This window comes from Mytilus californianus, unplaced genomic scaffold, assembly GCF_021869535.1.
Source record: "Mytilus californianus isolate M0D057914Y unplaced genomic scaffold, xbMytCali1.0.p SCAF_1, whole genome shotgun sequence".
NCBI lineage: Eukaryota > Metazoa > Mollusca > Bivalvia > Mytilida > Mytilidae > Mytilus > Mytilus californianus.
Genome location: NW_026262581.1, coordinates 29,237,340 through 29,309,428, shown reverse-complemented (window position 1 = coordinate 29,309,428; position 72,089 = coordinate 29,237,340). Strand labels below are relative to the sequence as shown.

Below are 72,089 nucleotides of genomic sequence, written 5' to 3'. Positions count from 1 at the left end.
AAATATACGTGACACAGATCCACCATAGGACCCGGATGGGTCTGTGCAGCTTTTGGTCAAAAACTTATTGACATATAATGCATAGAAACGATAAAGATAGAAATTAAAAGATATAATTATGTATTATATATTCGATTTAGATGTCTGTAAATAAAATATAAAGAGGGGGGAGTGAGCTGTTTCAGAGTCAAAAGGATAACGAGTAATTTCAATGTTCGTATCCCATTGTTAAGGCCTCTCCAAATTGAATACTTGTTCATTGGACTTTTATGTACAAAATTTGGAGCGAGCGAGCGAAATTTGTATTTGTGTCTTTTTTTCCTAAATGAATATTTTAGCAAGCGGTACTGGAACACAAAAAGATTGCAATTTTCTGTGGATTGTGGGGCGAGTGATAACATTAAATGGAGCAATAATTCAGAAAGTTATCAGGGAATGGCAGATTTTTTTTTTAAGGTTTTCAAAACTTTGGAGACAGCAAATTTGAAGAACTATGAATCAATTTGGAGTAGCCTTACCATATTTTCAACGTATCTCAACGTTTTGGTGTATATTGTAGAAAATTTTGCCAAAAACTAAAAATAAAATAGGATGGCACTCTTTAGTGAGTTATTTATATACTTTTTCAAGAGTCACACCGTTTGTCTATTTATAAATTTTGAAGTTGTTTTGCAAACACTTACTTTAATCCAGATGACAAATAATTAAATCACTATAATCTATAACAATACAAAGCTCAACATCTTAAACTTTGACCATATTAAGATGCGTACGAGATGCGCGTTTTCACCGTTTTTCAGTGATTTTTAGACTTTGTAACACTAGAACATTTTACCTTTAAGTTTAGAACTGTACTTCAGAATCATGAATGAAATTAAAAAAAAGTATTAAAGAAAACATTGACATTGATAACAAAACTGGTTCGTATTGATTTGATTATTATGAATCCATTCTCTGCTCTAAGACCGTAAATCCATGAGGAAGGCTCACTGGCCAGGTAGCCGAGTACTTTTTTGTGACGTCATGAACATATAGGTAGTATTTAGAAGAAATTAGCAGTGAGAAAAATACAAATATTTCTTTATTCCTACATTTTAATCTATTTTCTGATAATAACAAAACCGGAACAATATGAATTGACCATGTTAGTGTAACTATCCTCTCTAAATTTTCCGTCACTTTTGATACATACCTGATTTTCCCGCTTTTTGAAGAGTTTCGTAAGCTTCTTTGACTAACTTTTCATCATAACCAAACTCTGTTACAGATCTAACTGCAGGATTGTTCTTAAAATCACACAATGGCCTTTCTGAACTAGGAAGCTTATTCTGTAATGTTACAAATAAATGAGGTCCACAATGGTCAAATATCACAATACATAATTATTAACTTGACTTGCTTACACTTGATTAACGTGCTGTTTGTACCCCCGTGTATAGTTGTAATTAATGTACTGCATGTTTTATTTGTTTGTGTTTTGCATAACCTGTTACGGTTTAAATAAAGTTACACGTACAACTAAAACGCACCTCATCCTGTAATTTTGATTTGCAGACATACAATGTAGTATGATTGGTTGCAGTTTTCTTTACGTTCAGTGGCAAATACTTCATGGATGTTCAGGACGAGAAAAAGTAGTTAACAATAAATACAATAGGTAGGTCTTGTAATAGAGGTCGTCCGGGATGAAGGACATCAATTTGGACTGCCACTGGAAAATAAGGGTATATTGGATAGAGACAGAAATTTTGCCATGCAACAGGCTACAAAATGTACCTACGACGGACCTTTCATAAAGTTGTTGCGAGGGTTCACAACGTGCAGAGAGCGGTTTTCTACATAAGGCATCGGGTTTTACGTCCCAATTCTAACCGAACGTGGCTGCCTAATTATACACCCCGCACAGCCAAACGGACGCTCCTGTTTGGAAGTGTGTTACTGTCGGTTGGGAAAAGACCACAATTGACGATATTTCTGTTCCCCAGTCACCGTTGGTGTATACACAAAATAATTAAGACTTTAAAAGTGTTGCTTAATTTACTTATTAGCGTTTGTATAAACATTATGTTTTTTAATTTACCTTTTCCACAATTTCGGCCGGAATATATTTGTTTGTTTGAACATCTTCTATAAATCTATCGCCTTTACTTTGTCGCACAAAAGCACAGTTCTGGTACCAGCGAGCATGTTCTACCCAAGGATCATCACCTGGTTCCCAGTTTTTTAATCCTCCTCCACAGAAAAAGCAGCGACAATGATCTTCACTACCTTTAATATAATATTGTCTTAAGAATTGAATGCTTCTTTTTGTAAATTTATTGGGGTGTAAAAGCGTTGATCGAAGAACATTTTGTAAGAAGCGCGAAAGCGCTACATTCTAAAAATGTGCGCACGGTCAACGCTTTTTCAACCCTATAAAATTACTAAAAGAGGCATTTAATACTTATATTTACATTTTTTTGCTAGGATCATGAAAACACGATTTCTATCAAGTTCTTCTTTTATTACACTTTATTGTGGAAGCTCGTGTCATCATGGATGTTACATTTCATTTTGAAAAGAAGGTTAATTTCAGAATGACGCGAGATTGCTGTTAGCCAATCAAAATACTGTATTATAATGAAACATACAAGTAATGTAATTATAATGATATGAAATTTTTAACTTACTAGAAATCTTGATTTTTTTTATCATATGCATTATATTGCATTAATTTTTCAATTTTCAATTGCGCGACTTTTTCGCGGTTCATCGCAAGCGATCCATCAATTTTATCAATACGATTTGTAGCTCCGATTTAAAATATTCTAGCTGTCAATTAAGAACAAATTTAACATTGTCTAACATAATAAGATGCGACATATCTTACTGTGTTTTTTTTTTATTAACTTTGATATAAGTCAAACTTGAAAACTTTACTTTATTTTCTTTAATAAATAAAGAGTTCTATACCTGTAAAAAAGAATCCAGCGGTTGCCATTTCGTCTGGCGACTGTGTCAAATACGTTGGCCAATATTTAAACGAGTCCAGTCTAGATACTCGGATGGCGCATTTTGGATACTTTGGGTTTTCAACGCAAATCCCCATCATCAATTGTTCCACTGGGGCTTTGCTAGTTATATCTGTGGTAGTTATTTGACCTGAGGATTGGTGGTTTGGTGTGCTTGCATTTCTATTTGAAGTCTCTAAACCAGTTTGTGGAATATGATTCAAGCTGTTAACATCATTAGTCGAGTAATCATTTGGTATTTGGTTAGATTCTGTCCTGGTTATATCGGTATTAGACACATTGTCTGTGGTGTTGTTAAGACTTTGGTTTATTCCAACAGGATTAGTTTGTACACGTCCACCATAAGTATTTGAAACATTCCATCTGAAATTGTTTGAATTTTGATTAATTGTGTTTGTCTGAATTCTTTGAGTCTCTGTTCCACCATTATGCATATTTAAGCTCTGTCGAGGATCGTTACCATTAACCGGCAGTTTATTTTTGTCGTGCAATATCTTGTTACATTCAGTTCCTACGTAAGAAATATCACATGTACCATTACTTACTGTACCTTCTGATATATGTTGTGAATGTTCCATGTATTTAGAGCCGATATGTTTGATAAAATCACAAAGCGGAGAAATGTGTTGGTGAATATTTATTGGAGAATCGTACGGTTTCCAATTTTTATGTATTATTTTGCATTTAAAGCAAATAACCTCATCGTCTTTTTCTAAATAATAGAAACCAACTCCTGCAAGTTTGGTTGCATAAACACCAAGAATATTTGGAAATGTTGCAAAAGTTGACAATCTTGTGCCTTCATATTCCATAGGATCTCTTAATGATTTTGTATCATTTTTGCAAACTGAGCGGTCATCTGGAGGAAAGAATGAACATTCCTGGAAGACATGCTGTTGTAACATTCTTATTAATGGATAAACAACGTCTTTAAGGTCTAGATTTCCATATAGGAAATCAAACTTTTGTTTTTGACATATATTGACATTAAAATCTTATGAATGTTTTGAAATCACTTCCAATCAATAATACGTCAAAAAGACTAATAATTGAACACTCCTGAAGCAGCGTTATAAAGAATTGTACATGTATGTAGTGTTCGTCTTGCCTTCATTCCCGTTCACTTCATCTTTCACGATCAGTCAAAAATAAACTTTTTCCATTGAGAAAAATACATGTTTGCATCTTCATCCGTATACGACGTATTCAAAAACATTCTAAAACATAATCGATTTTCATTAAAACATGTTTACATTTAATTAACATAACGGCACCAACATATTTGATAACGAAAAGGGTAATGAGTGACATCTTACAAATGTAACATATATTTTGTCAAAAAGAAATAACATATGTTGACGTTTTAATTGAAACACAAGATGCAAGGATACTATAAACACTTACATGTGATACTTTTCATAATGAAATGCAATTTGGATCCATTTGTTACTGATGCAATGAGTATAAAAAGCCATTTGTATTGGGATCAGGTGTTATCATAATGCAAAGTATAAAAAACAAAGATGTAATACGTGTTTGTAAAATGATAAAAAAGTGTTCAAGGACAACCTTCAGACAAGGTTAAATTATCACTAACAGTATCATATGATTGTCACATATCTAGACCAGAATTTTCCTACTTTCAACTTTGTTAAATAGATCATACTAATAAAAGGGAAAAGAGACAATTATCCTCTAATAATAAACACAAGTAAATCTACTCTTTTCTTAATTATAATTGATCTTAATATGACTGCAAATTTCCTAATGATTAGTACTTTGAGTTTTTTAATTATGTTTACTTATATGACAAGAAAGATTTGTTATCATTATTATTATCATTATTGAACGATTTTTCCTATATCACCCTGCTCATTATCTCCGTAATTCTTGAATCACGGTTTTGAGACGTGAGAAGGCATAATCAGCGACGTCTTAATGTCCGAGGAGAAGTTTTTAGCGATGTCACAAGACGTTATCAAGCTTGCTTTCGTCAAGCGTAGTACTATCTAAGGGAGGGGAAAAGACCAGTAATAGAACGATAAACAGATTATTGGGTTTTCTACGTACAGATATCGTAAAATATCAGCCGCTCGACACGATATGAAGCTATTTTGGTAGTTCGATGCGCTCACTCGCCAAAAAGGTTCACAGTATGGCTCGCGGTTGATATTATATTTTACGATATCATTCTGAGAAAACCCGATAATCTGTACTAATTCATATACCACTTGAACTGATATAATATTTGCCTTTTATAACTGAAACACATGTTACAAATTTATATAGGGAATATATATTTAAGGTGTTGATAACAGAACTATATTCACAAAGTACCGATTATCAGGTTGTCTGCATATTGATATCGTAAAATATCAGCTGCGAGTCACAATATGAAGCTTTTTGTCGAGTGAGCGCAGCGAACGAGATTAAAAAGGCTTCATATTGTGTCGAGCAGCTGATATTTTACAATATGAATATGCATACAACCAGATAATCGATTTATCGGGTTGTATTTGCGTAAGTTGCATGTAAGAAACAAATTGTTTTCTTTGTTTCACCAGCAAACCGGAAGATGGCGTGATAAGTTCCGGTCAAACTTATCAACGTCGGTTCATATATTATGACGTCGGTGATATGTCCGGGTCAAATTTATTAAGGCCGGGTTAACGTATTTGACGTCACAAAGCCGTGATATGCAATTTTATTAAGAGCTGAGCAGAGTGATACAGACAGAGGGACGCATATATTGGTTAATGACATATAAGACAAAGTAGAGGGCAGCGAAGTTCCTTTGACCCCTTTTTACAGTCCGACATGACCGTGTCTGTAGTGACGTCTTCGATATCAATGAACGTAATCCATGAACAAGTTAGTTACGCCAGTTTCTAAAAAGGTATGAAGTGTTTCGCAGTATCATAAATAACGTCAACATGACTTCAGTATACCCATACTGTAATCATATTCCGTATTTAATATGTTCTCCAATCCGGGACATGTTCCCAATTCTATATATTTCATTCTATCCAATAGATCCTAAACCACATCATGAGGCAACCTATTCGAACCGATATTTGTTACGTAATAATTTCAAGATGCCGTGAATATCGAATGAAAATAATAGCTTTGAACCGTAATGATGCGAAGTAATAACTGCTATATTATTACGTCAGAATTACCCTTTCAAAAATTAAATTAAATCTCCTAAATTCTTTCATAAATAAAAACACCGTTTTGGAAGCTTGGTTGCATCTATGTGTATTTATTCCTGTTATCAAAATACACGTCCTTATGTTTACCGTATTCCCATACATGTATTCATTCGAGTGTTCGCGTCTTTTAACAAATATTTACCATTGGTCCGAATTGGACCTTGAAAGTAGCAACTTATGTTGCACGATTCAAAAGTGGAAAAATATTTCTATGATATTTTATTGCAATTCGAAGTTTGGAAAATAAACTTTTTTTGCAATCATTTGTATGGTGGCTATTTTCTAGTTTGTATTTGTAGATACATTTGTATTTCAACGGTGTTGCTTCCACTGTGTGATGATATGTGTTCAAAATGTTCTTTCTTTAGGTAAAATATTTTATGAGAACACTTAAATAAGGTTAGCTGCACACCTGGTGAACTCTTCCCATACATTCGTTTTATATATTAGGCTTATTGTTATTTTTCGGTTAATTATGTTTAATGATTAAGAACATAAAGGCATTTTATTAAACACATTGTATTATCCAACTTTGATGCTTAAACCCGCAACAATTTTGTTTTGCTACTTGAAGGGACGATTATTTCATTTTCTGGGGGTGGGGTGTGAAAAGGGGCAAAGGGGGTGGACCAGGAGTGGGTGATGACGGCTTTTTCTGGATTGATCATGTATTTTCATCTGTTGCTAGGCATGCTTATTTCACCTTTGAATACGTTTATATCCTGCATTTTACGTTGCAGAATAATTATTTTCGTCCTGTCTTGCGTAAAATTATTTATTTTCAGTTCTTCTAGGACAAGTTATTAATTTTCAACATCCTTCTCCCCCTCCGCCCCTTCCCTCCCTCCACTTTGGCATTGAGCGTTCCTGATAAAGGTAAATCCAGAAAAGCTCTTCTGACGCATACAATTTAAGTGTTATTTTCATTTTCAAGTACTGGGTCGATACTGCTGTTGCTGGACTAAAAGTATCGAGAGTAGCATCACCTCAGTAGTCAGTGATCTGGTACGGACATAATTTATAACATACCTTAAGCTTAATTCCTTATATTTCCGTTGATACATTTAAAAATTATTATGAAACTTAGGTTTCAACTTCCGCAAGACTTTCGATGGATTTTGCTACCATTTTTGGTCCACTGGTCATATAGCTCTTCACGTTTTTTCGGTATTTATACATCTTTGATTTTAAATTTTTCGGCTTCTACGTTTGTAATGAAGGTTAATCTAGAAAAGCGCTTAGCCATTGGACGTATACAATTATAAAGTGTTATTTCCAATTTATTTTCAACTACCAAAAGACAGACATTTCGATCACGTGTCATTTCAAAATCGGACAAAAGAGAGTTTTAAGGTTGAAAATAGCTGCTGCCTTATAAGCCAAAAACTATCTGATGGTGTATTTCGTCGGTCAGGCTGTGTAGATTGTATAAACGCGTACTAGCGTTTGTTATGGCGTTGGACGTTTCGAGAAAACCAAGTGTGCAAGATTGACCGGGTTTCTGACGTCGTTTTAGAGCCCGGCTTACAATATATGTACAACGTACAACCCTCAGGGACGTTCCTTTGGTTGACTGTTAAGGAATTTGTTGAGTGCAATAAAGTTTTATTGGTCAGCATTCACCTTTGACATGTGTCATAGTCAATTAATGTTACAAATCATATATAGCCACGCCTTACTCATTAACATATTTAATCCACGTTAATTCGTAAAAGGCGTGCTATATATATAACATATATCATGTAACTATATTATACATTTAACAAATATTTCCCTTAGTTTATATCGAAATCAATCTTTCCTATGTCGGAAATGATATTATTATGTTTGTTATTAAATTATGGATTCCATTCGAATTCAGTAGCGTTATAACAATGATAACTCTCAAATGTCGGAACATAATATATTTAATAAAGCTTTCAACAAAAAAAAAATAAAATTAACAATTAAACGGAAGGTGGAAAAAAAAAACCTTATAAAGATTTGATTTAAAAATCAGTCTTAATATCTGCGAGAAAAAAAAATTAATAAAATGTTTTTGTTAACATAAAGATTATCGATTTTTTCCTACAAATACTTATTTATCTTATATTTTTATGGAACATGGAGATCTTTCATTTACAAAATATGAAGGAGTGAAACATATAGTAGAAATGAAATTATTTTGTACATACATATATACACATATAAGTTGGAATAGCATTTTGTATATCTATTTTTGACTTTTATTTATCCATTAGGACTGTTGCACGGATCATGAACTTTCACGAGCCCTTGATTTTTATTAGAAAAGTTAACCTCTTTAAATTTGTTCACAGGGGTATGGGCTCATATCCCCTGTCAAGGTAACCAATCGATTTGCATGATACACCGGGATATTACACTCCAGTATAATATTAACCATAATTTTAACTTAAATGGAAACGGAATTCCACGACTACACATTATTCAATGTTTTTTTCAATAAATTTATAGGTCCAAAGTCAGCTTTTTCAAAAAGCTTGGTTCAGTTCCAGCATAATAGAGATTTTAGTTCTTAATAACAGGAGTATGTAATATGTATGCACATTTTTTTGTACGTAAAGTATGATTCACAGACATTATATAAAGGGTGATGGAGCAGATTGTTACCCCGAGAAAATATTGTCAACTGAGGCGAAGCCAAGGTTGACAATGTCTTTTCGAGGGGTAACAAACTGCTCTATCACCCTCTCAGATATGTGCTATTTAATTTCTTATACTGAATGTTCTGTTATTACTTTCGATTAAATTTCAAATTCAAAGTAATAAACTATGACGTCTTGTACATAACAACCATCCGTATCTAATAAAGCGCACACTTGATCAAGCGTCTCCATGAAGGGTAATAGAGTATTTGCCATAGGATAGAGTCGTATTTAATAAAGCGCACACTTGATCAAGCGTCTCCGTGAAGGGTAATAGAGTAAATTAACACCCTCGTATTAGCCAATCAAAATATGGCATTTTTACGTGAAGTATAATAAAATATATTACCCGATTTTCTGTATGAAGAGAGATAACTGTCATTCCTTTTCGAATCCGATATCCTAATTCACTTCTTATGGCTGATGTAGATTATTAAAGTACTTGGTTTTTCACTATCATTTATTATTTTTACCTTCATAAAATAACATTGTTATTCAGTGCATTGCATTTTCGTTCATGCAAATGTTGATATTCGGTTTTGAGCGTTCCTGATGAAGGTGAATCCAGAAAAACTTGTTGTTTTCATTTTTTAATTTATTTTTGAAAATTGAACTTGTTTGTTTCTGAAAAGAAGTACATACTTTTTCTTTCAATCGAACTTCAATTCAATTTGATTTTTGGTTCAAATATTCTTCCTATTCAAAATTAATCAGAAGCATAGTTCTGAGTCACTCTAAAACATTTCCAATTTCAATTGGTTGTGTGTTAACAAAACGAAATTAAGGTCGTTAGAACATACAGGAAGTCGTTAATAATTGGAATTTCTGATTTTCTAATATACCAATTTTTTGAAAATTGCTTTTTGTGTGAAATAAAGGCAGAACAATTTGTTTTTTTTTCCTTCAGCAAATTGTTTATTGACGTCTTACCATAAATGTTACAAATACGAATTATGAAATATGAATACATGTAATAAAAATTGCATATTTTGGCACAGTTTATGTTTATATTTATGTCAAGCAGTTAGATTAGCAATTCTTCGTAAAATGGCTACTCTAACAACACATTTTCCTTAGTTTATACAATGTCTATATAAGTTTTACAATTGAAAGTTCTTAATTGTACGACAAGTCTATCAGACTTTTCTGTCTCTAAGTGTATTAGTGCAACATTACTACATTGAACAAAACTGTGCATAAAAGGCTCTTCCAAGTGAACATATTCTATTATGTCTGTAACGTATTTCCACTCCCTTGAGATAATGATTGAGTGATTGTTAGTTGCTTAACGTACAGTGCTTGAGATAAAGACATTTTAAACAAGACCAGAGTGGAATTTAATTGTAAGATAGTCATGAACGGCTCACTTAACCAAAGTTTTACCCACAGTTTATTTGACACGAATATTCATGGAATGAATTATACCTTCATAAGAAACACCATCAAAATTCAAAATTTAATCAGGTGCTCTAGAAAATTTAGTAGCTTCTGCTCTACTAGTGACACCGTCGCGTTACTTCTAATCTGGTCGAACTTCATTTGTCTAGCTCTAAGTCATCAAAATCGTAAACCATCAGTACATGTTTTCTAACCCTAAAACATTGCTGAATATGTGATAGTTTTTGACAGACCAATAAGAGAAATTTTGACAAAGGATAAACAAGAACACTATTCAGATATTCAAAGATAAGTGTCACAAAACTCAACGCTGAAACCTAAAGCAAAAATACCAAGAATCCAACTATATCTTTAGATGAACTCAGATATTTCCTGAACATGCATGAAATATTTGCAACTGGACGTTAAGAAACAATCAATCAATCAATCAGATATTACACAACGTGTAACTCGTGGCTGGTAAAATTTAAATCATATGTCCTACTCGGTCAATGTCATATTTTTTTTGTAAATTGAGGAAAGGATGTAGGAAATGTCGCTACAACACATGGAAAAATTGTGTTCATCTGATACGCACGTTGATTTTCCATAACGTAATTGCATGTGATCATACGTAAATTTTTTGAAAAGATGAGTTAAACTTTATCTTCTTTTATATATAAAAAAATGGCTCAGTTGTTTCTACAGAAATATTTGACAATTCATATTCCAAAGTCTAATTAGGACCCCCCTGTGAGTGAAACAACTGATACATACAAAATTTGCACTTTGTTAAATATCTTCTTTCTCAGTTTCTTGTGATGTAGTGTGCTTGGATCTTATCGAAAAAATCGAAGAGAATTGATTAGTAAAACAAAATGTAATGAGGAATAGTATAAAACTAATACAACAAAATATCAGTCCTCCAAGACTTCGTAGGTTGAAAAAAGTATATGTATAAAAGATACATAAACGGAAATTATATCTTGAAGTTTGAGTTTATTCGTTTTCATTCTAATGTATCACAGGAATTGAGTTAACTCCCTTTATTATACATTCTGCTAGGTTTTTTTTTTTATTATATTCAGTTTTTTTTTAATATAACCCTACCTTTGATACAGTCAGAATCTTCTTATTCAGAATAAACTAATGAGACCAAAGGTTATGTATTAAGCTTTTATTTTTTCCCCTTAAATATGTTTTTAAAATTAAATGTAATTTTCTAATTATATTATTTCCTTGTTTGTATATTTTTAGTTTTATAAAACTATTTTAAGATTGAAATATTGACCTTTTTTGGTGTAATTTTTATGGCCATAAGAAGTTGAAGTTTATCTTTAATTAAAGAAGGCACAAGGTTTTAAATTTCGCTGCCTTATTAGGTATTGTGTGAGGGAAAAAGAGTTTTTTAATGGAATCGTTACTGAAAAACAAAATATTGTCTAAATAGTAAAAAAATATAGTCAAAATAGAAAAATGTACATAGAGTACATGTATATGGTAATTTGTTTTTACTATGTTTTGTGCCAAAATTGTACAACGATCTTAATGGAACTTCTTCCAATATATTTGCAGGGTTTTACTTATCAAAAAGGGCTTGAAGGAATCTGACCATTATTACTATCAGAAAAATTATATTATGGCTTATATATATTGTGTAAAAAACTACAGAAAGTGTGACTTGAAAGTCCAATGACAATGTCGAAGAGAGGACAAAAGTGCAATTTCACATGAAATATTCAAGGTTCAAGATTTTATTAATGTCTTAAAAGATAATCATTCATCAAATTATAATCAAAATGTGACAACGTCGAAGTCGATTATCATCATGCCATTTTTTTCCGCATTAGCCGATTTTATAGGTTGCACTTTGTAAATATAGTTGTCTCACAAACCACTCCTCTTTTGGGGAGATATATAATATTCATAGATATTTTGTTAAAGTTTACCTACTGGTTCCCAGATATGTTTCATCTCATAGGGACACAACTTGCGAATTTTACCAGTATAAATAAACATAGATAGTTGCCAAATAGAATTCTAAGGAAGACCCAAAGTGAAGGGAGGGGTAGTACATAATTTTAGTTTAAGTTTAAACTCTTAATAGTTTGAGGCATATAAGTGTTGAAAATATGCCGCACAGCCCTATGTTTTGACCTTTGAAGAAATAGTCGTGCATATGAACTTTCCATTCTAGCACATATTTTTTTTAACGAAACTTCATAGTAAAAATGGCACAGTTTTAGCCATAAAAGGAGATCCTATGGGCAATTGTATCGTCTATATTTACAGAATTGCAACCTTTATACAGTCACACTACAGATATTCAGCTAAATCTATAATTCGGAACATTTTGTTACCTAATACTTTCACAAACAGACATGACGAGTTGTAGGGAAATAAACGCACAATTTTGTACTTTACGAACAGTAACAAAAGGTTCCGAATTACAGATATTCAGCTAAATCTATAATTCGGAACCTTTTGTTACTGTTCGTAAAGTACAAAGTTGTGCGTTTATTTCCCTACAACTCGTCATGTATATTTGTGAAAGTATTTGGTATGGTACTGATTTTTGTCTTATTAATTATTAAACATGTATTAAGAAATTTGTTGGCAATGGTATTGCAAAACTAATGACCCTAACGACAAAGTATGTCTTCTAAAGGGAATGTTATCCCATCCACCGAATGTAATCGGTATTTCAAGATTACAGAGTATCAAACTAGTCTTATCTGCTAAGTGAGTTACTAAACTGTTTTTATATGAATTATAATAAATATAAAAATAAGGTGTGGTAAGATTGTCCAATGAGACAGTTTTCTGGATTACAAATATGGCTTAAATATCCAGAAAAATACACCTTGAGATGATTCAAAAAGACAGAAAATAATAATTTTGCATCGTTATTGTCTTTGAACAGTGATACATTTTCTCGGCACGCTCGATTTGTAATAAATAAGATATAACAGTAAAGTAAACAAGTATATATAGGATCTCCAGGGTACCAGGCCGAGGTATACCTCCTCTCTACTACGGAACCAGACTAATGTTTCATTTTATATTCCTACATTATAAGTCACATAATATATTTGTAATACCATCAAACTTGTTGTGTAGGAAGTTAAACACCGGCCCAACTCTCTAACATGTGTAATACAGTTACACTGCAAATACAAGACATCATATAAAAAAACCCAAATTAAATTTTCCCTCATTTTTGAAAATATTTTCAGAAGAACAAAAGTACAGGAACGTCAGTTGTGTGTATGTGTGTAAAAGGGGGATGCTTTTCTATCTCCTTCGCAAATTTTTGCTTGTCTGGGAATAAGTTTAAAAAAAGTAATAAGCTTAACCAGAGTGCACGTTTAACGACGTTTACTTTTTTCTTCGTTTCAAGGAGCTTTGCTCAAATAATGAACATATTTAATAATCTTTATTCTTTAAAAGAAAACTTACAGCTAAAAATAACTCAATTAGTGAAACTATTGACTAACGTGTTTCTTATGACCAAATAAGGATTTAAAAATATAACTCCCTATTTCAACATTTAAAAACTTTTTTCTATTTAAAGACAAAGGTATTTTTAGAGAAAAAAGTAGGTAATTTAATTATTCTATTTGTTCAAAAAGATAAATTTTAAATGACAAATCTGATATTTAAAGACAGGTTTTATTTAACCCCAGTAAGATAGCCAATATAATAATAAATATTTGAGGTTTGACAGAAGGCTTTATGACTCGAATTAAGATTAACATAATTGCGGTACACTAACGCCACATTACTGACCGTTATGGTACATGTATTTTACAGACATTTTACATGGTATGTTTACAGTTGTCATAAATAACTAATTTGTTTTCCCTTTGTTTCTAGAAAAAAATCGGTTTATGTATTAGATACACCTCGAAATGTCTATACTATCCCTACGACATTTTTGCGACTGTCATAAGTCAGGACCATCTAGCCTTTGTTAGTCTTGTGTGTTTTTTTAAATTTGGTTCGGAGTTTAGTGTGGCGTCTATTTCGCTGCACTAGTATACATTATTTGTTTAAGGGTCAGCTGACGCTCAAGCGCTTTAGGATGCGGTTTTTTTTTTTTTTTTTTTGTCTTTGACACATTCCCCGTTTTCATTCTCTATTCTAATTAGCGCCGGTATATACATGTAGCGAAATAAAAAAAAAAAAAAAAAAAACCCAACAGATCAAATAAATATATCAAGAGTTCCCTACCCTAAGTTCTAATGACTTTTTTTATATACTTGTGGTGGAATTGACGGGATTACCATACAGTTTTTTTTTCGTTTTCTGAAAGAGCTATTATTATAACTTTCAGTTAAAGTTTTGTATTTCAACTAGTAAAATAAATATCTCAAACAGTTCTATTGTTATTTTATGCCTGTCTTGAAAATTGGGATTGTTTATAAGTACTACTAAATACTATTAATATATATATATATCCAATATGGATTTAAATACATTTATACATGTGATGTCCTTCCATCCATGTGACGTCCCCTTTTCAACAACCATTGTGTTTAAAAAGTCTAACTACTATGTATCAACACTTGTTCTTCCGTGATCCTTATTGTTCCATTCCAAGGGGTTTTTGTTTTTAGAATGCAAGGATTATTCCCTTGTTATTTTTTTCTTCTTCAACTTTTTAGAACATTTTTTTCTCTATTCTTTATTTATTTTGAGCCCTTTTCTCTGCTCTTTATATTTTAGCACCCCATTTTTCTCTATTTTTTACTTTGTAGGGCATATTTTTCTCTATTCTTAAAATCTTTATACTTTTTGCTCTTTCTTCTGCACTTTTTGGCCATTATTTTCTATTCTGTTAACCTCATCCAGACCCTCATGATACTTTTATGTTCAAAACTGAAAAACGCGGAATTATTTCCGCGCTACAACTTTAATTAAGGAAGCACATTTAAAGGCTAAATTGATATGTTGTAAGTAATGTCAGGTTTGTCAACTTCCTTAAATTAAAAGAAAACTAAAATTTTGTATTTATTTGTACAAAATTTAGAATAATTTCTAATTTTCATTTATCGTGACATTTTCCGTAGTTTAGCAGCTTGAAAATGCAATGCAATTAATGATTTTAAAATAGGAGTAACATCAGCTGACGAAAAATCAATTCACGAATATGATAGTTGTTAATAATTGAGTAAAAGAGACAAATATCGAGCCAAATGAGAAATGTTCTCCATATGAAGCTGAGGGAGCCAAATCATAGAAAGGAAAAACAACAATAAGAAAGGAGGAGTCAATCTATTTGTCAATAATTGTGCACGAAGATTACCATGAAAAAATGTGATATCTTTATCTCTAAAAGGAACACGGATATTATCACGCATAAAAACTAACGACTTACATCATGATACATGTATATTGTGTGCATAAATATAAACCAGACTGACATGGGCACATTATTCTGATTTCATTTCTACCAGTCTTTGCTCTTACTTATTCATACCACGTGCTTAGATGAAAAACATCAGAAAGTCGGTTTGGTGGAAGCCATAACACCTCTGCAACCCGAGCGCCAGGCGAACACGACGCTACAGGGAAAAAAGTAGTATTACATTTTCCCGGCTTTAGGTTGGCCTTTTGTGTATCCAAGGCAGATGAAGGAAGTCAACTTAGGAGCGCTGTGATTGGATGTAAAGGTACAATATTTTTTTTATCTATCTATGAATAACTGCCGCAGTGTGTATATTTACAATATAATTTTTGAAACCCATTGAAATATTTTTTAGAGAATTATTCGAAAAGACTTCCAAAATTTCATAAATGTGGTGTAAAATGACGATGGGCATGGATAACATAAACAAGCTCCGTTGGAAGTTGGTCATGATACTATTTGACTTTTTTATAACAGAATAATAAAGTACTAATACCATGCATAACTGTTTTGTCCAGGTTTTTATTATAAAAAGTGGTAAATTTAGAAAATGTTAGTATTGTCGCCTATGGCAGAATAAATACTACCGTTTTCCCTAAATGAATCTCCCGATGAAATGAAAGGGATATGAGATCTATTGTTCGTTCTGATAATTTGTTCGTACTGTTTTCCGTACGTTAGTTAATGCCAGCCACAATACTCAGAAAATCAGAAGATGTCTTACCTTCTAGATCTGTTATATCATATAAGCTTTTCAGAATCATAGGATATATAAACTCTCATTATAACTGCCTGAACAAGTCTTTGATGTTGTTGAACAAACAGGTGTAACATAAACTTAGCATACTAGATATAAATTCACATACTTTAGTAAGTTTATTAGAGTTATGATTCAATACTGCTTGGGCGTAGACAAGTAGTTTATAATACGTCCTATGTTTCTTATTTAAAATTTGATGTGTGGGTGGCCTTTTTTATATCACACTATATAAATAACACATAGCTGAGAGGGTGATAGAGCAGATTGTTACCCCGAGAAAACATTGTCAACTGAGGCGAAGCCAAGTTTGACAATGTATTTTCGAGGGGTAACAATCTGCTCTATCACCCTCTCAGATGTGTGTTATTTAATTTATTATACTGAATGTTCTGTTATTACTGTCTGTTAAATTTCAAATTCAAAGAAATAAACTGTGACGTCTTGTACATAACAATCATCCGTATTTATTAAAGCGCACACTTGATCAAGCGTACGTCTCCGTGAAGGGTAATAGAGTATTTACTATAGGATAGAGTAAATTGTCTCCCTCGTATTATAACCAATCAAAATCTGGCATTTTGACATGAAGTATAATAAAATGATATAACGTTGTTATGTAAAGAGTTCAGAAATTTCATTTAGAATAATATCAAATATTCATATCAGTTCAAAAATTGGCAGAACATAATTTGATTTCGCTAAAGTAACGTCAACTAGTTTTTATAGAACCAATCATGTGAAATGCTTTATGGTAATTGCTTGACCATTATTGCAATTTGAGATCTGAGAATACAAGTGTCAACATCTCGCTTTGTTATTCTTTGATCTATATTGTATTTGACTCCGTGTACGTTCCTCTCACACAGTTATCCATAAAAGACAACCAAATCATAATGGCGTCTATAAAACGTTTTTGTTTTCAAACTACCCTCATTATAAATAACAGCCTTTAACAATACGACGGGTGCCACTAGTTAAGCAGGATCTGCCTTCCCTTCCAGAGCATCTGAGATCAGCCCCAGTTTTGGTGGGATTTGTGTTGCTCAGTCTTCTGTTTTCTTTGTAGTGTTTTGTTAACTTGTTTATCTTTTCGTCGTCGTTTGGTTTTAGCCATGGTGATGTAAGTTTCAGAAAATCAATCTAAGTTTGAAAGTCTCCTCGGTATCTTCTGTCTATGTTTTTCTAGATGTAAGTCAAGATATGAGGCACACTTAACTGTATCTGTGGTATCCTTGAGTTTATTTAAAATTCATCCGGATAGATGTAGTTAACATAGTCACCAAATTAATTATTGAAAGAAGGGAAAATATCTTATAGCGGAAAGGGAAGTTAAATGGTAATGCCAGGCTCTTTGTTTGAATTTTCTTGAGAAGCATCTTATGAAGTTTGCCTCTTTGAAATAAAGGAATAAGTCGGAAAGAAGAAGTTGGTTCTGATATAAATACCGATTGCATGTTGGAACGTCCCCTAAACGTATCAAATATGTTGTCAATAAAACCATCCTGCATTCTGATAATGTCACAAATTATCCTCGAATCAGAGTGGTTTTATTTTGTTTTTTGTTTGTTTTACAAATCATGATTTGTTCCTTCCAAAAACAAGATATTTGTATCTGTGTTGGTTATTCTGCTTTATGAAGTTTGATTAAATCGTTCAATATGTCTTTAATTTTAGAATGATGAATACTAGTTTAAAGGGTAGAGAATTCAAATGTTTTCATACTATAGTTGCACGCAGAGAGGAAATTAAAAGAAATGTACTTAAACAGATCTTTTGAATTTTTTAGTATCGACTAAAGCATATAATTTTGATTCATAGCATCCCTAAGTAGGAAGTATCAACACTGTATATCTAATTGTATAGTTTACTATATTTCTTTAACTCTTTTTAATATAAACAGAACAACATACTCAAATTTCAAACAAAAATGCTAGATATATAAAAGAAAAACATATCGCTTAAGTGTTGATTCTCTCTATCAAGTAAGAAGATGTGAATATCAAACCTACCATTCATCAGTTTTAATACATATTTGATATTCTGAATATGCATGAAATATTTGCCACTGGACGTTCAGCTAACAATGACAATTTTAGATTCGTTGACAAATGATACAAATTATTAAGAAAGCAGGAACGTTTTTATTAAGAAAAGAACGAGAAAACATATATTCTACAAAAATTAAGAAACATATACTTATTTATACATGTATGTCAGAGACAACAACCAGAACACACCTTTTTTTCAAAATTTCCCGAAAAAACGCTTTGCTATACAATGTTTGAATACTTCCTTTGCATTGATTAACTACTTAGGGCATTGTAGATTCTATGGAAGATATTTTTTTCAAACGAAACATATACGATCAATTATTACGTAATAACGGGAGTAGTTACGGAGGTGTTTGATAATAGACAGTGTGAATTATGACACTGTCGTAACATTGGTGCGTACAGTGCAATTGTACTTTTAGATAAATGACTGACGTACACATGAGAGCATTGTATTGACTTAAATTACAAAATATTGTTAAAAATGTAAAGGTTATATCAGATAAAATCTGTACATTACATGTAAATATATTACACAGGGTGCGCAATAATTCATTGATAAATAGTTGATTTGGTTATTAAGCAAGTAAACATTATGTGTACCTAAACTATATAATGAATATATACTTAATGACATGGGATAAAATATATTCTAAGAATTTTTATTTTTGTCCGACTAATCAATTCATAGTTATATTACTAGGGATGCTTTCTTTTATGTGATAAATTGAAGACACGATTCCTGTTTTACAAAATGTTGTTTAGGAAGAGGACAACAGAACGTTGACTTGAAGTCGTCAATTTTTAGGTCCTGCTACACGCGTTTGTAGAACTTTGATGATTTTAGTCGCAAAAGTTGTGGTATAAGTATTAGATATGATTGAAACAGACTTAATAATATCTTTAAAGTAGGGAGGTATTCTTGATTGACTTGATATATGATAAGGCAGACATTTTTACTCGGCTTGCAACATGCCACATATGGATCATGTCTCAGAGAGTTGATGCAAGGGTTGAAATTCTTTAACGTACAGAGAGCGTGACACTTGCCATACATGAGGCATTAGATGTAGCACCTTGATTCCGAAATGACGTACGTTGCTTCGATATAATACATCTCGTATAGTCATTTGCAATAACTCTTTGAGTGGCCATTGTGAATGACAAAATTTCTGCCTCTATCTAGCATAAAATTGTTTTCCTTTGCCGGTCCAAATTGTCCGATCTTCATCCCGCTGTACCTCTATTACATGACTTACCTTCTATATTTTTTCCTTCCTGAATATGCATGAACTATTTTCCACTGGATGCAAAGCAAACAATATTCAATCAATCAATTAACGACGACGATGATGACTACGAAAACGACAATGATGACGACAACGATAATAATGAAGACGGCGACGATAATGACGACTGTAAGGATGTATGTTTCAAATTTGAATTTTTTTATTCTGTATTATGTTTGTTTAGTTTATCTTAGCAACGATGTGATGTTTAAGGAAGTTCATTTCGATCGCTTTGTTTATATCTGTTTAATTCTATAAGATGTGAACTTAGATCACTGGTGTCAACGTGATGATCGTAACTGCAATTACGATCATCCCAATATGGCGGACATAAGGCCGACTTCTCCATTTTAACAGCTTATTTTCAGATTCGCATTATGTCAAGAAACAAATTTATAAGTATTGTCATCAAAGGTTTTTTCTTCATGATGCAAAAGCAACAAGAAGAACGAAAATCGAGATATAAAAAAACACGATATGATGATCGTAACTTTTATTTATTTTTATCAACGATAATCGTAATGCTTACTTATAATGATCGTAACTGTCTGTTCAAACGAAGCATTTTCTAATAAATAGAGCTGTATGGTATGCGAAAAAGTGTACATAATCAGCTTCTATTGTGATAATAATGAGAGACGATTACTGTAGGGGAGGGCAACATCCTATTGATTGGTATACGTGTAAGTGCACAATAATGGTTATGATTTTGCGAGATTTATCTAGTTCTATATTAAATTGCATTGGGGTAAATAACTTTATAATGATTTCATATATCTTATAAAAATAAGGTATTGGAGATTTCATATTAATGACCAGTTTGGTAAAATTTAAGATTTTTTTTCAATGGAACACTTTGTAGGAATAATATTACCTTTCGAGAACCTGATATTTTTAGGGGAATTCCGGACAGATATAGGATTAAGAAGTGTAACCATATCTGTTGAATGAAAAAAAGATTGAAAGCATCAATAAAATAGAGGTTGGAAAATATAGCATTAAGAAGTGTAACCATATCTGTTGAATGAAAAAGAAATTGAAACCTTCGATAAAATAATTCATTGATATTTTTGGCTAAAACAACTTCTTTCGACTTACTACAATAACACGTTTCATATAACAGTAAGTGTAAGGATTTAAAGTTTGAAAAACCTGGAAACTAATATGAACGTATATACCATTTATTTCAGCTTTTCCTTCATTACATAAATAGCCTACCCGTGATAAATATAGGCAACAGTGGCGGATCCAGAAATGTTCATAAAGGAGGGGGCACTGACTGCCTAAGAGGGCACTGACTGCCTAAGAGGGCCCCGCCCCAGTCATGCTTTAGTGATTCCCTATATAATCATCCAAGTGTTTCCCACACACGGGCGGGGACCCTGGCTCTCCATCTAAATCCGCTTCTGTAGTCTACCAATGTTTAATAGTCATAGTTTGATTAAGAAAATACAAAACCAGGCAACAAGCTAAAACCGAGGTGAACACATCAAAATAATGTAGCTTCATGCCTAACATTACTTATTTCTAAAATATTCAGTGAAAGTTTTGGCCTGCAATCTTAAACTGTATCATGAGGATGAAATTTATATTTACTTCATACAAACGTATTCTATTTTGAATTTTAACTAAATTACTCATAAGAAAAAAATATTGATGACATTTGCAAATAAGCCTGTCAATTCCCCCTTATGTCATTTCGTTTTGACAAATTGCAGTGCTCATTTTGTTCAGTTTCAAAATCATACTGTTTTCAGTTATACCAATATATCGTGACTTCTAAATAGAATGCTCATTTAAAGAAGGAACACATCGTAAATTGTGAGTTACGATCATCTTTAAATAATAACAAGTCTGAGTTACGATCATCCATAGCCGAAGTTACGATCATCATCGTGTTTTTTTCTTTTGTATAGCGATTTTCCTTCTTCTGGTTGTTTTTCCATCATTTTAGAAAATTACATTCAATGGCAATTCTTATAAAGATTTTTATTGACATAAAACAAATCTAAATACAAGCTGTTATAGTGGAGAAATCGGCCATATAAAATTTCCCTAAATGTGTGACCGCCATATTGGGATGATCGTAATTGCAGTTACGATCATCACGTTGACACCAGTGTTAGATGATCAAAACCATTTAATTAATTGATCAAAGAAAATACTATTAACAAAATCATTTGAGACGGCAAAACGCCAATATATTTCAACAATTTAAATGTATCAGATTCCAAATTTAGATTTCATAAATATGATTGTATAGGGGTTGTGTTTCTTATCAAAGTTGATTTCCTTAATGAAGAATTGTTACTTGCAACGATCTCAAGGGTTCTAAATGGGAATGTTATAGACGCTATCATGATATAAAGGACCTTTATGGGAAATGAGTGTCAATGAAGGTCACGGATATGTTTCATTTATAAAAGCCACATCGCCGTAATCTTTTCCTCGTTTCTGACATTACCGAATGTATCTTATCAATGTATGTTTACTTAACGGGCATGATCAACATGACAGGCGCTGTGGTGAGACATGAACTACTTGAAATACCATTCCGAAGCACCTCACTCCATGTCTGTTATGTAATAGGTTACGTGTTTCTCGAAATTCAGTTTTCTTTGTAGTGTTTTGTGGGAGATTGGTTGCCTCTGTATTTCTGTATTTTCTGCTTCTGTATTTTTTTTTTTTTTTAGGGGGGGGGGGGGGGGCACGGTGTTAACAGTCTCTCTTCAACCGTTTTAAAGCAAACGAATTATAAATAATAGCAGTAGTTTTATTAATGCTGGTCTAGCTTTTACAGTATATTGGCTTTTCGTACGGGAAATTGTTTTAAAAAATGTGATAAAGTAAATGACGAAATAGGAATTTTTAAAGTATTATATACAAGTACATGCTTGTACTCAATTTAGTGGAAAAATTGCAAGTAAGACAACTATCAACCAGAGTTCAAACGAAGTGGATGTAAGCAAATAGTCATTCGTCGGCCTTCAACAAAAACCCAAATCTTAAAGTCGGCTATAAAAGGCACCGACATGAAAGATGTGAGAAAATACAGACCCATAAAGAACGTGGCAGGGTTAAACATGTTTGATATAGCGCTCAGCAATACCCCTAACCTATGACAGTGGTGTTACAGCACAACTTAACAGACATAGGCAAAATCTCTTTGTTCTAACTGTGCTATAATATGAATAATGCATAGCTAATATGTTTAGGGGTGGATCCATGATTTTTCAAAGGCAATTTTTTGAAACATTTTAGAATATCCAAACATTTGAAATCTGAATTGAAATAGTTTTGAGCTAAATGGAATTAATTACGACTTCTTTATTATGAATTCCTTTATTGTGACTATTTTGGGATCGAATTTAATGAGGTTTTTCTAATTATGTGCCAAAACTGAAAAATACATATACTAGAAAGTCGGAAAGCAATCAGACTTGGTATTAATAGTTGCCACATTTCTTCAAAATCAGCACAGTGCCAGTGTGTTGAAGATTAAAAATTGATGTGTACTTTGCACTATAACTTTAAGTACATCTCTCTTCGATGAATATTCATCTGAACATTTTCTTGAGGGAAAGAATAACAATTAATCCATACTCAACAACACTTTCAGATATCATACACTGTATATGTGAGATAAGACAGCAATCAAACGACAAAAACCACGTAAGTACATCTACAGGGAAACATGTAGTGTTCAACATTAGACTGGTGTCTACACAATGTGTCAAGATATAATAAATCGTCACTTCAGGAGAACGACGGAAAATCATAAATACAGTCATTTTCATAACTGCAAACTACATGTACTTTGAAAGCTGATTTTTAAAATTAACTAAACTAAGCAGAAGATGACACGTTCAAAGTACAGGGGCCTGTTTATCGAAGCGCTCTTAGAACTAAGACATGTCCTAAGATCAGATTTGCTTGTTCAATAACTATAACATAGAAATTAAAATGCAAAAAAAAAAGGAAAAGGGGGTCCATTCCTCAAGCGGTAGTGCTATGGACGTGATAATCTATAACTGCGTATAATAAATAGATATTCGGAATGCTCTGGTTTTATCCATGTAGTGCCAAAAATGTTTGCCTGCTAACCCTTATTTCTCTTCTAAATATTCTTACAAATGGTTTGTAAAGACTGTTTTTATTAATTTTAATTTTTTATTTTTTACAGTTTTTACTAGAAAAAAGTTACAATATCTAAAATGTATGAAAAATCTAAAGAAAATTATTTCTCGGCGAATTTGAAATAGCTTATATATATTTCCGAACAAGGACACGGACCTTTCATTTTTTTCTGATATTTAAGCTAAGTTATTTATATACACTATCAATTTATAAAAGTCTTTTAAGAAGCTTGGGATTTTGAAACAGACAGCGATTATCCTTAATGCGAGTGTTTGTCTCGTACTCTTATATGGTGTTATACATGTAGCAGATAGTCGTCTTAAGAAATGTTTTATTCCTGAAAAATTTTACATCAAAATCTTACTTTATTAATATAAATTCAGTGGGATTGTGATGTATCCTTGTCGTCGTCTGAAGAAATGTTTTGTTAGTACTTAAGGTTTATTGCAGAAATGGCCGTACATTGAAAACTGGCATTTGTACAACAAAATAATGAAATAATAACTGCAAATGTCCTTAACTCCAAGAAAATTAATATACAGATTCACTGCCAACAATAAAATGCAAAACTTAAATGCAATAGTTGAAACTAAACGTTAATTTTCCATAACAGAACAACACTATTGTTTGTATGTATATACTATCGTCAACGAAAGAACTAAAAAGGAAACGATACTTAAGGAATGACTGTAATATTTTTTCTGTCTATGAAGAAATAACATGATAAAAAATGTGGTGCACACTGAATAACCCGCTACACATTTTTTATGTTATTTCGAATAGACAGGAAAGATATTACAGTCATTTCTTATAATTTAATTCTAAATTCCATTTTAAACCGGAGTAATCTATGAAAAAACGTTGATGACGTCACGGTCATATGACAAAATTATGTCTATGAGCTGATAAACAATACAACGCCAGCCAATCAGAAGACGCGTTACATCCAAAATTAAATTATAATTGTAAATTACATAATTGAGAATTATGTTTTGATGTATATTATGAATGATGTATCCTAGTTGATAAGAGGCAAAGGGCGTTACTTATTATTTTGTGATAAAAATTCTGAAAATAACCTAGCCTAAGATCATACGATTTTTGTTTTGGAGACTATCAGCATTAATACTCGTTCGATCGTTCGATGTAGGCTATCCTATTGGAAACGGTCAATTAGTGTTATCAAACAATTTGAAATTAGTAATATGCAAAATCAAATCTTTTCTTTCGAAATACGTAATTAATAAGTTTATGCATGATAAGTCAATGTAAACAAAGATCAACATGCATTGTGTGTCGTCAAGTTGATCTCAACGGTATATTTAAATCTATTTAAATAAAAATACAATAAACTCACTCTACCGGAAAACATATAAGGATTTTTTCTAAGTTCATTCATTCCTGTTGCAATGGTCTTGAATCATTTAGAACATATAAGCTTCCGTTTTAAATTGTGTTTGAGATAAAAGAAATTATTCCTAAATAATACATGTAATATTACAATATTCTCGATATTTTTTTCAGCTGATGGAAATAATTGGGTTTTTTTCACTAATGGAAAAAGTAATGCCACTCGATAGAAATGACATTTGACAGAGCTCAACAATCGATTAAACTAGGAAACAAACGGCAATAACGTTATTGAAAAGTCATAAATAACTGCTCTAACATTCGTCATTTTTCGGACTTGGTTCTGTTTACGTTGTGATACGTTTTGAAAAACATATATCATGTCAAGTCAAAGCTCACATGTATGTAACGAAGGTGTTAGTCAATCCATAAAATTCGAGTTTAAACCTAATATTCAATCACATTGTCTATAAAGATTCGCAACAGGGGAACCACCAGATGTGGATCCAGGATTTTGAAAAAAGGGGCCTCCGCAAACTAAACAAAGTTTGAACAAGTAAAAAGTCTGCATTTACTATAAATTTAGCCTTATGAGGGGACCCAAGCACCCTGCTCCTACTAAATCCGCCTCTGTCTACATGTGCGTAGCAACTCATAGGTCTATTTTGAGCATGATAAGGAATTTGCATGTTTTTTTTTAAAACTTATTTCCTCCTGATTTTTCTATGTAAAACTATATTACTTAGCATGCTCATTATAAATATTTCAAAATTTGTTTTATTTTTTTTTTTATTAATTTTATACATTTTAAATACATCAGCACATTATAGCTTTTACTGTTCCTTTGATAAAAGTTCTACATATTGGACATCTTCTAAGCGCAGGCGCACAGGTGACACAGGCAGCTAAATGGCCACAGGGTAGAAACACAATTGCAATTGGTTCATCTAAGCATATTTTACAAGTCTGCTGATCTTTCAGGTTTTGATTTTCTTCTTCGAGACTTCTAACCGACACTGAAATTTAAAATGATTCGATGTTATGTATATGCATTACGTTTAACACAGCATTCAGTAAACTTTGCCGCCGTAAAACACTTGAATTTGATACAAAACAGTAATGGTAATCATTATTTTTGGAGTTTCGCTGACCATCGGGTAAAAAAATGATAAACAATTCTTTATAAATGTCATGCGTCCGAATTTATCTTCATCGGGAACGCTCAAAGCAGAATATTTGAAAACCAAGGGTGTATAAGAACCGAAACAAATGAAGAGCTATACGACTAAAAAGGACCTCAAATAATAACCAAATCCATCTTAGGTTATTTTTGCCCGAGAGAGTTGAAATCTTCGTCTTTTTTGTTTTTAATATTTCGTAAATTTATAAACTAATAAGTTAATCAATGTTTGTTATAAATCATGTCAGTGACAGAGTACTGACTACGGTGTTGATGATACCCCCGGGGACTGATAGTCCACCAGCAGCGGTACATGTATCGACCCACTGCTGTAAAAAAACTAAAACAACAATTGATAGATTTTATGCATCCGAACGATTTTCTGGATTTACCTTCATCGAGAACGCTCATAGCCGAATATTTGAAAGCCAAGGATGTACATGTATAAAAACCGAAAACAGTTGGAGTTAGAATTAGAATTGATAGTCGAGTTTAAGATAATTTTCGAAAAAGAGTAAGTTTGAAAATTTCCAAGTGTTGAACATATAGGTTTGTATGAATACTAAGTCAAAATTTGGTGAAATTCCCAGTGGGATTTAAAATAAAGAACTTGAACACTAGCTCAAAGATTATCTCGAACTTTGCAATTACTTCGAAATTTATATGGAATGAATAAGCACTCGAAGTTGAACACGAATACTAACTATAATTCCTACTCGAACTCCAAAGTCTTAACTCGAAGGTTAGCCATATTCTTATTTTCGAACCAATGACATCTTTTAAGGGGGACGGAAATTTCGGTAAAGTGTAACATGTAAATTTATTTTGGCTGCCGGTTTAAGATTTAATATGCATAGTCTTAAAGGTCGCCCTGGGGTAAACATCAATGTGACATTTCGTATACATTCAGCACAATAAAAGTCTTAAAGGTAAATATGCAGACAAGGATCAATACTACATATTCTTTGTTAAATAAATATATAATATCAACAATACAATAATACATTATTATTACAGTAGTATTAAAAATACGTACATTCAAGCTCAGGATCACTTGCAGGTTCGTTATTTACTTGTGTTGTAGCTGCAGGTCCGATTGCTGATCGCGTTTCTTCTATTTGAGGTTTGGTTTTATTTGAATTTTCCTGGGTTTGGTTCGATTTTTCCTCTAAATTGAAAATAGTTTCAAGAAGTACGGTACTTGTGATATCTAAAAAAAAAACACAATGTATAAGTAGGTCGTTAAAGATTTCTTTTGAGACTGCAATCATATTCATAATTCTTTACATGTTAATACCTTAACATAAATATACGTGACACAGATCCACCAGAAGTCGCAAATGGTACTGCACCTTTCAGATTTTGGTCAAGAACTAATGCAACATTTTAAAAACTATAAAAAATAAATAAAAAAAAAAATGTGTATTTGACATAGATGTTCGGTCAAATTTTTGATATGAACCTTAAAAGTGATCTATGCAACAATTTAGTGTTGAATAAACGAGTAAACGCTATGTTGAAGTACAATTGTAGAACAAAAGCGGAAAATTGAACGAGAAGACACTCCTGACGTAGGCATTAAATTTTAATTTCATGTGTAAATTCGTTCAAAATTACTGTTTAGACTTCATTCCCAAGAATTAATAATCAAATGACTTAAAATATAAAGTTCAACATACTAAAACTTTTGTCATACCACGAGTTCAGTATTTTTCCTGTTTTGTCTGTGACTTTAGACTTTGTACAAATACATTAGAGTTAGGAACTTTACATCACACTAAAGAATGATACAGACAAGGTCTGTTTGCCTCTACTATCAGGTGATATGAAAAATAAAACTTTTTATCAGGTGATATGAAAAATAAAACTTTTTATCAGGTGATATGAAAAATAAAATAAAACAAATAGACTAGTTGGTCTCTTGTGGAGAGTTGTCTCATTGGCAATCATACCACATCTTCTTATTTTTATATAGATACTATGTTACTAGCAATAATGCCAAAATGATTTCATATAAGAAACAACTGACGGTGCACAGTGGAACACAGTAGATATCAAGTCAAGCGAGGAAGACAAAAAGTCGACCGATGACTAAGATATCAAGTAAAGTATTTGAGATGTTCAGTCCAGCGCTGAAGATAAAGTCCAGAGTTAGAGGTTTAAAGTTCAGCTCTGTTTGAAAGCATTACATACTTATTTACCCCAAGATGTCGTTAAATGAAATTGGATACCCTGCATTTATCATGTTTATCATGCTTTTCAATAACATATGATCAAATCGCTGAGAGTCCCCCCTCCCACCCCCCACCCCTTGATAAATTATTGAAAACTATCATTCTGCATTGACAATAATATTTTAGTGTAAATTAGATACACCCATTCGGGCTAACTCCCTGAAGATGTATCTAATACATATGTCTCACTCTTATCAAGTTTACTTATCATCTTAAGTATAAAATATACCTGATGTTCCAGCTTTCTTGACAGTATCATAGGCTTCTTTGATTAACTTTTCGTCATATCCAAACTGAGATACAGATCTTACTGAAGGAATGTTTCTAAAGTCATCCAGTGGCGTTTTAGGGTTAGGTAGCTCATTCTGTAATTTACAGTTCTAACCCATTAATGATTTATTAATATGATTGTAAATAATTCACAATAGAAGACCATAAAACATATTCAACTGAAAAACATATATATTCGGCACTATGAACCTTCTAGTGTGACATTGAGAGAGTCGGTAATAGAGATTTACAATAAGTGTATGACTCCGACCCGAGTCCGAATAAGACAGTTTAAATGTCGGGAGCGATCTCAAAATAATAAAATTACTGTAAACATTGTACTTTACTCATTACAGTATTAGGAAGCCTCCTACGAGTTCCAATGACTTTATAACATTTCCATTCGCTAACAACGTGTTCAAAGGAGACTCGGTATTCTTCAATGAGTCTGTTGAGCCTCTTACACATTCTCTTTTTTGTGTTCCGGCTTTCTGGTTATCTGCTGTCTGGTTTGTGTCATGTATGGCTGATGAAATAATTCAACATCTTTATCTTGACGAGGATCAGGAGCCACCCACTCCTTATGAGCAGTAGAGGAACATGAATTTCAAAAAATGGATAATGGGCCTGATAATGGAGATATAAATGCAAGCAATGGAACAGCGAAAGCTGAAGTAATTGTCACAGATAATATGTATGATGCTCTTGTATTTCTTGAAGCTTCAAAGAATCTTTAATGCAATTGGTTCGCAGTAACCATGAAGGTATGAAACATTTATCACAAAACAGGTTCCAATATTGTTTAAAGGCCTCGGAGTTGATTTAGATTATTCTGGCACCGGTAAAACAATCATACAGAAAACTTAAATGTCTATTCCAAAAATAAATTAACATTTTCTTTACCTGTATATACAATTCTACGGAGCCCTGTTGGTCTCACACAGATTATAAAGTGTCTTTTAAAGTCCTGCGCTGAAGATGTGTAAAGTCTAGCGCTGGAGATGTAAAGTCTAGCGCTAGAGATGTAAAGTCTAGCGCTGGAGATGTAAAGTCCAGCGCTGAAGATGTAAAGTCTAGCGCTGGAGATGTAAAGTCCAGCGCTGGAGATCTAAAGTCTAGCGCTGGAGATGTAAAGTCAAGCGCTGAAGATGTAAAGTCTAGCGCTGGAGATGTAAAGTCCAGCGCTGAAGATGTAAAGTCCAGCGCTGGAGATGTAAAGTCAAGCGCTGGAGATGTAAAGTCTAGCGCTGGAGATGTAAAATCAATCGAATTATACGAATTCCAAACAAAAAGAAATTAGAAAATTCAGCAAAGAGTCAGAAACTCACTAAAATAAGTAAGAAAATACCAAAACGAGAATAAAAAAATTTATAGACGGAAGAAGAAATGAAGCACACTATGACCAGCAAACAACCATTAGATGGCTGATAGTGGGGGCATAAAGAACCCTCAGATAGCTGATAGTGGGCATAGCGAACCCCTAGATAGCTAATATTGGGCATAAGGAACCCTTAGCTAGCAGAAAAAGGGCATAAAGAACCCTTAGATAGCTGATAGTTGGCATAACGAACCTTTAGAAAGCTGCATTCTGACTCTTTGCTGAATTTTCTAATTTTTTTTGTTTGGAATTCGTATAATTCGATTGATTTTACATCTCCAGCGCTAGACTTTACATCTCCAGCGCTAGACTTTACATCTTCAGCGCTTGACTTTACATCTTCAGCTCTTGACTTTACATCTCCAGCGCTTGATTTTACATCTTCAGCGCTAGACTTTACATCTCCAGCGCTTGATTTTACATCTCCAGCGCTTGACTTTACATCTCCAGCGCTAGACTTTGCATATCTCCAGCGCTAGATTTTACACATCTCCAGCGCTAGACTTTACATCCCCAGCGCTAGACTTTACATCTTCAGCGCTTGACTTTACATCTCCAGCGCTAGACTTTAGATCTCCAGCGCTGGACTTTACATCTTCAGCGCTAGATTTTACATCTTCAGCGCTGGACTTTACATCTCCAGCGCTAGACTTTACATCTCTAGCGCTAGACTTTACATTTCCAGCGCTAGACTTTACACATCATCAGCGCAGGACTTTAAAAGACACTTTATAATCTGTGTGAGACCAACAGGGCTCCGTACAATTCTTCCCAGGTTTTTATAGATTTACATAAAAGGTGTATATCAGGAGTGTCTCGGACACTTCGAAAATCAGTGTTGATTAACTATTTTTAAAAGTGATATGTCTCTTGGAAAAAATGCAAATTCTATAAAAAAATAGCTTGTAAGTGGCACTGCTCTCACGTGTACAATTATTGCCAGGTATTTGTAAAATTTGGTATTGCTCTTGGACAGATAAAATATGTGAAACGCGGTGGACATTGGAACTCTGTCCTTTTATTCTTATCAAAATCAATGCGAACAGGAGTATACATTACTACGGAGCCCCTTACGTGCCATGTAAATATAAATATTTTCGTTTGACGGAGTTTAAATCAGTTTGAAACTAGTGCGCACTACTTTACAACTCGTGCACACGACATTAAAACTAGTACGCATGACTTTTAAACTCTTAAGCAAAACTTTTAAACAAAGCTTGACTGACCCTTTACGAACTTGCGCACGAGTTTAAAAGCCGTGCGCACCATTTTGAAAGTTATGCGCACGAGTTTGAAAGTCGTACGTACGAGTTTAAAAGTCGTGCGCACGAATTTTCAAACTAGTGCGTGCCAGATTAAATCTGTGGCAAACGAAAATATATTCATATAGCACTGTGTACTATTCTCTTAGACTATATACGATGGAAACAAATAGCCCCAAAACAAAACAAAAATAAATTAAAAAAAAACAAACTGAACAATAGTATTATCCAATTTCCTTTTAAATAATTCGTCAGATATGAAAGGACCATTTTTTAAAATTTGAAAAGGGGTTGTTTTTTAATGCAATCAGTAAAACAAAAACATATAACTGGAGCAATAAATATTTGTTGTGAAAGTTTTTAAATTCTGAACATATCTGTTAGCGAGCTTTTAAAAACGTAGCGCACTTTCTACCCTTCAGTAAAAAAAATCAATTAATTTGATAAATGGTTTTGTCCTATCACCACACAAAGATTGAACACGGTAATATTAATTAGTGTACACATTATTTTGAGATCACCCCTATAGCCTATCTGTATGATTTGTAATCGTACTCGTACTCGGACTCCGAGTCCGACAGTTATTGTAAATCTCGATTGCTAATTGTCTCTATACGGAGTTCGCCGAATACATGTAGTTTAAATCTTTTTCTGTACGTTATGTAAAAAGGGTATTATTTCTGCAACACGCGTTTCTGGAATAACTTTTGTCACGTACGCACATGAACACAAGCTTGAAAAGACAAAATATTAAACGTACGATTTCATATAACCAGATATATTTAGCACAGGCACTTGTCTCTGAAAAAAAATTGCCTTAATATATTAAAGTGTATAGGTAATTTTTTTTAGAGACAAGCAAGTGCCTCCGTTGATATTTAGACGGCGACCATCTGTCTTTTGTAAAGGGGGACACGGATTGTTTGTCTTAAGACACACATCATTGTTTCAATTTCCTTCTGAAATATTTTGTTTCAAGAAATTTGAAATCCAGCAATTTGTTAAAAAAACATGCGCCCCTCCCCTCCCCCCCGCCACACACACACAAAACTAATGTGAGTTGCCTTTAATATAGAAAGAAATGCCAAGTCTGTCATACTAGTCAATTTTGAGACTAATGGTGTTGCAACCTTAGTTTTAGCATGATTACATACTTAGTTTATGAACTTAAAATTTGCGAACAATATGTTTCTGTTTTAGTTTCTGTCGGGTAATAGCCTCCTTCAACAAATTTTCTGCTATATATATGTATCATATAAATCGTGCCAATACTGGAACACATGCTACTGACTGACACCGTAGATCAGAACAAAAATAATTTCTTCTTCTTTGCAGTATGATCCGCTCTATAATTTTAAGCACTAGTATGAATTTATACTGTTATTTTGATTTCATTCAGAAGATGCGTAAATATATTCAAAACTCAGTGAAATAACACATTCAAAGAGGCCGTAATTGTAATGCACAGACATAACTTAAGCTTGTAAAGTATTGCACTTTTTTCATAATTGCATTTGGAACAAACCATTCTCTCTAACTAACCTTTTCGACTATTTCAGTTTGCATGTTGGTTGTTTGAACATCTCGTATAAATCTTTCACCTTTACAATTTCGCACAAATGCACAGTTCTGGTACCAGCGAGCATGTTCTATCCACGGCTGATCCCCTGGTTCCCAGTTTCTCAAGCCACCGCCACAGAAAAAGCAGCGACAATGATCCCCGGTACCTTTAATATAAAATTTTCAATGATGTAAAATTTTGAAATAAATAGAAATGCTGCTTATTTTTAATCATATGTATTACAACACTACTGTTATAAACTTAATTTGCGTACAAAGTGTAATACTTTATCACTGTTCACCGCAAACTAATTCAAACTAAGGCCAAAATTATACACGTGTTACATGATGAAAAAATAGTGTCGATTGAAAGGGACCTTTTTTAACATTTTTGAAAGCTTGACTCTTTTAGAGTGGAGACTTTGTTACTTTAAAGGCGCTTAATAGAAAATGCCATTTCTTTAAACAGGGCAGATTGTGTGACAGTTAATACTTTATTTTATTTATTTTGGCCTAATTATGAGGTATGTGTAAATCCATAAACACCAGGAGTGAAAATAGGTACAGTTTGGTTCGGTCACTGATAATTAGTCAGTTTCTGACCTACAAGTTAACATATTGTTTTTTATTCAATTAATTGTATGGAAATTCAAACATTGTGTTATATAAAGGAACTCAAGACATTTTTTATTTTAAAATTGACTTCAATAAAGATTTGATCAAAAGATTTCTTATTTTTTTCTTTTTTGATGAACAACGATTTGTACCTGTAAAAAAGAATCCCGCTGAAACCATTTCATCTGGAGACTGTGTCAAATATGTTGGCCAATGTTTAAATGAGTCGAGTCTAGATATTCTGGTGGCATATTTTGAATACTTTGGGGTATCAATACAAATCCCCATCGTCATTGGTTCAAGTGGAGCTTTACTAGCTATTGTGCTATCGTTAGAAGTTGTTTGACTCAATATCTGGCTGTTTAATGCGCTAGTACTGCAATTCATAGTCGATAAATTTGTCTGGGAAATTCTGGTCAAGCTGCCAGTATTATTACTCGAGTAATTATTTGCAATTTGGTAAACTTCTGTCCTCGTTATATCAGTATTAGTGTTGTTCATTAAACTTTGATTTATTCCACATGGACTACTTTGTATCCCTACGCCATACGTTTGTGAAACATCGTATATGAAGTTGTTTAAATGTTGATTAATTGTGTTAGTATTCTCACTTCCTTGAGTCTCTATTCCATTGGTATGCATATTCAAGCTCTGTTGAGCAACGGTACTTTTTATCGGTGGTTTAGTTTTGTCGCATTCAGTTCCTTCGCTAGGACTATAATATGCACCATTGCTAACAGTGCCTTCTGTGATATTTTGGGAATGTTCCATGAATTTGGAGCTACATGAATTTTGTTTGATAAAATCGCAAAGTGGCGAAATTAGCTTGTGAATTTCTGATGGAGAATCATGCCGTTTCCAGTTTTTGTGTGTAATTTTGCATTTAAAACAAACAACCTCATCACCATTTCCTGAATAATAGAATCCAGTTCTTGCAAGTTTAGTTGCATAGATACCAGGAATATCTGGAAATGTTGCAAAAGTTGACAATCTTGCACCTTCATACTCCATAGCATCCTGTAAGGGTAGTTTTGTACTATTTTGGCATATTGTGCTTTCGTCTGGAGGAAGAAATGGAGAACTCTGGTAGAAAGGCTGTTGTAACATTATTATGACGGTTTGGTTGATTGATTGGTTGATTGATTGATTGATTGATTGATGGAATGTTAATTGTTTAACGTCCTATATAACGGTTTGAGGTATCCAGATTTTCCTATGGGACATCAATATAACTGTCTTTATAAAACGTTTGTTCTTGATATGTATTATGAATTTTTAATTCTTCTGAATTATCAAAAAAAACCATTACAATCAATAAATACAGCCACTCACTCTTGTATCTGTTTTTTCCAAAAATTCTGGATAATGCTTAACAGAACTATCAAGAAGAAGCGTTATAAAAAAGCTTATATTAAATCCGCGTTCTTTTTGAAAATCGTTGATCGCTTCCCCCTTATGTGTACTGACGACTTGTGAGAAATATGCGTTCAATGTTGAGAGTGCAATACACGTAAGCATCTTTTCCCGTGTATAGTCTAGTCACATCCATTCTACAACATAAATCTTTTCACATTATAACGTCAGTAGCTATTGATACTTAACAATGAAAAAGAAACAAGTACCCGGTATTACATAACATGGTAGAAATAAAACATGTTTAGCTTATAAAGTGTAATTTAATTGCAAAATAACTAAAGTATCTTTTAATGCATTTGTCAGACCGAACGTGACAGTGTATGATCTATTATATATATCCCGCACAGTTACGGTCGCCCATCTCTAGTACGGGTGTTATTGCCAATGCAATGTGTATTCACTCTGGTGTGATATGGAATATTCAATGATACATGTACATGTATACAGGTGTATGCATTTGGCATTATATCTAGTATGTAGCTTTGAAAACTGAAACCATACGCCTAAATACAGAAATATAAATGTAATATATGTATGAACTGAAGTCAAAGTCAAATGTGTATTTAAGCGAAGTTGTTGAAGAAATGTTTAAAAATAAATCAACACCATTAATAAATAAAAACACAAGAGCGGATCAAAGATTTTTGAAAGTTGGGCATACTTCCATAAAACAGTTTATATCCCGCCAAGTAGAGAGAGGCGAAAATATTTTGGATGATTGTATGCTAAAAAATAAAATATTGTCCATCAAAAGTGGAGGGTTTCACACCCCAAGCCACCCCGCCCCACCCCCCCCCCCCCCCCCCACCCCCACCGGTCCCCCCATAAATCCGCCACTGAAACATTTAATCTTTCTGAAAAAGAAAAAATAGATTTTAAAAACAATTTAGCACATAGTTGCGCCTTCTTGGTATAGGAAAAATAAAACTGACCTTGTTGCAACAAACATCCGTTTAAAATGATTTGAGCGGGTTTTAAAAGAAGCGCTAAGCGTTGTTATTGGTTGTCATGTCGAATAAATTCATTGTTGCAATTGAATAGATCTATTTAAAATTTTATCTTACTTCCTGGTGTCGTCATAACGATTAAATACAAGGGGTGACAATCCAATTTAATAATAAGTAGATGTTGTGATAGTTGCCATTGAAAAAACTATCCACTAGAGTTCAAATAAGTGGATATAAGCAATTATTGGTCACCTAAAGTTTTTATTTTAAAGGTAATTAGGAAAGGGGATTTTTTGGGTAAATATTTTAATGATATCCGTAAAGTGTCTAATCACTACATGTGATTAATATTTCCAAAATTATTTTTTTTAATAAAATTTGGCATGTGCCGGAAAAGAATTTATCTTGCATTGTGATTTGAAATCACGATCGGAATTTGGTCTTCATAAACATTTATGACATAAAGGATCCCGGAGGTCCTGGATGGGCGGTCCTTCAATTCTGTATCCTTTTCAGTAATGGTGTAAACCCTTTTCTCTATTCTTTATATATAAATTTTAACCATTATTCTCTATTCATTTTATTTAAGCATCCCATTATTTGTTTTGCCTATTTTTCTGTATGCCTTATTTTTTCGCCCATTTTTGCGTAGTATTGGCCCATCATTCTCTATTCTTTAAACCCCATCCAGACCCTAGATGTACATTTATGGCATACATTTAAAGCTGCCCATAGAAGTATTGAGAATTAAATCTTTGAAGATCGAAAACAAAACTAACATAAAATTGAAAATTATCAATAATTTATTTGCCTCACAGGTTTTATATATTAAATTCATTTTTAATAGTATTCTATTCTTAATCTTAATTTTCTATTATTTATTTTGAATAGACTAAAAGATGCTTTGCTTCACCAAGAAAATAATATGGAATCGCAAAGGATAGTATTACACATTATTATCCATTCAGTGGTTCAACATTGATATCATGATTTAATTTTAGATTAAGTAAGTTTTCGAGCAGCACAAAATAATCAATTATAGTTCTCGAATCTATTTTTTCTGTCCTCATCCTAAAAATTATGTTTTGCTGCCTAATCCGACATCATTTCATATGAATTCTCAAATTACAAGGGAATTTTCCAAAGTTTGGAATTTTATAAGCAAATTTAGACTGTAAAAGCAGACGTTCCTTTTTGCTGGGCTTTTAAAAATATACATAATTCTTGTAATGGCGTAGGAAAAGACTAAAATAGTTTAGAAAAAAATTTCTTACATCCACCGGATTATTTTTGAAGTGGTGTAAATAAAACGACAGAAAAAAAAAATGAATAGGAAAGTTTAACAATCAACTGGAGAAAAGGAGAGAGAGGGATTTTATCAATCACGATGGAACATCATTATCACTCTAACCCTTTTTTGTAACTATGTAACTGCCAGTTACCTAAGAATATTGTAATTGTAAACTATATATTTTAACATGCCGTAGTTGCACTCACACCAATAATTTGAGGTATGATCTTGGTGCCTCCAAAACTCGAGTTAAAGAAACTTTGTACAAATACTTATATTGCCAAGGATTTGTATAAAATCCTCTTAAGAAAAACAAAGACGTCGATTTTAACCGAACATTATACGTAATTTTGTGGTCAAAACATGACGGTAAAGAGCGAATATAGTGTATCAATATTCAGGATACAAAATCACTTAGCGCACATGAAAAACAACAGGAAAGGAACAGCATTTTTATTGCGGTTCCTTATCTTAATCTCACGGCGAGGACTTCAACATGGAGCTGAAAAACATTCACCTTACCACCAGTTTAAGAGAACCTCTAACACCAGGTTTACCGGAATTCTTTAATTGCTAGATGTTACATGTATATGTGCATCGCAGAACACAGATGTCGGATAATACCGACAATTGAAATTATATCTAGCAACAAAATCTATAAAATACTGTCATAAATTTCTCCGCAATCTCGATGATTAAATATTAAATACAAACATTTATACACTCATGGGGTTTACAAAGTGGGGGTATATCAAGATATATATATTACATATTGACAATAAAGAGAAAGATTAACTTACAAAACCATATCAAAAGGGAAAATATTGACTGAAAAATTACTAATGTGTATACTCATACCAATGCAGTTTATGAGTATGAAATATAGACCATATAGAACTACATGTACCTGTTCTGAGCACGATTAAATAAAAGAGACTAATCTAGTGAATAGTTCAGCCTTGCTTTATTACACATTAAAGTATCGATAGATGTATGATAAATTACGAAAGCCGAGAAGGATCCTTAATGAATATTCTATAACTACAAAACTGCACTACATCATGCTAATTTTTACTACAGTAACTATAACTTAAACTTTTACCTATATGTTGTCCATTAATATGTTTTCATTTGAGCTTCTTGATCTTCAAGCGTATATGAAATATAATCTATATTCCGTTGTTTTATAAAAAGACCATAAACCCACTTATTCATGGTATGGTATCAATATTTCTGACCTGAAACTACGTACTTTTTATTGCTTAATTCTTTAGAATTTAATATGCAATGTTTCGGGTTCTTTCGGGAGTATTCCCAGGTAAACCCTCATCAGAGGCCGACCTTTATGTATTTATTTCATATCTAATATCATAGATAAATGTTTGTCTGTTTCATAACAGTTTTTTTTAATTTATTAACTACACGTGCATATAGGTCTACGTTGTAGCTAGTCTTTTTACAGACTGAAGAAACTGACCAAGTTGATCAGCACTTTTGTTTAATTAATGAAGAGACTTATTGTCTTTATTTTTATCACTAATTACTTCAACATAAATCTACACGGAATATAGTTGAGATAGTATTTATCATTTATCAATGTCATATTGTTGAATTCAGGGTATACTGGCGTGTTTGTTTTATCATCTATATGATAATATAAAAAAGTCTCCATGTTTAGCATTTGAAGAAATATGTGTAGGTACCCTGCCGGGTAGAAACATGGACATATTAGAAACCGTCGGTTATCTCAGATACGTGATCTATTGAAATAAATCGGTGTCATGTCTTTATTACATCTGTTTCACAGTATACACTATATTATAAAGCCTCCTGTGGAGGGGTTCTTCGACTTAATGATTAATTATCATGTCGCTAATATTCTTATTGTTTTTGAAACCCATATCTGGTTTAGATTTAAATATTTGTTTGGCAATCGGATCTTTCCGAATTATATACCAGAACTTTGTTATAATCTTTTTAAGATATTCAGCATTATAATGATACGTTGTAATGAACATATTTCTGCCTGTTATTTTATTCTTATATTGTTTCTTCCGAAGTTGTAACTGTCTGTCTTCGTGACGAATTTTGTGCAATATTTGACTGACAATTTCTTTCGTGTATCCCCGTCTAGATAATTTATCTATAAACAGTTTAATACGTTTATTGAATTCGTCCTTACTGCTGGTGTTTCAAAGAATTCTAGTCCCTTCTCCTTTACTAAAAGAAGAGAAACAGGTATGAGCATGACTCGAGCTCCTATGTATATACTGAAAATTTTCAGTGGGTTTGGTGCAACAGTTTACATCTAGTATCTTAGATGTGGTGACCTGTTTGTCTTTATACAATACAACATCTAAGAATTTCATAGTATGAGTATTTATTTCAAACGTGAATTTCAGCAGGTTATGTTTCTTATTTGCTATTTCAAATAGTTGTTTAATTTGCTCACTGCTTCCATTAAATATAATAAAGCCATCATCTCTCATTCGTTTATGAAATTTAATATTATCTATGTATGGATATTGTTCTATAATATTATTTATATGGTCAAATATAGCAATATCAGATATTTCCGGGGAAGCAACTCCGCCCATTGAAACGCCAACGATTTGTTTATATGCGTTTTCATTAAAAGTAAATTCATTTTTTGTCAGTAAAATACTAAGGATATCAAGTAGACTTTCTGTAGATGGTCTTTTAATATCATATTCTTGATTTACATGGTCTGTAAGCGTATTTTCTATAGCCGTTTTAATTTCATTGAAATTAAGATTAGTATATAACGATGTTATATCATAGGAAACAAGAAAATCACTCTGTTCCGTGTGAGTATTTTCTATGTATCTGATAAAATCGCTAGTATCTGATAGATATGTATCTTGTGTCTTAACCAGTGGAAGAAGAAAATAATCTAGGTATTTTCCAATATTTAGCAGTGGTCCCGAGCATTGGCTAATAATCGGTCGACCTGGTACATGTACTTTTTCTTTATTCATACATCTATTTTGGTACATTTCTAATGTTTCCGTACTAAGTTTGTGAATCTTAGGAAGGAAGTAGGCTTTTGGAGTTTTAAATGATTTACCTTCTTCTCGTAAGAATTTGAAAGACATTTCGTCTATTTCATCATTTTCTTTCAAACGGTATACCATTTTATTGACTATTTTTCTGGTGTTTTCTATGTCAATATTTATTATTTTAGTATAGTGAATACCGTCATTTAATTGGGATTCGCCTTCAATAAGATAATCACGTTTATTCTGTATTACAGTCGTGTTATTTTTATCGGCTTTATGAATACATATAGTATTGTCGATTTTTAATTTCTGTATGCATTCACGTTCCGATTTAGACATATTGTATTTAATCTTCGGCATATATTTTGATAGTTCGTGTTTTGTGTAGAAAATGTATTTTTCTATTGAATTATCGCCAATGATTGGAACTTGAAAGTTAGACTTACTTTTGAAAGGGTGGTTTTTAGTTGCTATGCGTACATTAGTACCGAAATAATATTTCAGTCGCAACGACCTCTAAAATGATTGAAAATCATTTATCAATTGTCTGTGGTTACATTTGTTTGTAGGAAAAATTTTTAAACCTTTTGCTATAACTTTAAATTCAGTTTCAGTTATATCTCTTTTAGATAAGTTAAGGACGAACTCTTTATGAAAGTTTAGGTCCCGTTTCTTATTTTCAATAGCAGATTGTGTTTAAATCTTATATGCTTATTCTTTGTTTTATTTCTTTTCTTGTTTTTATAATATCTTCTAGTATGACCCATGATTATCAATGGTGTCAGTGATCAATGGCAGAATTGCGCTTTGTTGAAATAAAGGTCATTATTAGAGCCTTATGTCAATTGAATAATAGATGATAATTATTACGGCAACCAATCGAATTCTTAGATTTGTTTTATAAAAAGACCATAAACCCACTTATTCATGGTATGGTATCAATATTTCTGACCTGTATCATGTCAAACCTTAGAAGGTATCATGAAAACTAACTACAAACTAATATGATTGTCAATGAACTATGGAAGTTATACTATTATACTAGCAAACAACCTTATGTCATCACTATATCATAGTCCTAAACATACATGAAATATTTAAACCTTTTGCTATAACTTTAAATTCAGTTTCAGTTATTATACTAGCAAGCAACCTTATGTCATCACTATATCATAGTCCTAAACGTACATGGAATATTTGCCACTGGATGCTGTATCATGTCAAACCTTAGAAGGTATCATGAAAACTAACTACAAACTAATATGATGGTCATTGAACTATGGAAGTTATACTATTATACTAGCAAACAACCTTATGTCATCCGTATATCATAGTCCTAAACATACATGAAATATTTGCCACTGGATGCTAAGCAACCAACAATCTTTAATTATCGCTGTATCATGTCAAACCTTAGAAGGTATCATGAAAACTAACTACAAACTAATATGATTGTCAATGAACTATGGAAGTTATACTATTATACTAGCAAACAACCTTATGTCATCACTATACCATAGTCCTAAACATACATGAAATGCTAAAAAATTATTGACTATTTTTCTGGTGTTTTCTATGTCAATATTTATTATTTTAGTATAGTGAATACCGTCATTTAATTGGGATTCGCCTTCAATAAGATAATCGCGTTTATTCTGTATTACAGTCGTGTTATTTTTATCGGCTTTATGAATACATATAGTATTGTTGATTTTTAATTTCTGTATGCATTCACGTTCCGATTTAGACATATTGTATTTAGTCTTCGGCATATATTTTGATAGTTCGTGTTTTGTGTAGAAAATTTATTTTTCTATTGAATTATCGCCAATGATTGGAACTTGAAAGTTAGACTTAATTTTGAAAGGGTGGTTTTTAGTTGCTATGCGTACATTAGTACCGAAATAATATTTCAGTCGCAACGACCTCTCAAATGATTGAAAATCTTTTATCAATTGTCTGTGGTTACATTTGTTTGTAGGAACAAATTTTAAACCTTTTGCTATAACTTTAAATTCAGTTTCAGTTATATCTCTTTTAGATAAGTTAAGGACGAACTCTTTATGAAAGTTTAGGTCCCGTTTCTTATTTTCAATAGCAAGATTGTGTTTAAATCTTATATGTTTATTCTTTGTTTTATTTCTTTTCTTGTTTTTATAATATCTTCTAGTATGACCCATGATTATCAATGGTGTCAGTGATCAATGGCAGAATTGCGCTTTGTTGAAATAAAGGTCATTATTAGAGCCTTATGTAAATTGAATAATAGATGATAATTATTACGGCAACCAATCGAATTCTTAGATTTGTTTTATAAAAAGACCATAAACCCACTTATTCATGGTATGGTATCAATATTTCTGACCTGTATCATGTCAAACCTTAGAAGGTATCATGAAAACTAACTACAAACTAATATGATTGTCAATGAACTATGGAAGTTATACTATTATACTAGCAAACAACCTTATGTCATCACTATATCATAGTCCTAAACATACATGAAATATTTAAACCTTTTGCTATAACTTTAAATTCAGTTTCAGTTATTATACAAGCAAGCAACCTTATGTCATCACTATATCATAGTCCTAAACGTACATGGAATATTTGCCACTGGATGCTGTATCATGTCAAACCTTAGAAGGTATCATGAAAACTAACTACAAACTAATATGATTGTCATTGAACTATGGAAGTTATACTATTATACTAGCAAACAACCTTATGTCATCCGTATATCATAGTCCTAAACATACATGAAATATTTGCCACTGGATGCTAAGCAACCAACAATCTTTAATTATCGCTGTATCATGTCAAACCTTAGAAGGTATCATGAAAACTAACTACAAACTAATATGATTGTCAATGAACTATGGAAGTTATACTATTATACTAGCAAACAACCTTATGTCATCACTATATCATAGTCCTAAACATACATGAAATGCTAAAAAATTATTGACTATTTTTCTGGTGTTTTCTATGTCAATATTTATTATTTTAGTATAGTGAATACCGTCATTTAATTGGGATTCGCCTTCAATAAGATAACCACGTTTATTCTGTATTACAGTCGTGTTATTTTTATCGGCTTTATGAATACATATAGTATTGTTGATTTTTAATTTCTGTATGCATTCACGTTCCGATTTAGACATATTGTATTTAGTCTTCGGCATATATTTTGATAGTTCGTGTTTTGTGTAGAAAATTTATTTTTCTATTGAATTATCGCCAATGATTGGAACTTGAAAGTTAGACTTAATTTTGAAAGGGTGGTTTTTAGTTGCTATGCGTACATTAGTACCGAAATAATATTTCAGTCGCAACGACCTCTCAAATGATTGAAAATCTTTTATCAATTGTCTGTGGTTACATTTGTTTGTAGGAAAAAATTTTAAACCTTTTGCTATAACTTTAAATTCAGTTTCAGTTATATTTCTTTTAGATAAGTTAAGGACGAACTCTTTATGAAAGTTTAGGTCCCGTTTCTTATTTTCAATAGCAAGATTGTGTTTAAATCTTATATGTTTATTCTTTGTTTTATTTCTTTTCTTGTTTTTATAATATCTTCTAGTATGACCCATGATTATCAATGGTGTCAGTGATCAATGGCAGAATTGCGCTTTGTTGAAATAAAGGTCATTATTAGAGCCTTATGTAAATTGAATAATAGATGATAATTATTACGGCAACCAATCGAATTCTTAGATTTGTTTTATAAAAAGACCATAAACCCACTTATTCATGGTATGGTATCAATATTTCTGACCTGTATCATGTCAAACCTTAGAAGGTATCATGAAAACTAACTATAAACTAATATGATTGTCAACGAACTATGGAAGTTATACTATTATACTAGCAAACAACCTTATGTCATCACTAAATCATAGTCCTAAACATACATGAAATATTTGCCACTGGATGCTAAGCAACCAACAATCGTTAATTTATCGCTATATCATGTCAAACCTTAGAAGGTAGCATGGAAACTAACTACAAACTAATATGATTGTCAATGAACTATGGAAGTTATACTATTATACTAGCAAGCAACCTTATGTCATCACTATATCATAGGCCTAAACGTACATGGAATATTTGCCACTGGATGCTGTATCATGTCAAACCTTAGAAGGTATCATGAAAACTAACTACGAACTAATATGATGGTCATTGAACTATGGAAGTTATACTATTATACTAGCAAACAACCTTATGTCATCTGTATATCATAGTCCTAAACATACATGAAATATTTGCCACTGGATGCTAAGCAACCAACAATCTTTAATTATCGCTGTATCATGTCAAACCTTAGAAGGTATCATGAAAACTAACTACAAACTAATATGATTGTCAATGAACTATGGAAGTTATACTATTATACTAGCAAACAACCTTATGTCATCACTATATCATAGTCCTAAACATACATGAAATATTTGCCACTGGATGCTAAGCAACCAACAATCGTTAATTTATCGCTATATCATGTCAAACCTTAGAAGGTATCATGAAAACTAACTACAAACTAATATGATTGTCAATGAACTATGGAAGTTATACTATTATACTAGCAAACAACCTTATGTCATCCAGATATCATAGTCCTAAACATACATGAAATATTTGCCACTGGATGCTAAGCAACCAACAATCTTTAATTATCGCTGTATCATGTCAAACCTTAGAAGGTATCATGAAAACTAACTACAAACTAATATGATTGTCAACGAACTATGGAAGTTATACTATTATACTAGCAAACAACCTTATGTCATCACTATATCACAGTCCTAAACATACATGAAATATTGGCAACAGGACGTTAAGCAACTAATATCGATAATAATTATTATGTCAAGCCGTTGAAGGTTACATGGAAACTAATAACAAATAAATATGATTGTCAATGAACAACGAAAGTTATACTATTATACTAGCAACAGATCGTTGGCGTTTCAATGGGCAGAGTTGCCTCCCTGGAAATATCTGATATTGCTATATTCAACCATAATCATAGACATAAAACAGAGAAATATCCTACAAAAATAATATTAAATTCCACTAAAGAATGAGAATTGATGGATTTAATATATTTAATGAAGAAGGTGAACAAAGTGAACAACTATTTGAAATAGTACATTGTTTTCATTCCTTCTGAAGGTACGAGAATTCTTAGAAACAATAGCAACATGTACTTATAAGATAATCGTATAAATACGGTCTAAAGTATAAATGTCTTGCAGATTTCTCTCTAACAAAACAGTTAGGCTAAGTGAGCATAGATGCAGACAGCAACTTCGAAAGAAACCAAATATTAGAAAACAAGTGGCAGAAATATCATGAATATCTTAACACGGTAATAACGAAATTTGGTATATAATTCGGAAAGATCCGATTGCCAAAAAAACAAATAAAGATAACTATCTAAATCCAAACCAGATATTGGTTTAAAAAACAATAAGAGTATTGGCAACATGATAATTAATCATTAAGCCGAAGACATTGATTCACAATACCCCACCACGGGAGGCTTTAGCATACAATCATTATACTGTGAAACAGATGTAAAAAGACGTGATGCCGATTTATTTCAAGAGATCACGTACAAGGGAAAACAGAATGGTTCCTGATATATTCATGCATAGACCCGACATGGTATCTACACAAACCTCTTCAATTGTTAAACATGGAGACAGTTGTATATTATCAAATAGGTGTTAAAACATACACGACAGTCTAGTGTGAATTCAACAGTATAGCACTGATAACTACTATCTCTATTAGATCTCGTGTAGATTTATGATAGATTAGATTACGAGAATAAAGACAATAAGTCTTTTCATTATATATATGAATAATTAACCAAAGGTGCTGATCTACTTGGTCAGTTTCTTTAGTCTGTAAAAAGACTAGCTACAACGTAGACCTATATGCACGTGTAGTAAATTTGAAAAAAAAACTGTTATGAAACAGACACACATCTATCTACTATACTAGATATAAAATAAATATATAAAGGTCGGCCTCTGATGAGGGTTTACCTGGGATTATTCCCGAAAGAACCCGAAACATTGCATATTAAATTCTAAAGAATTAAGCAATAAAAAGTACGTAGTGTCAGGTCAGAAATATTGATACCATACCATGAATAAGTGGGTTTATGGTCTTTTTATAAAACAAAATAAAAGCACAAAATAATCAATTATAGTTCTCGAATCTATTTTTTCTGTCCTCATCCTAAAAATTATGTTTTGCTGCCTAATCCGACATCATTTCATATGAATTCTCAAATTACAACGGAATTTTCCAAAGTTTGGAATTTCATAAGCAAATTTAGACTGTAAAAACAGACGTTCCTTTTTGCTGGGCTTTTAAAAATGTACATAATTCTTGTAATGGCGTAGGAAAAGACTAAAATAGTTTAGAAAAATTTTCTTTTAATTTCATTTTTTTTTGGTAGTTTAATGAACATCCACCGGATTATTTTTGAAGTGGTGTAAATAAAACGACAGAAAAAAAAATGAATAGGAAAGTTTAACAATCAACTGGAGAAAAGGAGAGAGAGGGATTTTATCAATCACGATGGAACATCATTATCACTCTAACCCTTTTTTGTAACTATGTAACTGCCAGTTACCTAAGAATATTGTAATTGTAAACTATATATTTTAACATGCCGTAGTTGCACTCACACCAATAATTTGAGGTATGATCTTGGTGCCTCCAAAACTCGAGTTTAAGAAACTTTGTACAAATGCTTGTATTGCCAAGGATTTGTATAAAATCCTCTTAAGAAAAACAAAGACGTCGATTTTAACCGAACATTATACGTAATGTTTTGGTCAAAACATGACGGAAAAGAGCGGATATATTGTATCAATATTCATGATACAAAATCATTTAAATTAGCGCACATAAAAAACAACAGGAAAGGAACAGCATTTTATTGCGGTCCCTCATCTCAATCTCACAGCGAGGACTTCAACATGGAGCTGAAAAACATTCACCTAACCACCAGTTTAAAAGAACCTCTAACACTGGGTTTATCGGAATTCTTTAATTGCTAGATGTTACATGTGTATGTGCATCGGAGAACACAGATGTCGAATAATACCGACAATTGAAATTATATCTAGCAAAAAAATCTATAAAATACTGTCATAAATTTCTCCGCAATCTCGATGATTAAATATTAAATACAAACATTTATACACTCATGGGGTTTATATAGTGGGGGTATATCAAGATATATATATTACATATTAACAAAAAAGAGAAAGATTAACTTACAAAACCATATCAAAAGGGAAAATATTGACTGAAAAATTACTGATGTGTATACTCATACCCATGCAGTTTATGAGTATGAAATATAGACCATACAGAACTACATGTACCTGTTCTGAGCACGATTAAATAAAAGAGACTAATCTAATGAATAGTTCAGCCTTGCTATATTACACATTAAAGCATCGATAGATGTATGATAAATTACGAAAGCCGAGAAGGATCCTAAATGAATATTCTATAACTAAAAAACTGCACTACATCATGCTAATTTTTACTACAGTAACTATAACTTAAACTTTTACCTATGAGTTGTCCATTAATATGTTTACATTTGAGCTTCTTGATCTTCAAGCGTATATGAAATATAATCTATATTCCAAGACAAAGGTTTCACGAGAACTATTTATAGATTTTTTTTTTTTTTCAAATTCTTTTGATCTGTAATACTTCATATATATATATATATATATATATATATATATATATATACATCTATTGTTAATTTAAACTTTACAAAAACAATTTTAAATTCTGGAAAATCACAAGCAAAAATACAACCATAAAATGAACCGAAAATGAAATAAAAGATTAAGTTAAAGGATCTGTTTTCTCTGTATTTGTTTAACTCGCGAGTCAAATTTGGAAATTTGACGAAACATTATAAACTTTTTATTTATTTTAAACTATAAAAATGATATTTGCCTTATTTAGATATTAAATTTAAAATTTCACTTCTGTTTATTTTAACAATGATAACATTTCAATGTTATTCAGTGCTATATATTTTCATTGATCAAAATGTTCATACATTTCTAAAAATTGAATTTGTTTGTTTCCGAAAGTAGTAATTTAATTCTAATCGATTTCTATCTATGTTTGAAATAAAGAAAATGGCTTCCTGTTTAATTTGTCGAAAAGTATTAGTTTATCAAAAATATATTTTTGAACGTATTCAAACAATTTTAAGTTCAATTAGTTCATGTTAAAACAAATACGACATTGAGATAACACATAGAAAGTTTTGATGTTGGGGATTTAAGATTCTATTTATAAAAATATTTTTTGAAAATTGCCTTAATATGAAATAAATGAATAGCAAATCGGCGAGAACAAATTGTTTATTACATTAAAATTGATTGATTGATTATTGGTTGCTTAACGTCCAATGGCTAATATTTCATGCATGTTTAGGAAGAGAACAAATTAGGTAAACAATAAAAACAATAGGCAAACTGTTCACAGACACAAGTAAAAAGAAATGAAAAATTACTTGTCATTATATAGCCTTCAATACAGAACAAAATCCATAATGTATAATAGTTAAGCTTTAATAAGTGAAATAAGGACAAACAACTCCCAGTGCAGTCCATGTTTCTCATACTTATATTCGTTTTGAAACAACTATTCAAGAAATTATTTCGATTTCACCAATGACAAAATGTTTATTTTTTTATTTTTTGTTATCAAATATATGTAAATCAAGCACCGAAGTCAAATGGAAACGTTATTCTAGTCTGAACCAAGTGTAACGGAAGAAAATCTATAGTGTCCTCGTTCTTTACAGCAAATATACACATCATGATAAAATGTATATTGTTAAAACAAAAATCCGGTTCAAAACACACTTCTTTTAAAACACTTTATTTATGCATATTATTTATGTTAAGAAAATTATAAAATACAATGTAATGTGACCGAAACGAGTATGGTCGAAATTACTTTGGCCGAACTGGCACTGTGGCCTACACGTCTCGAAAGCAATTGTATATGTAATTGCAATTTCATGAGTGGTATAGGTATAGGTAAATGATTTGTTGTTTTGTCCATACACATCCCGAGTCTAATCAGTCAAGGCATGGGAGCAAATGGGTATACTCCCGTTTCATAATAATAAATGATTAAACTGTTCCGAAAAATTTCAAAATTCAAATTATCATCAAACAGAAAGTGATTGTCCTGCAGATCTGAAAATCTCATGTTAAAACTCAACATCATAAGTTACGGACTATAATTAACAATTCATTTCTTAACACAGCTGTGTACTTTATAAATGCCATGCTCAGCAGGTTTAATAAATCCTCTAAACAACGTAAATAGGAGGTGACTGTCTAACAGATATGAAGTTTATACCAAACATCAATCATTTCTTAAACCATGCAGAAGCTGAATAATAATTCACTTACGATCGGACGGATAAGCATAAGCAGAGATACATATGATATATATATATATATATATATATATATAATTCGTCTCAAATTTAGCCCAACAATGTTAGATCTAGAAGTGCATGTATATATATCCATATATCTTTACTTTTTAAGTCTTATGAACATTTCTCAGATGTTACAGTCATATGTTTGTATTGCCTTCAATATGAAATAAATATGGTTAAGACTTACTTAGAATGGGATGATGATTTTACCAACACTGGGTTGTGTGAACGTTATATATAATAATCTATATATCGAACAAGCACTAAAGATACACGTATTTTTCATTCCATATTTAGCCATAATTTGTCCTCAAGATGATAGAAGATATATAAATGTATACAATTATCGTGACTTACACACATTCAAAAGTGTTATTTTTTCATTCTAGTATGATCGATCACATTTAAAGGTTCACAAATAAGTATTTAAATGTGGAATACACCTACTACTTTTTGAATTATACATAAGCGTTTAAATCTTGAGTTCGTAGCTTTTTATCTGGAATTTAGGTCATTTTCCTACATTTTTATATTCCTATAACGTCTGTTATAATCAAAAGATAATATTATCTGATTTATTTTTTCGATCGTAATCGTCTTAAATTTTAAAACAGTTTTTTATTCATTCAACGTACGAATTTTCCTCAAACTTCATAGTATTCCACGCATATTTTTTGACAACCAGGTAGATATACTTTTTAGTTTTTGGCCGGAGTATATTGCTTTCCCCCACTCCCATGAATTTGGCATTTCAATATATAAGGAAGCTGTGTCTCAATGTTATTATTTAGCATGTGATACTGACAGATTATGTCTTCTTTAGGGAATAATATTAACTTATCCATCGAATGCTACAGAAATGTTTATATTACAGGAGTTGGTTTCACAAAAGCAGTTATAACGGCTAAGATTGATCGTAAGTATACTGAATTGTTCATGACTTACGATCAATCTTAGTCGTAAGTTTTTTTTGTGAAACCGACTTCAGAAGCTCAATCTCGTTATCGTTCGTGAAAAAGCTTAACATGTGAGTTTTAAAATCAATTTTTGTTTTCATTGCAGGAATTTTTAATTTGATTTTACAAATTCAATATCTAATAATTTACATCTTTGTAAAAAAGAGGCGGAAGATATCAAGGGGACATGTAAAACTCATAAGTCAGAGAGAAACGGACAATACGATGGCAAAAAACGAACGACGAAAAGGCAAACAAAATCTAAAAGCAAACTAAATACGTTGGAAGTTGAATGTGTACTGATTGATAATTTAGTCTTAGACACATAATGTTTTATTAGCTTCAAGCTACATGTAGCTTTCAGAAACTGCAATTACTGTAAGAATTGTACCTAGTCTATTTTGTGTTTTGTTAGGGTTGTTATGTGCATTGTATCGTTCAGATGAATTAAGCCCTTTTCAACTAAATTTTATAGTTTGTTCTTATGTCGTACTGCTGTCCCAGGTTAGAGGGAGGGTTTGGCGCAAATAAGCATGTTTAACCCCGCAACATTCTGGAAGTGCCTGTTCTTAGTCAGGCGGATGTAATTCAGTGATTGTCGTTTGTTGCTGTATACCATATTTGTTTTTCGTTTATTGTTTTGTACATAAATCAGGCCGTTAGTTTTCTTGTTTGAATTGTTTTACATTTGTCATTTCGGGGCTTTTTATAGCTTACTATGCAGTATGGGTTTTGCTCATTGTTGAAGGCCATACGGTGACCTATAGTTGTTAACTTTTATGTCATTTGGTCTCTGGTGGAGAGTTGTCTCATTGGCAATCATACCACATCTTCTTATTTTTAAAAGTCCATAGATTACTAGCAGGATTGGATTCCCTTCCGAAGCACATGAGGTCAACCCCGGTTTTTGGTGAGGTTTGTGTAACTCAGTCTTTAGTTTTCTATGTTGTGTTTTGTGCACTCTTGTTTATCTTTTGGTCTTTTTCTGTTTTTGCCATAGCATTGTCAGTTTATTTTTGACTTATGAGTTTGAATGTCCCTTTGGTATCTCTCGCCTCTCTCTTTTACTACAAAGAAAACTTAAGACTGAGCAACACGAACCCCACACAAAACTGGGAGGTTGGGGAGGGCTGTGACAATTTAATACAATATCAAACTGTCAAAGCGAACATGAATAATTATTAATGCAAAGAAATGTACAAAACACCATGAAAATTCAACGTGTTTTCCAATGACTGTTTTAAAAAGAAGCCCACCAGTTTCACATGTTCTATCAATGAAGGGTTTTGAAACTGTATTTTGTTTTGTCTATTAGAAATGACATGGGTTAATCTTTCCAGTCTTACTTTAACTAACAGTTTAAATCCAAAATGGCTGTACTAGACATTAAAGTAATAGCTCAATTCACTACTCATTTCATTTAATAGACAGTTTTAATTCTTTTCAACTGACCATGTGATACTAGTGTTAATACATGAAATTCGTAAAAAACAAGAAAAAATATGACATGGAAGGTAAGGAACAAATTGAAGACGTTGTGGTACACAAACGCCACTTTTGCTGACTGGTATGGTACATTTATACCTATTTTACAAATTACGGTCAATTGGAAACGGTTTTATATCATAATGGTACATTTGCAGGGGTGGACAAGGGGGTCACTAATTCCTAATTCCTGACTCCCTACTTTCAGATGAAAATCGGTCAAAATATATTTTTCAGAATATCCTTAATTATACTCCCCTCTTTCTCCGGTTCACATCACCTTGACTTATGTTCCCCCCCTCCCCCCCATTTCCCATGTTCACTTACCCCTGTCCACCCTTTCATTTGTTGAAGTTTTAAATGACCAATTATTCTTTATGTATGGCACTTAAGCAGTTAACACTGACCTTACTGCTACAGCTTAAACAGTAATTACCCTGATAATGTTAATACAGACAGTATCTATTGACACCTATTTTTGTTTGTTTATAAATAAACTTGGAAATTATTGCCCTTTACTCATTGAATTATTATCAAAATGTGTGGGGGTTTTCTATATCAAATGTACACGTCACAAGTTCTATTTCTGGCCTGTGATATGACGGTTGTAGATAAATAGGATAACCTTTTTTGGTTAAGGACTGGCTTGTTAATCAGATGAAACATTTCAATAAAAAAGGGATAATCTTAGTACTATTACTCTTAAAAGTACTAAATCACATCTGGATAACAATTCAATCAATTTCAAATCTTAATTGTCATTAAACTCAATGAGCATGTGACAAATAAGACAAGATAACATTATTTTATTCTTTCCGTACAATGAAATAAATGATAAAATAACAGATGAAGTAAATACAAAGAGTTCCGTGTCCTTAGTTCTAATGATTTTTTTTAGAGGAACCTAGTTCATTTACTTGAGATGGTGTTGACGGGTTGAACAGACTGTTTATTTTCTTTTTCATTTTCTGATAGATCAATAAATTCAAGATAAAGTATTGTTATTCAGACAAACAAATATCTCATATTTTCTCTTACAGTAATACATGTATGCCTTTCGTGAAAATGTAATGTATCTCCGTAATGTGTCTGTTGTAAACAACATCAAGTATATCGGTTTCCATAAATTCAAAGAAAAAAATCTATTTTGTGCAAAATTGTTAATATTTTTTTATCATGATTATTCATCGTTGCATTTTCTGAAGTCTATCAGCTTAAAAAAGCTTAAAAAAGCAGTGCATTCAGCAAGTATTAATTTTAAAATAGGAGTATCATCAGCTGACATAAAAATCAATTCACGAATAGGAAAGCTGACAATATTTTTGTGTAAGGAGACATTATCACAACCGTTCTCCTTTTAATCAAGTGTGAGTTTTGAAGACTTCCAAGACCAACATTAAATTTTCAAGATGAAGAATAAAAAACTTAGTAAAATGCCAGTTCACAGATTTTTTGATTTTTTTTGTACCGATTATGGCAAATATTTCTTATTTTTAAAAGTCATTTAAGTTGTGTTTCAGTAGTTTCCAAAATTAACTTCATTTATCGATACGGTTTTATCCGCTTAAGAACTTTCCTCTGTGTCCCTTTCGCTAAAAAAAAGCAAGTTTATTCTTAAATAAAGTCTGGACCCTCAAGTTGTATTAGAAGATGCGAGAAAAAGGTAAAACTTCCACTTGAGTATTTTAATAGTGATTTTTTGAGTTGCCAAATTTATTTCCAATTTTAAAATAGTTTTGCAAAGGGAAACAACTCCTAGCTTTAGGTCGGTCAAACTGTAGTATGTCTATACAAAGCAAATGGAACTTCCATTATTGCGCATAATCTGACTATTTTGACCTCCAAGTGACCAATACTATTATAAAAATATATGATAAAATGTGGATTATAAATTTGGCGACTCCGTAAATGAAAGTTGATATCAAGATGCGTATGTAAAAAAATGCTCTCTAAATAGAGTGTATACGGATACATTAGAGTTGAACGGCTTCGATGGTCCTGTGGGTCGCGTGCTTATCTAAATTGAGATGTGTCGTCAGTGGTGTTGCTGGCCGGATCAAATAAAAGTCTTGCAAATGTGCTACGACTCTGCTAAGTAAGCACGCGTCTTTAAGGAAACAGAGGAATAAAGAGCCAAACAAACATCACCATCAAGGAAAGAAAAAAACAAGAATACGAAAGGAGGAGTAATTCTGTTTGTCAAGCAGATTAACATAAACAATTGTAATTATTATAACTTAATTTCTTTTTCTCAAATATAATCACGCATAAAAACTAATGACTTACATCCTACTATTGTGTGTGTAAATATAAACCTAAACTGACTATGTGGTATGGGTTTTGCTCATTTTTGGAAGCCATACGGTGACCTATATTTGTTTAAAACTTCTGTGTCATTTGATCTCTTTAGGAGAGTTGTCTCGTTGACAATCAAACCACATTTTCTTATTTGTGTATATACAGATTGACCTGGACACATTATGCTGATTCTGATTCTGTCAATTTTGCTTAAAATTATAAATACCACGTTCTTAGCTGAGAAACATCAATGAACATACAGGGGATCAAAGCTATGACCCTTCCAACCCGAACAATAAATGATAATGTTACAGGAAAATGAGATTACTTTCTCGCTTTGATAATTTTTCTGATATATTTTTTAAGCGGTATTTAACGCCATCCATAGTACGCAGAAAATCAGAAGGTGTCTTACTTTCTGTTAAATTCATATGAGCTGCTAATATACTCTCAATATAACTAACTGAAGATATTATTGAAAAGAAACCTGGGTGTTAACTTATATGTAGTTTATTAGTAAATGATTCACATATACAGTTTATGAGAGTAAATGATTCTATATAATGCATGGGCGTACACAACATGCACAAAGTATCAAGTTGCCTCTTATGTAATTTGCTTAATACGCTTAAAAAACTATTTTTAAAACGTGTTCGATACAATGGTTTATACATATACTCAAATTTCAAATAAAAATTTAAAAACGAAAAAAATTACACATCGCTTTTGTGTTGTTTCTCTCCATTAATAAAGACGAAGTCAAATAAAACCTATCATTCATTAGTAAATTCGTCTTTAACGTCATGCAAATGCGTGACATATTTGCCACTGGACGTGTAGTTAACAACGACAATTTCAGAGCTCAATGAGCTGATATGTTTTGACACCGATTTATGATGAAGCAGATCAGGTTTTACTTTGAAGAGGAGTAAATAAACATAAATTATAGTGTATAACAATTAAGGTACTATATATAATTGAGTGACAAAAATCAGAATACACTTTCTGCCAAATTTGCCGAAAAAAAACCCAACGTTTTGCAATACAAAGTTTGAATTCTTATCTCTGTATCGTATACTTATAAGAGAAATTCTTTTTTCAAATACTTGATTATAATTAATATATATGATCAATTATTGGTGACGCAATAATGTGGGAGCTGCATAGATGAGTGGCTCTTGTGAATTACGATGCCATCGTAAGATTAGTGATTTTATAAAGTGCACAATTCATTTAGATAACTGAATGACGTAATCATGATATCATTGTATAGATTTAAATGATATATTATTTTGAAAAAAATTAGATGACATATCTGTAATTTAATTATCTTACAAGTAAACTTGATTTCACGGGTCTGCAAAGTCGTTCATTCATAGTTTTACTATGATTGTAAATCAAGTACACATCAAGTGCACCTATACAACATAATGGGTCATATATTCCTAACTAAATGAGATGAAGCATCCTTATTAAAAGTAATTTAGGCATACAATTCATATCTATAACATGTAAATTACATTCCATATAACATGAGTGCAATTTCATACACAAACAATGTTAAATCTCAACTAAAATTAAAACTACATTTACTTATTTCTAGATGTCTAAATGCTTCATTTCATTTTGAAAAAAAAACAAGAAAAAATAAAGGAAAATACTTGTTCTACTTGAATAAGGGTGGAGGGATATAAATGAAAATAACGATTATTGTAGAAAGTTAAAACTAGCCATAAATATAAAATAAGTCCCAAAACTAGCGTGATTGCTGCATCGTTACCCTTTAATAATATAATAGATAAGTAGAAAATAACTTGCGATTCTCGTTTTATTGTTTTAGAAATTGTAAACTAAATTACTGGAGAAAAATATCAACGAATTTGAGTATTTGGATAAAAATTGCCGTTTTTCCTTTAAAAGTCTTTCCAAAGATAACATATCCCCCTATACATTTTCTAATGACCCGGAATATTCTATTGCAGTTAAATTATGCAGAACAAACGTAGATTACTACTCACCAGAATCTAAAAAAGGAAATTTTTTCATGGTTCGTTAATCAGATGTAGGTTTCCTAAAAATGCTAAAGATCTACTATAAAATCTTCAATCACAATCATAACAATTGTGTAGTAAAATCAAATTTTTGATTTTTCTACTTTTTACACTACTATTTCCCATGCTCATGCAAATGAAAGATTAACTACATCGTCTCATTAAACAGAGCATTTTCTACCAACATGGGAAACATAGATTTCTTGTTTTAAGTCCTGAAAATATTATTTTGTGAAGAACCACACTATTCCAACAAGCAAATACACCGAAGATGATATCATTAAAATGCTGGACTTTTCGATGGACATTTGAACATATTTTGTTAAGTTTGGTCGATTGATATTTCAGCAGACAGTCGGCTGTAAATGGGTACTAATTTTGGACCACTGACTTATTTTTGTACTCATATGAAGCAGAATTCACACAGAAACTTCTCAAGGATTAAACTTTTTAAATTTCACTTTCATATATAAATTGATGACTTTCTGTCACTCAACTAATCCATATTTTAATGAGTGCCTACGTTTCATATATCCCAGTGAACTTGAGATAAATGATACTACCAATAGTAGAAGGTCTGCTTCATATCTTGATCTTTTCCTCGATATTGATCCAGAAGGACTACTTCAACCTATAAATATGTAAAATCATATCAAACTTGATAATTTCATTTTTCCAATTGTCAACTTTCCATTTCTCAGCTGAAACAACCTCTTTGCTCCATCGTATGGCGTTTATACATCTCAGTTAATATGTTACGACCTTGCATGTTAGCACTATACGGAATTCATTAATAAATGTGTGCTACTGACACAAAACTACTCCAACAGAGCTATGAGGAAAAACGACTGAAATCGACAACTCATACGTTTTACGGTCCCCATCACGAAATGGTTGACCGATTTGATGTGCAGGTGTCTCAACTCACTATTGATATGTTTTCGCGGTCTTAGATCTTTAGATACCAGTAAAGTCGTCTGCTCTGTAGTTTAACCAATTTTTATCCCGATTGTGATATTATGATTGAGTGTAAATTCGTTTGGCGGGTGATGCATGGATAGCAGGAGACGCTTACTCTTTCGACGCACCAGGTCTTGTACCTTTTATGCGATTTCATGAGACTCCATCAGCTTTTGTTTGTATCTTGATAATTAAATATCGGTCAACTACCGTCGCCTTAATTTATAAGTAGGTTCGATTCGTTTGTTCTGAGAGATATTTTTTTTTAGTAAAATTGAAATTTAATATCTTCCTTTCTTCTAATGACTATTTAACTCATCCAATCATGTCGCGAGAATTAAGACCGAAAAGTGCAAACACACGCACATCTTTTTCTTATAAAGACGTTTAATGGTATTTTCAAACTACAGTAAAGACTATCAGAGATATCAGGCTTAAAATTTTGTACACCAGACGCGTTTTCAACATTTAATAGACACATCAATGGCACTCGAATCAAATCAGTTGTAAACGAGCATTAATTTACGGCTCAGCTTGTCCTTTCTTTTTTTTACATAAGGAGGTAGGCCTTGGTAACCCCCAAAACATCCTCCAGTTTAATTTTTCTGATATTTACATCATTCGTGCATCATCAGCCAAAGTCTTGTTGCAGTTACTCGTTGCATTTTATGTAAAACTATACGGTATACTGAATATGACCGGGTTTAGGGTATACGTACCATTAACAAAAGTCGAAACACTAGTAGGCATATAGAATTGTGTGATTTTCGACATGTTCTCAATAGGAATATCAATGACTGTTTAAATGCGTTGTGGAAACATTTTTGTAAGTAAATCTGAAATGTGATTGTAATATTTATAGTCTGAATGTAAATTAAAGGTTTTAAATTATTGAACAGGTCGAAATTCTGGCACTCTCATCTAACACATTTGATTTTTGCCAGAAAATGTCTTGCAAATAATTGTTGAAACAATTATTGTTTATAAACATTGAAATTACAAACATTAATTACAAACATGGAATTTTACCGTTTGAATTTACAAAAAAAAACAATTTTGTTTGGGGGGGGGGGGGGGGGGGGTATACCATTGCTATCTTTACCTTTTTTTTTAAAAGAAACACAGTCTCTCCTTGCATTATTGTTGTGTGCTAAAGTGAAAATAGTATGATTCCAATAGACCGCTAGTTAAGTTATAAAGGAAAATCTGTAATAACTAGTATGGAATGATTGTCCATATATCAACATTATAATACGTAACGTTGGTTTCATTCCCCAAGACTACTAAATCCAGCTGTCCTCGAGTCAACAGATGCTGAATTCGATGTATTCCAAAATAAAGACAGTCTGTGGCTATCTAAGTACTATCTTTGTGCTTATGTAGGTTATCTGTAAGCAATAGCTTGAACTAGAATGGTTGTTGATATCATATCTTCTAGTATAATGCCGTTTTTGTTGTTGTTGAAAACCTTAGATATATAGTTAAGTAGAGCCTATCGCCTAGCATTCAAACACTATTATTTCATTATTCAATCTATTTTTTCCAGCATATTTTGTTTCAAAACCTTCCAAGATGTTATCTTAATGATGACAAGAGTCATTCTTAGAACTGCTCCGTGCATAGTTTTTAAAAGATGTATTTTATGTTTGAAAGTTATTTTCTACGTTTTCAGCTTTTGACTTTTAAATCTAAAAAAAAATGTAATCTTTAAACTAATGCACGAAGAGTCAAATTTGTCCAGTTTTCTTAGATGCTGCTGCAAATAACCAAATGTAACGAAACAAACGATTGTTCACTAATTAAATAAAGGCTAGGTGAAAACGCACAAATAATTTCCAATACATTTGTAAATAAAGGCAACAGTAGTATACCGCTGTTCGAAACTCATAAATCGATAGAGATAAAAACAAATCCGGGTTACAAACTAAAACTGAGGGAAACGCATCAAATATAAGAGGAGAACAACGACACAACAAAAACACAACATTAAAATGTAACACACACAGAAACGAACTATAATATAACAATTGCCATTTTCCTGACTTGGTACAGGACATTTTAAGAAAAAAATGGTGGGCTGAACCTGGTTTTGTGGCATGCCAAACCTCCCGCTTTTATGGCAATGTTAAATATAACATTAAAATGACAACATTACATGACATGACTACAATACAAATAAATGGGAGAACATATAGGACAAAGAAACACACGAATAATAGCTAACAAAAGGTACTAGGTTAAGAATTTAATACGCCAGACGTGCGTCTCGTCCACACAAGACTAACCAGTGACGCTCAGATGAAAAAAGTTTGAAAGCCAAAACAAGCAAAAAGCTGAAGAGCACCGAGGACCAAAACTTCCAAAAAGTTGCGCCTAACACGGCCAGGGTTTTCTGTCTGGGACAAGAACATCCTTATTATTTAGAATACTATATAATATACTTTTGCAAACAGTAAATTTTATAAAATGACAATATAATAGATATACATGATAAAACCAAAGTGGGGACTAAGTACAGAAAAAAAACGGATACATTACATAAAACAACTTAATCCAACACATAAAAATACACAGCCGAGTTAGCCAAAGCCTCTACGCACAAAGTGACGTCACATTTGAAATTCTAAAAAAACACACAAAGTGACGTCACATTTGAATTTATAAAAATATTTCCCAAAAATAAGATAGAATTAGGATTGATTCAAGATTAAATCTGTAATACTGACATTACATTTATTAATAACAATGAAAATTACAATACTATTAATATCAAATTGTGGTAGTAATTAGATAATTAATTGTATTATCTAGCTATGTCGGTGTTTCTTCTGAATCAAACTGTAAACCAAATATATCGTATAAATTTCGTTGAACCAAACTAAAATCTAATAAATGAAGGGGGTGATTAATTATCTTTACCATAACACACGAATTGTAAGAGTTATCTCCCATTCCCCAGGTGTATCCTCTTAAACTGCACACAGTCCTCTTTTATGTTCTATGATTACAACTAATCAAACAAAGACTTTGTAAACAATAAATTTGTTTAACGATATTAATGTTATGCCCTTAATTCACATCAAACAATCAATAAACCACTGTACTTTTTATGTTATGTACAAATGCAAATAAACTTTCTTACTTCATCCTTTGTTGTAAAATGTTTCTGATTCATACTGTATACCTTTTCAAAAAGCACACAATGCAATACATTAATTTTTCAGTTCATTTATACTTTTGTGTTTCTTTCTTTAATTATCTTAAGGTATTATTAGGTTTAACTGATGAATTATATATTACATTTCTTATAATTAGAGTATACTAGGTGCGTTGCTCTTGTTGCTATAAAAAGCACATTGTTTAATTACTGTGTTGAATTTCAAGTGCTTTTCTTCTATTACCCCTGGATAGATTGCTCATTTTTGTAAACAGGTACCCTTAGTCTGTTACCTTGAATATAACGAATTGTGAATAGGAAATATTTAGGAATAAAACGTTTATATGCGTTAAAGAATAAAGAGAAAATAAAAACTGTATATGTCAATATCTTAAAATAAAAAATTGGACCTCAACATACATGTACCCACATACTTAAAGTAAGTTTCTGAAATCTCAACCTTTAGGTTGTGTACATAGTTCAGTTGGGTACTAAAAGGTTTATCCAAGTATATACAATACAAACAATATTGAAAAATAACTATAAATACAACACTGGAAAATAACTATATACGATATGACAGATAGAAAATATACAAATAAAAACAGAAAAATACTATTATACAAAACCATATTAAAGCTTAACAGAAAGCACGAAGCGAGCTCAATCAAAATATTTCTCGAAAACAAAGCAGAAATCTCTTTTGAAAATGGTAGATATTTACATTTCAACTTTTTAAGATTGAGAATGACGTCTTATACACAATAGTGTTTTATATCTAAAAAGAGGAAAGTTTCATAATTGCTTCCAATGACAAATTAATTTCCAGTCTAAATTTTAAGGGAAACGTTGTGTCCTATTTCCGATGGTGACATTTTGACGGAGAATGGATTCGTGTAGCGTATGATGCGTGCATAGCCGGAGACGTTGAGCCTGTCGATGCACACCCATTCTCGCTCCTTTTTTAGTTCATACGATTCCCTAGTTTGTGTATGCTACTTTGATTTGTCTCTTTTTAATCAATTTACGACTTTTAAAAATTGGTAAACTACTGTCGCTTTAATTTAAAACCTAAAGGTACTGCATTATTAAAGTGTGTCTGTAGCCTTCTTTAAAAAAATGTAACGTATGAAGTTTTAGTACTTTATTAACGTTTGAATATAAATTACAATACAGATAGTTGATATAGAATGTGTCATTCATTTCCAGTGCATTCTATTTACCTTTTCTTTGTGTAGTGCAACATGTAGGCGATCTTTGACAAATGATATGATTGATTAAATGTCCGCCTTAAATATTTTAAATTTTAAATTAAGCACAATGATACACACTTTATCTATATGTGTCAGTAAACAAATATGATAGTTTATGAGCTTATCATTTCTTTTTCTTTTTAGACTATTTCAAATTTATCTGATTATTTCAATGTTAATCATATATCTCGATCAATATCGATTACATGATTGGTATGTGTGTAACTAGTACTCTGCTGATATGTACGATGATGTCATGCAGCTCAAAGAGTCAATGAGTTCTTCAACAAATCGTGGATACTTGTATTATTGACTAATGTAACAGTGCTAATGATCCCTGAAGTTGAAGAACTTCAGCATCTATGCATATATTGTATATGAGTATTCTTCCAGTAGGGAAAATAGATAGAAGCTATATATGAATACCATGTAATCTTTTGTGATAAGTTACAAAAAAATAGATTTTTTTAATACATTTAAAACACAATAACTCTATGCGTTTCCTTTTCATAATGTGCGTTAACAAGTGCTTTAAAACGTACTACTATTAAACTGATCAAGTTCAGGATTAAAAGCTTTATTTATATAAAAATTTAGGCATTCAGAAAACATAAAATGGAGAATGGAAATGGGGAATGTGTCAAAGAGACAACAACCCGATCTTAGAGCAGACAACAGCTGAAGGCCACCAATAGGTGCAGCGAGAAACTCCCGCACCCGGAGGCGTCCTTCAGCTGGCCCCTAAACAAAAATGTATACTAGTTCAGTGATAATGGACTAATAAACTTTAATGAGCTTTATTGAGCCGTCGTACTACAAACAAAACTTTAAAAAATACAATTTCAAAACAGTATATGATACTTGTGTAATCTTTCTGACAACTTCGATAACAGGGCAATTTGATGTAAACAGTGCATTTATGTCACGAATGAGCACAACCTTTTTCAACTGTTAAACTACACATACAACTTAGTAATAGCATATTTGGGAGGACAATTTATATACACACTTTTTCTGTCTACTTTGCTATCTTAAATTGTCTTCGTTATAAATGCTTGCTTTTTTCTCTTTATTTTGAAATTTAGTTTAAAAACAAATTGAGGTTGTAAATTAACTTGCGTTAACATAGTTCACCGACATTTGAAGAGCGCCAAAAATTGCAAAATAAAAAAAATAAAAAAATCCGGCTAGAGATTATTTTTCAAAAACTCTGATATTACTTGAACAAACGTATGTTTTTTGAAAAACCAGTATCCAGTATTTTTCAGAATGTTGTTAATCCATAATCAGCCAAATTGTCCTAATGCGGGTGTGGACAAACCCATTAAGACCTCAGGAAACTTTATTTCTTTAAATCATGGAAGCTATTTGTTTTCAGTCGATTTACACGCCATCTTGAAATAATTACGAAAGCACAGTTAGTTTTAATTAGTTACATATTGGTGTGGCTAAAATTGTATTGGCTTCAACAAATTGTGAAATTGGGAACTCGTCAGGAAGGAAAGAAGAACTTATACACAGTTGGTCTACCAGTACGAGTTTTTGAGACTCGATCAATACAATATGTTGCTTTAGGATAACATATTATATGATGAATGCTGATTCGAGCGTCACAGATGAGTCTTTTCAAGACGAAACGCGCGTCTGGCGTACAAAAGTTTTAGTCTGGTATATATGATGATACATTTATTATTACGTTTTTCCTTTGTTTTTAATTTGTATAGCACGATTAGTTTAATTCCCATTATTTCCTATGTGTATGGTGTTAATATCATATCACCAGTCATTACATATAATGTACAAAAAAGGATAGCCCTGTTCACTGATGCTTTTACTCGATGCTGACCGATATGTAATTTTAGATATCCATTTGTTAAAATAAATTATGCAATTTAGAAAGCATGGATCTGAAACAGAAGAACAAAACAATCAACACGCAAATATATAACGTCAACATTTTAGGTAAAACCCACGTAACAGCGATCATGTTACTTGTACCTGACATATATAATTTAATTCTTAAGAGAGTAGAGTAAAAATATTCAGTCAGAATTAACGGAATCGTATGGATGAGCTCTTTCTTTTAACTATTTTATCTACTATTTCATTTCCGAGTCACTAATTCGTGACGTTCAGAAAATGGATTTTTTCTGTTTGGTAGCATTGTGTATCATATTACTTGCAATAATAAATGTAAAACCAAAATAACTATCAGAAAATAAAACAAAAAATCATAAATTTAAACACTATTGAAAATAATTGAAAACTTTCGTTTTCTCTGAAAATCACATCCCGTTTGTCATTAATGTTAGTTTGAAGTTGTTCATATGTGTGAATATAAAGGAGAAGATCCAAATTTGAAGCTTACGAAAATAACTTTGGAATTTGGAGTTGAAACCTTAGTTTCTTTATCATTTCTAATTTTCCAACGAAGAATTTAAGAAAGGTATGATAAAGATCATGTCGGTACCAATGAACTGACAACTTAGATGGACATACCTTCAAGGACTACCGATCCACAATAAGCAGCAGATTATACAAATAGCAGGATATCATGAATATATATGAAAGCAAAATTATCGATATTGGCAAGATGCATTTTGATTTTGTGATTGAGAAAGCTTTGCATGAATTCTGTTTTATATTAGTACAAGAACAAGTCGACCAGTAGAGTGCATAGTTTTAAATCATTGGAGTACAGACTGTAAGTTGAAATATCAATCAACCTAACCCAGGAAATATGCTGTCTATCAAAGTGGCGTCTTTGTTATAGTTGTTATTGGAATCACTATTAAATTGGAAAAACTCTTAAGTATATAAACCCTTTATTTTAAATTAAAATGTGGAGGAAGACACCAAGTCTTCAATGATCGAAGAAAGACAGACAAGATAACGTCATAAAGCCCACAAAACACTACAAAAAACTTTAAATTGAGCAAGATTCTTTAAAATTTTTAATGAAGCTTAGTACTGTAAACGGGTAAGTAGTTTCGGTTCTTCTAGTGGCACCCATCGTGTTGCTTTTTGAAAATGAAATTTCGTGACAAATCGCATTCGATGAGTACATAAAAAGTGACTAAATACCGAATCTTGACTTTGACAAATGGAACGTGACCCTCGATGTCAATTTATAAATGTTAGTCACGATGCAAAGGATATCTTATTGTATCTGTGTGATTCATTGTTTCATGTTCATTTGAAAAGATGTGATCAAAAAAGTCACAGAACGTTGAATTATCAAACGAGACAACATCACGTACACCACTGATTGACTTTTCGTCCACGAGGGTATCACCAACACAGTTAACAATAGTTTTTTGCTGATATGAACTATTATTGAAATGTTTTTTTGTTATTTTCGTTTACAAAATTTTTAAAAAAAGAATTCAAACCACTACAGATTTTACCCCAGAGTATAACAGATTGGCTTATTCAGATTTTGCACTTATTTCGTAATGTTCAGTTATTAATGTTCTTATAACATGTATTTGATTTGGCTGTTTAACTGATTCGAGCGCCACTGCTGAGTTTCATGTAGACGAATGTGCTTCTGACGTGCCAAATGATAAGCCTGGTATCTTTGACGAGCTTGTACATATGGGAAAGTATTGTATTTGATATTGCAGTTGTTCTCTCAAAACAGCTGGAAGGCCAAATCAAATAAAAAGTTATCAAACAAAAATTCCTAGGAGTAGTGCCAAATATGGCTAAGGCAATCAATGCTGGGTAGGTGAAACCCCCAAAGATAAAGCGCCCACCAGCAGTGGCATTAACCAACTGGTTGCAAAAACTAATAAAACTTACCAGGCTTATAATTTAGTAAGCTAGACGCAGACTCACTAGTGGCTCTCTATTCAAAACAATTGCAAGTCAATTAAATTAAATACGAAGTTGAAAAGCATAAAAACCGACAATTCCGAACAGTTGTTCCAAATACTGCTAAGGTAATCTATGTCTGGGATTAGAACAACCTGCTTATTTCGATCAATTAACAGTACATTTACTGAAAATTAACTTATCAATGATAGTTCAGGCTTTGTTATGCCCTTTGTCCATATAACATTGTTCTATACACCATTTGGAGCAGTGGGAATTTCCCTTAATGAGATCAAATATAAGCAATTTGATGCGTTTACTGTCCTTGATCAGACCTTTAATTTTAGTCTATTTCACACCACATTTTGTTTTGCAAGTCTCGATCTAGTATAGCGAAAGATACCAGAGGGACAGTCAAACTCATAGATCGAAAATGAACTGACAACGCCATGGCTAAAAAATAAAAAGACAAACAGACAAATAATAGTACACAAGACACAACATAGAAAACTAAAGACTAAGCAACACGAACCCCACCAAAAACTGGGGGTGATCTCAGCTGCTCCGGAAGGGTAAGCAGATCCTGCTCCACATGTGGCACCCGTCGTGTTGCTCATGTTATTACAAATCCGGTAAATAGTCTAATTCGGTAGGTCACATTCGTGGTGAAAAAGGAAGTGGATTGTAATTACGACATAAGGAACATATCCGATATCATCTGTGAAACGGTTATTCCATAACAGTCAACCAACTCGTGATGGCGTCCGTAAAATTTACGAAGGGATGATTTCAACTTCACCATTTGGAACTCTTGGTTAAATAGCTTCCTTGTGAGCACCAACCCTCTATCAAGGAAATCATGATAGGAAATACAAGCCCGGGAATATCGTATCAATTGGGAGATATATACTCCGTATGCAGGCGCTGCTGGAATGTTGCTACATAAAAATGGAAAGTTCACAATTGGGAAGCTGAAATCATCTCTTTTGTCGTAAAGTTTTGTTTTCAACCGACCCTCATTGTCAATTTCTAGATGTAAGTCAAGATATGAGGCAGACTTAACTGTATCTGTTGTATCCTTTATTTCTAGTTCGATGGGATAGATGCGTTCAACATAGTCACCAAATTTTGAATTATTTAGTGAGAGAACATCATCTATATAGCGGAAAGTAAAGTTAAAGGATATTGATAACTTCTTATCTTTCTTCCCAAGAATTTCCTGTATGAAGTCAGCCTCATAATAATAAAGAAACAAGTCGGCAAGAAGAGGAGCACAATTGGTTCCCATTGGAATGCCGACAGTGTGTTGAAAAGCACTTCCTCCAAACGTAACAAATATGTTGTCAATCAAGAAATCAAGCTTCTTGATAATGTCAGTTTCAGAGAATTTTTTGTTTGAATCAGAGTGATTCTTTACAAAGTAGAATTTATCCCTCCCCAAGACAAGATACTTGTATCTACGTTCGCCATTCTTTTTTTATGAAACAAAGCAATACCAGCTCTTTCAATTTGTCTTTTAGTTTGGAATGGGGAATACTTGTGTAAAGTGTAGAAAAGTCAAATGTTTTGATACTATTGCAAGATGAGAGAGTCTTAGATTGTATGTACTCTAAAAGATCTTTGGAATTTTTTAGTATCCACATCTGATTCACACCACCTCTAGAATAGGCAGTTTCACAATAACTTTGAAGCCCGGCTTTGATTGCAGGTAGAATAGATGTTAATAATTTAGAAAGAGGTTTCGTGGAACACTTGGAAGACCCAGCAATATACCGTTGTTTGCAAGGACACTTATGTAGTTTAGGTATCCAATACAGTGATGGAAAATCCAGTTCTTCATCTTTGGTTGAAATTCCAAAGGAACATAGAACAGACCTATGATTATCCAGGATTTCCTCTTTGGTAAGTGTCGTGAGGGTATATGTTGAGTTTCCAAGTGAATTGTCAATACCTAATTCATTTATCAAGCAGTTTATGTAATGAGATTTACACACAAAAACGATGTTGTTTGGGGCTTTATCTGCGGGGACAACAACATATTTGTCATGGAGGTAGGACAAGTGTTTTGCAACATTTGGGTCTTTAAAAATAGACGTAGCATGGGTATTGATAGACCCATTTAGTTTCTTAATTCTGATTTGTATCAACGACCTCACAGCCTTAATCCATTCAGAAAGAGTATCTACGTCTTCTTTCTCGCGTTTAGCCCATTGCCTTGCATAATCCTCGACCGAATTCATCAGTATTTTGAAGTTGTATTTCCAATTGATTGATTTAGGCTCACGATATATCGGACCTTTGGATAACAGATTTCGTAGGGAAGTGTTATTGACAATGTTGAGGTCTCCGGTAATAACGTGGCCAGCCGGATTATATGTGAATTGGGAACTAGCACAGGTGCAAACAGGAGGTTTAGACTTGAAGTCGTCAATATTGAGATCCTACAAAACGTGTTTGTAATTGAAAATTTTAGTTGCACTTGGTTTGGTATAGGTATAAGAAATTATTGGAACAGACTGATCTTTAGAATAATGAGGTATTTTCGACTGAACTAATTTATGATGAAGGATATTGCCTAAGTTGACGCCATCGAGACCTTTGTTGACAAAGGAAAGTTTAAGAAAAGATCTTTTCTCTTTTTCATCTTTTCCAATGCGAACTGGTTTGAAAAGTCTGTGACTTGCAATATCCGAAATGATAGCTGTAAGTTTGTATTGGTTTACATGAGGGTTTGTAACAGTGGTTTCCAAACATAAATTGAACAGAGAATGAAGTTTTGAAAGGGGTAAGGAATAAAGTTTCGTGCGAATGTGATGAATATCTAACGGCTTTTGTATAAAAGGCAGCAAGTCATTAATAAAGACATCATGCAGAGTAGGTGATGTATAATGCCGATGACCATGACTGCGTCTACGTCGAGGAGTAGAGTTGAAAATATTCATCACATTCACCGAGCTACAGGAAGGACTAGATAGAATACCTATACCATCAATTTTGTCATTGCAACCATATGGTGTCGCAGTTCCCAATTGTCGAATCCAGTAGTCCTCTTTTTGTCTACGGAGAGGCGTTGCAAGTTGAGGATTGTTAGTCTTGTGGTATATTTTTTCGATAATACGAACTGTCATAGAAACGATGGAATGATCAGGCTGATTAAAATGCTAGTAAAGAATGTCGTTTGCATTGAGGTTGATATCTGATCTATGGCCGCACATACGTTTGTTTAGCCTTCCTTTCGTTTCACCGACGTATACAAATCCGCAGAGGTTACACTCTAATCCGTAGACGACATTTGTAGATTTACAATGCAGATCATCGGAACTTCTAGTAAAATAAGACTTTTTAGTTAAATTGCCAGTGAATTGAGCATCTGTTATTAAAATTTCACAAGTTTTGCAGCCATTTGCTTCACATTTCGAAATAAGACTGTGTTGTTCAGAGTCATCAAAATCCAAAATGTCTTTAAGGAGAACTGAGCATGGCTGTGTATGTGTACTATTGCTATTGTCACTAGTATGATGATCTGAATGAGTCATCTTTGGGATATTTGTCATGTCTGATGATGAGGGGACACCTGCCGTATCAGACGACACCGTTTCCATGGTGACGTCTGTTTCAGACCTTTTTATACTGGGCGACGTCCGAGCCAGTATCCTGTAAGATCTTCGTAAATTCATGCAATTTTGCTACTGGGCGGATGATGTCCTCGGGGACAAAATGTCCACCAGCAGAGACATCGACCCAGTGGTTATAAAAGAGGGGCGAAAGATACCAGAGGGACAGTCAAACTCATAGATCGAAAATGAACTGACAACGCCATGGCTAAAAAATAAAAAGACAAACAGACAAATAATAGTACACAAGACACAACATAGAAAACTAAAGACTAAGCAACACGAACCCCACCAAAAACTGGGGGTGATCTCAGGTGCTCCGGAAGGGTAAGCAGATCCTGCTCCACATGTGGCATCCGTCTTGTTGCTCATGTTATTACCAATCCGGTAAATAGTCTAATTCGGTAGGTCACATTCGTGGTGAAAAAGGAAGTGGATTGTAATTACGACATAAGGAACATATCCGATATCATCTGTGAAACGGTTATTCCATAACGGTCAACCAACTCGTGATGGCGTCCGTAAAATTTACGAAGGGATGATTTCAACTTCACCATTTGGAACTCTTGGTTTGATAGCTTCCTTGAAAGCAGCAACCCTCTATCAAGGAAATCATGATAGGAAATACAAGCCCGGGAATATCGTATCAATTGGGAGATATATACTCCGTATGCAAGCGCTGCTGGAATGTTGCTACATAGAAATGGAAAGTTCACAATTGGGAAGCTGAAATCATCTCTTTTGTCGTAAAGTTTTGTTTTCAACCGACCCTCATTGTCAATTGCTAGATGTAAGTCAAGATATGAGGCAGACTTAACTGTATCTGTTGTATCCTTTGTTTCTAGTTCGATGGGATAGATGCGTTCAACATAGTCACCAAATTTTGAATTATTTAGTGAGAGAACATCATCTATATAGCGGAAAGTAAAGATAAAGGATATTGCTAACTTCTTATCTTTCTTCCTAAGAATTTCCTGTATGAAGTCAGCCTCATAAAGTACACCTTGTTTCTGAAGATTTTTTTATTACCAATGACACATGGATGAGACATACAATTAATAGTCATTTTAAAATTCATTGCTTGCTTATTGTAAATTGATTGTAGATATATTTATGTTTATATTTGTCATTAAGTTGGCATATGTTACTGAATCGATTATTAATAACTACATCCGTTTAATAAGTCATACTAGATTCTGTGGTTCAAACAATATACGATACATTCGTGTTTTCTTTATTGTTTTGTCTTATTTAACATTTTATTTTAGTCATACGTTTAGTCATTGGTCTTCCAAATTGTCATTCTAAATCGTGCCATAGGGGTATTTACTTCTCTCTTGAACATTAAATATTATATAAATATAAGTATGATCTCATAATCGCCCCATATAGAAAATTTAAAACTGCTTTACAATAGGATTAATTTAATTTATTGAATTACCTTAGTATATTTTAGAATGTAAAAATGAAGTTTTATTCACCATTTTTTCCCGTTAAAATATCATATATACATTTGTTATTGTAGTTGTCATCGATTAAATGGTATGTATTCTGATCCCAACCTTTCTGTCAATGAAGAGTGAATAGCAAGCCGATTTTGACATCACTATAAAAGTCACTGTTGCATTTCTAAAATCACCACTGTTCTTTGTCAGTAGTAAAATAACAAAACTACCAAACTCCAAGGAAATTTTTTTTATTAAATTGCAAAATCAAAAGCTGAAACACATCAAACGAATGGTAAACAGCTGTCATAGTCCTGACTTGGTACAGGCATTTCCTTATGTAGAAAATGGAGGATTAATCCTATTTTATAGCTAGTTTAACCTCACACTTGGACGACAGTCGCACAGCATTCCATTATATTGACAAAAATGTGTGGATAGTGAAGAATTCTGCGATAAGATTCTAATTAGAAATACATATGATGCTCTTTTGATGCCTGTTTTTGGGGTTGATTAAATGATCCCACCTCAAATTTCATTTCTGTAAATTGCCTAAAAATTTATAAACCTGTTGCTTGGCCGTTAATTGTTTTTTTATACATAAAAAATGAATATCAAAAGGCTGATATATGTCTAATTATGTCATCCGTATTATTGATATTTGCAGTCCATCTCCAGTTTAAGTATCACTATGCCTTTACGATTTGTGGAGCATATAGTGCTGCTCATCAGGCATTATACGGTTAAGGCATTCATGATTCTCCATATAGTCCGTCTACAGTACCTATTCAAATGCAGGCCCCTCCTCCGACACCAGCTCATGTACAAACAACTTTTCAACCGGCACTCCTCCCACAACAACTATCACTGTCTCAGTCTCCACCTATGCCATCTTATGAACGTCTAGACAGATTCATGGTTGGAGTCAACCAAAAACTGTCCAAATTAAACATTCTAGATGACGTATGTAACCAAATGTTGTGTATTGAAAGTCATTGTCAGTCACTTGACAAAGACATTGGAGATATCAAGAGTCAATCTATATCTATTAACTTAATTATGGAAAATTACGGGAAACAGTCAATTGAATTTCGA

At 32.4% G+C, this 72,089-nt stretch overlaps 2 protein-coding genes across 4 annotated transcripts in view; both read right to left on the bottom strand.

Moving 5' to 3' along the window:
• Window positions 1-16,508, bottom strand: part of LOC127701176 (baculoviral IAP repeat-containing protein 2-like) — a 20,295-nt gene extending 3,787 nt beyond the window's left edge. The window contains exons 1-4 of the mRNA XM_052205007.1: window positions 16,401-16,508; window positions 2,953-4,228; window positions 2,081-2,268; window positions 1,193-1,328 (exon numbers count right to left, since the gene is read on the bottom strand). Coding sequence (XP_052060967.1) covers window positions 1,193-1,328; window positions 2,081-2,268; window positions 2,953-3,916 — 1,288 coding nt within the window. The 5' untranslated portion in view covers window positions 3,917-4,228; window positions 16,401-16,508. The remainder of the gene's footprint in view (window positions 1-1,192; window positions 1,329-2,080; window positions 2,269-2,952; window positions 4,229-16,400) is intronic.
• A 9,535-nt stretch (window positions 16,509-26,043) lies between these two features.
• Window positions 26,044-50,167, bottom strand: LOC127701183 (baculoviral IAP repeat-containing protein 7-A-like). Of its 3 annotated transcripts, none has more exons than XM_052205027.1 (6): window positions 50,147-50,167; window positions 33,915-35,312; window positions 33,130-33,314; window positions 28,907-29,042; window positions 27,480-27,653; window positions 26,044-26,279 (listed from the first exon to the last, which is right to left on the bottom strand). In XM_052205027.1, exons 2-6 carry the CDS (start codon window positions 34,867-34,869, stop codon window positions 26,080-26,082), a joined length of 1,650 nt encoding a protein of 549 aa, XP_052060987.1. In that variant the 5' UTR covers window positions 34,870-35,312; window positions 50,147-50,167; the 3' UTR covers window positions 26,044-26,079. The 3 variants fall into 3 exon arrangements, with proteins under 3 accessions (XP_052060987.1, XP_052060990.1, XP_052060980.1); XM_052205030.1 differs by lacking the exon at window positions 50,147-50,167 and adding an exon at window positions 38,519-38,539; XM_052205020.1 differs by lacking the exon at window positions 50,147-50,167 and adding an exon at window positions 36,111-36,192.
• Window positions 50,168-72,089: the final 21,922 nt, after the last annotated feature.

Coding starts and splice junctions, on each gene's coding strand:
- LOC127701183 (XM_052205027.1), bottom strand. CDS start 34,869: ATGTTACAACAGCCTTTCTACCAGAGTTCTCCATTTCTTCCTCCAGAC. Junction 33,315..33,914: donor AGCGGGATTCTTTTTTACAG/GTACAAATCGTT, acceptor TTTATATTAAAG/GTACCGGGGATCATTGTCGC. Junction 29,043..33,129: donor AAACTGAAATAGTCGAAAAG/GTTAGTTAGAGA, acceptor TGTAAATTACAG/AATGAGCTACCTAACCCTAA.